The sequence below is a fragment of the Orycteropus afer genome, unplaced genomic scaffold (assembly GCF_000298275.1).
Source record: "Orycteropus afer afer isolate SDZICR_OR568_19922 unplaced genomic scaffold, OryAfe1.0 scaffold00095, whole genome shotgun sequence".
Taxonomy (NCBI): Eukaryota; Metazoa; Chordata; class Mammalia; order Tubulidentata; family Orycteropodidae; genus Orycteropus; species Orycteropus afer.
The window spans coordinates 5322837-5380425 of record NW_006921682.1 but is presented as its reverse complement, the minus strand read 5'-3'; the positions used below and the strand labels follow the sequence as shown (position 1 = coordinate 5380425).

At 37.0% G+C, this 57589-nt stretch overlaps 1 pseudogene; it reads right to left on the bottom strand.

The window, feature by feature from the left end:
* Window positions 1-15800: 15800 nt before the first annotated feature.
* On the bottom strand, window positions 15801-16368 carry LOC122150143 (annotated as a pseudogene).
* Window positions 16369-57589: the final 41221 nt, after the last annotated feature.

The window sequence follows — 57589 nt, the reverse complement described above, 5'->3', positions numbered from 1 at the left end:
TTCACCCAAATCCTAATAATAAAAAAAAAAAAAAATCGAACTCAGTGCTGTCAAGTCCTTTCCGACTCATAGCAATTCCTCCTTAGGTTTCCAAGGCGGTATCACTACAGAAGTAGATTGCCCAGTTTTCCTTCCAAGAAGTGGCTGATGGGTTTGAACCACGAGCCTTCTGGTTAGCAGTCAAATTCCCATTGCTAGTTATAGGTATATGCAGTTGTCCAGATAGATTGACTTTGAGCAGTGGACTTAATATGGTAAGTAATAGGATCCCAACTCTGGGAAGTTTCTTCTGGCAAGCTATTGGCTATAAAGTAAAGTCAAGGCAGAATTCAAAGCCATTCATCCAAAAGTTAAGGTGTTCTGAAACAGGAGGTATATATGTCACCTTATCTCATGTGTGGGTTATATGGGAGATTTTTCTTTGCAAATTGAGTCACTAGAGACCAACACTTCTATAACTGTGTTTGATATCCTGCAGCTTATGAACTTTTGGTAGTTTTAGTTTCTTTCTCAAAGAAAACATCTGCTATAGGAATTTGCAGTCTAGTTGTGTGTAGGTTACTTATCTTAATTAGTAAAAGTAAAGTCACTATGACCATCTTGGGATTTTGCACATTCTCCAATAATAACTAAAAACAAACATTTCTGATCTTTTCTAGTGATTCCATAATCAGTTCTTAGTCAATTTTTATCCTGTATTGTCTATTTACCAACTCTGAACTGTCTTGAAAATATTTTAAAAACATTCTGGTAGGGAATTAGTTTGATGAATGAGAAGACCTCTTTCTTTCTGCTTGGAAGAGGAGCTGGGTCAGAAAAGCCAAGGAATCAGTTTGGGAGGACTCTTGCATGTTGTGTACTTGTGGTCCTTGACAATGTCTCTGATTCTATGGAATTGACACAGGGCTCTCAGGTCATCTTGGATTTTTAGAAAACATATGAAATGAGCTTTTAAACTAATAGTACCTATGCCCCTTGTGTATTTATTTGGACTCTGAAATTCATGATTATATATTTAGCAGAGAAATGTGAGATATGCTGTGCCTGTTTTCTTAAAAGTCAATTTGAATTCCATTTCTGCCAGACTTAAAACAGTGTACTCAATAATTAGGGTTCTAAGACTTTTGAATGATCAATAGTCTTTCCAGTGCAGCCAGAAATAATATTTATGTAGATACTACCAATACAGTGCTTTGGGCTTGTATTCTCATCTCTCAAATGGGTGCCAATCCAAACCATTCTTATCCTGATTTCCAATCTGGACTCTACTGCTATTGGCATAATGTGTTTATAATTTTCCTCCCCCCAGTATTTTCTTGCCTCTCTATAGCACTATTGCTTTCCCAAACACTTAAATGTCTACTGTCTGATTTTCACCCTGGCAGCTGGGTTGTAAGGTAGACAAGCTCAAACTGACACACACAGTTTCTCTCACGACAAGGACAATTATGATTTATGGCCACTTATAGGATGCTAGTGATGTGGGGGTGGATGAATTTTTAGCCACCAAGGTGATACCTTTCATTTGGCAATAAGGAACTGGTTAAAATTTTCTATCAGGGTCAAAACCCGGATCCTTCACTGCAGTTTTCTTTCTTGTGAAAAGCCCTTAGGCTGTCTATAATGTAAAGCTAATATTTTTGTATGTTTAAATCACTTTAACAAATATTTACTCAGTGCCTGTCTGTTACACAGTATTATGGTGGGTTTTGTGAAAGTTCTGAGAATCCTAATATATAGTACTTGAAAATTAAAAAAAAATATATATATATGTATATTAATTATATATATATAATATGTATATTTTATTTTAAATTATGTGTATATATATATACATGTCCCATATGTTTATATACTATATATATATATATATATATATATATATATATACTGTGTGTATATAGTATACCCTGTATACTATATATATGATCTATGATATCTATATCCTATCATATATATATATATATATATGAGATGTGCTAGTATGGGCCTTTGTCCAGCTTTGTCCATACAAGCTAGTATGAAGCAATACACCTTTTCTTCTTTTCCAAAAAAAAATCTGGCTTATTTGGCAAGCAGTTTATCAACTAGAGATAAAATAAAGACATAGAAAGTATGTATTCCATTTTAATATTAATATAAACTCCTTATTTTCACTAGAAATATCTAAGAACCAAAAATTTCTAAAAACTTTGTGTCTTAGTTATCTAGTAACTAATACCATAAGGCGAAGCCCTTCTTTTTCTGTGTGCCTTGGAGGAAGGTCCTTATTTCTTCAGCTTCTACTTCCTGGTTCCTTGGAGATCTCCATGTGTTTGGGGATCTATCTTACCCCATCTCTCTCTGCTTCCTTATTTAATCTCCTTTTATATATCAAAAGAGATTGACTCAAGATACACCCTACACTAATCTTACCTCATTAACATAACAGAAAACTCATTGCCAAGTGAGATTATAACCATAAGGCATAGAGGTTAGGATTTACAACACATAATTTTGGGGGACACAATTCAATCCGTAACACCTGATTATAATATGTTACAGTAAAGTCCTGTGTTTGGCTTTTAGGACCAAGAATAAAAAAGATTTGTGGACACAATAGATTCTGTGAAAGCAGATTCCTACTAAATCCTGAGTGTCTCATCATCCTTTAAAAAGCTGTCTTAAATTTGGAAAAACTGGACTGCTTTTTTGTTAGGGCCAGTGACTCCTATCATTACAACTACTGTGATATAACATGTATAGTATCAGTGATAAATAATTTAGAATTGTTGGCAATATTATTTATTACTGGTTTATATTTTGCATTTGCAAGCATTTCCTTATTACTCATGTACAGGTAGTCCCTGCATTATGAACGAGATCCTTTCCTAACTGTGTCTTTAAGACTTTATAGGTCAGTTGGAACAGGTGCATATAGTTCTTATTAAATCTTACTTTAGTGCAAGAAAAGGCTTAAAGCCTTTTCAATGATTTAAAAGCTGCATGTGCAGCAAGTGAAGGTTATTGATGATGAATTTGTTTTGAGTAGAGGTTGGTTCAAGGACTTCTGGTGGTGTAGTGTCTAAGGCATTTGACTGCTAACCAGAAGGCTAGTGGTTTGAAACTGCAAGCCACTCCTCTGAAGGAAGACTGGGCCATGTACTTCCATAAGGATTTACTGTCTCAGAAACCTAAAGGGGATCACTATGAGTCAGAATCAACTGATGACAGTGAGTTTGTTTGTTTGTTTGTTTGTTTGTTTTTGAGGGATTGGTGCAGTTGTTTCAAAGCGCAGCTTCAAACTGGTTCTTCCTGGTTCAGTTATGGACGAGGAAGCTCAGAGATAGTGGCACTTCACTCAAAGATGGGTGGTTGATTATGCTGTGTTGAATGTGTGTGGCACTCCACAGTCCTGTCAGTAATACAGTCTCCCACATCAGGCCCCTGAAATGGCTCACTCTGCCTCTCCCAAGTCTCACATTCCACAGCTTTACCTGATAGTTTTTCCTGTTCTGGTTACTATGAAGAATCATCCAAATCGTGAAAATTCAGGTCTGCTCCTCTTTTGCTCCTTCAGCCATGACAAAACTGGTTTGAGAGCCTGCATTAATGGCCAAGTAGGAGTTGTCTGTAAGTCTGACATACATAACCTGGAAGAGCCTACATATTCTTTATTTGTCATGTGTGTTCCTTATATTAATAGTTAGCTGAAAAGGGGTACTGAATTAAAAAGACTTTTTCTCTATTACTGGCATTTTCAGAACAAGTCAAGGTCTCATCAAACATCTTCATTTCATTAAGCTACATCTTTTCATACAGCCTGTTTGGAAGCCCATGTGTGACATTTGTTCTTATAACTCATTAGCTAAAATGTAGTCATATGACTGACTACATTTTAGCTAATGAGTTATAAGAACAAATGTCACACATGGGCTTCCAAACAGGCTCTCATATGACTAGGAGCTCTGGTAGCATAGTGCCTAAGGTGCTTGACTGCTAACCAGAAGGCTGGCAGTTCAAACCCACCAGCCACTCCTAGGAAGGAAGATGGGGCAATCTACTTCCATAGTGATACTGCCTCGGAAACCCAAGGAGGGGTCGCTATGAGTCAGGTCCAACTTGACAGCACATAACAACAAGTCATATGACTATGCTTCCACTCAAGCAAGAATAGAAACTGTAATTAACCTGCCATCTGAATAAAAATCAGGGTTCTAATATTGAGGAAAAAGGTTACTGTTCAGCTGCCCACACTGTCCTTTTTTAAATTTCTTTCCCATATTTTTACACCCTATTTCTCATTTTAAAGAGCCCTCATGGCACAGGGGTTAGGCACTTGGCTGTAAATCAAAACACTGGTGGTTCAAACCAACCAGCTGCTTTGTGGGAGAAAGATACAGCACTCTGCTTCGGTAAAGATTCCAGCCTTGGAAACCCTATGGGGCAGTTCTACTCTGTCCTATAAGGTCACTATGAGTCAGGATCAACTGGATGGCAACAAGCACTTCTCATTTCTGTCACTTACCTTCTTAGATAGACGCTCGGGCTATTTTCTTTTTCTTGACCTCTCTACAGCCTCATGTTTGTCCTTCATATCTAAGCCTTTCTTTTTGAGGGAGGATCCTTTAAAATTTTCTACCACTTTCAAGTCCATTAGCTCTGTAGGAATATTCTTGAAGCAAAATGCATAGAAAATGCTTCATATATATTTTTCTTTTTAATTTATATTTTAATGATAATTCCAAAATTATCAATTCCATTTTGATTATCTGTACAAACTGATGTATGCAGAGACATATCATTTTTAGAGAAAAGGGACCCTGAAATTGAAGACTTGAAGACATTGATAGAAAGAAATGGGTCCCAAATAAAAATTGTGGCTGTTTCTAGAAGTAGGGACATGGATACGGGGAAAGCAAATGACAGCTATCCATTTCTGAAAGGTTTCTTGGGCCCTTTTAGACACAAACAGAAATTTTCCTCTTCCTCTGGTTTTCTGCTCTTGATCTTCCTTTAAACACACATACTACAACCATCCGTCCAAAGTTGACATACATAAGATAGTTCTTTTAACGTGGTCTTCTGTTACCAAAGAATAAAGCCTGTGAAGATGCTCTCATAGATGGATATACATGAAAGTGCCCAGATCTCCTCAAAATAGAGAGCCTCTGATTTGCTTCTAAAAAATCTTTAAGGATGTAGTGGGAATGAACAGGATAAGCCTCTCACTTTTCATACGGGCTGTACACTTTTTGGAGGTAGCTTGAACCCTCTGGATCATATTTTAATCCCTTATGCCTATGAATGGAAATTCTGATTTCATTGTCTAGGTGACATTCATGAAAGACTGTTGGTTGAGTAAGTTAGGAAGGATGCTTACATGAACCGTAGTGGTTAGTTTCTCTTGAGTTGCCTCTGACTTGTAGTGACCTTATGTGTAACAGTATGTACCGATGAAGCATTGCCCAGTCCTGCACCATCTTTCCGATCTCTCGTATGTTTGAGCCCTTTTGCAGCCACCATGGAGTGTTCCCCTTATTTTCTCTGATAAGCTTTGTTAAATTTCCCAGTTTCTGGAAAGCCTGAAGTATCAAAGCCAGACCTGGGATTAGGATGCTTTGTGAAAAGTGTGTGGAACTACCAGCCACTCCTCGGAAGGAAGGTTGGGCAATCCTACTTCCATAGTGATACTGCCTCGGAAACCCAAGGAGGGGTCGCTATGAGTCGGGGCCGACTCGACAGCAAAACAACAACAACAACAATAATGTTTTCCAAAGCCAGCTATTTGTTTGGCTTTCCTACAGCATGGATACCACTCATAATCACAGACTCTTAGATATGAAGGTATCCTAATGATAATATATAGTCTCATTTTGAAAGAAATAAAATTAGGGAGACCAAGCAAATTGCTTAAAGACACTCAATAGAAAAACTGTTTTTAGAACCTGGGTTCTGTGCTCTCTGTGCAGTGTTCCCTTCCAGTGCACTCAGTTTCTCAGAGAAAAGCAGAGACTAAGCTTATTCTTTCTCTATGTTCTCTTTCTTCACTTCTGATCTCCACAGACCTGAAATTTACTCATGTATGTATCAAGTTTTAGATTTAGTAAAAACTTCATTAATTATGAAAATTATTGGGGAGGTGAGGTCTATGTAGCAGTTTTAGGTAAGGGGAGGGTAGAAGGGTTACTGTGGTGGAATGAAGGCAAATTGTGCTAGTTCAAGTCACATTTCTACAGTTTATGATGGAATTTAGGATTGTCTTAATAGTTTATTAATGGACAAGCTGTTTTGCTGCTGGAGCTGTGGAGCCTACAGTAAGTAGTATTAATCAGAAAATACTATTATTAGTCATGTGAACTTGGGCATTTCCCATTGCCAAGGACTTGACATGATACATACATCTTCCACTTTATGTCCTATGGAGAGACGTATCACATGTTGTGATAACATGTTTAGTTCTCTGTGTGTGGCTCAGTTAGAGCTACACTTGGTATAATCCAAGTTATTATATATAGTATAAAATTCTATACAGCACAATCATGAGAGGCTGTCTTTCCTTCCCTTAATTCTGAAACTTAGAGTGACCATAGACTGCTGTTATTTTGACATTACTCACGCTTCTTATAACTGTGTTTCTGCATCCCAAATCAATCTGATAAACTATTTTCTGACTTTTAAATTTACTTATATGAAAATTTTTTAAACATATATAAGTCACATTTAATTCTTTGTTTAATGTTACTAACATTTTTATTGAATAAAGTTATATGAAACTAGATTTTTCCAGGACCCAAGGCATTCATACTGAAGTTCAAGGCAACCTCTGCATCCTTGTGAGCCCTAAATGAAGCATGAAAGAAAGATAAGGGCAGGAGAGAGAAACTTCATTCATTAAAGTGTACATTGTGGTCAAATAGGTTTGTTTCATGACAAAGAGTATATTGCCAACACAGGGTTTTCTGTTTTTTTTAATTTTTGTTTTTAATGTCTTCTCTTTTCCCCAATCCCTATTCCTATATTACAGTGTATAAGAGGTAGGGAAAACAACAAAGAAAAACATTTATTTTCTAAAGCAGTGCTTCTCAAGCTTTAGTATGCATGTGAGTTATTTCGGGTTCTTACAGAATGGCGATTCTTCTTTTGGGTGATGTGACTGTGGTTCTTTAAGTGTATTCCTCAGAACAGCAACACTGGAATCACCTGTAAGCTTATTAAATATGATAATTGAACCCAACACTATGTACAGGATTAGAATTTCAATGGATAGAACTTAAAAACTGTTTCAGCAAGCTCACCAGGGGATTTTTTATGCACCCTAAAGTTTGAGAATTTCTGCCACAGAGTATATTTTCTTGCATTTTCCCCAGAACTCTCAGAGTTTGGGATTTGCTATTTATTTTATGTTTGGGACTTACATTATTTAGTTGATAACTAGTAATTGAAACTATTGGGCGGAGATCGTGCTTTAGTCTCCTGACTGGTTGCTAAGTGTCTAGCAAGGTAACTGGGCTCTACTGAAGTATGTATTTCTTGATTCATCATCACCCCCCTACCTATTACAACTCTGACATCTTCTAAAGAAAATATGCTACTATTTGCATAAACATAAATATAACCAATGTAGCTAGATACCATTTGCACTGATAAGCAAGGGGCAAAGGTGGGCAAATCCCACCTTTATTGCTAACTGCTTGGTAAGGATCAGCATAAATCCAGTTGCTGACTGGAAGTAGATCTAGTCTTTACTTTCTCACATTATTCATGTCACCAATCACCTGAGCAGCACACTGTCCAACCTTCAGTTATCCAGAGCTGAATAGATAACTCACATGTTAGAAGGACTTTGTCCTTCAGATCCATTGCCTGTGCAGCTCTCTTCTGAATGATCAGTCAGAGTTAACAAATTAAAAGGACACAGTCTTGTCCTTCAGACTTCCAAATAGGCAGGCTCCAGCCTCTGCTGGTTCTCATTGCCCCCCTGTGGGTTTGTTAATTCACTGGAACAGCTCACGGAATTCATAGAGACTACCTGTACACACAGTTACTCATTTATTTTAAACAGAAAGTATACCAGTGAAGAGACACATCAAGCTAGATCTGGGAATGTTCTGGCACAAGATTTCTATTGTCCTCAGAGATATGCCACACTTCTGAAAGCACACGTTCTCGCTAATGCAGGAAGCCCCAAACATCCATGTCCAAAGCCTTTTATTGGCTTCATTGCATAGTCATAATTGCGGCCTTATTGCACAGTTGTGAAGGATTTAATTGAATGTGCATTACTGATTGCATCATACTTCCTCTCCCTTCCTGAAGTTGGCTGACCTGGTGTGGTCTTTAGGGTTTCTGCTCATTTGTACAGTTTTAAGTTCTGTTGTGCATACATTTGCTGTGAGTTGGAATTGACTCAATGGTACCTAACAAGGAATCTTTGAGTTCTTTGTCATAAATAATTATATGGCAGTTGGAGAATATTTTAAAAGATAGACTGAAGAAGAAACCAACTAACTAAATAAAATGCCCATAACAGAATATTCTTGTAGGTTTTCAATGGGCATGAATATTATCTGGGTTTATAACTTTATAAACTTAGTTCCAGTTCATGGATATTTTTAATCATATTAATGGCCAATAGGAGCTCTGGTGATGTAGTGCCTAAGGCACTTGATTGCTAACCAGAAGGCTGGCGGTTCAAACCCACCAGCCACCCCTCAGAAGGAAGGTTGGGCAATCTACTTCTGTAGTAATACTGCCTCAGAAACCCAAGAAGGGGTCACTATGAATTGGGTCTGACTTGATGGCAAATAACAACATCAACAGCATTGCTATGGAGATTCTATGACTCCATGGTTCTGATGGGTGCAAACATGCTTAGGAGTGCTTTCATGAATATTATTATTACTGTTGAAGGAATAAAAAAAATTATAGTAGGGACCAGATTCTCTCATAATTCACCTCTCTTAAGACATTTGCAAAAGATGACTTTTATTGCTTATAATGGCTCAACAGGTATAACTTTTAATTTCTGAATGTTTTCTTGATTTCCTTCAGAGTATTACTGAAGGAAAGTTCATTATATACTATCATAATTTGTCAAGTTGTTTATAAGCCTGAAATATAGATAGAAAAGACCCTGTTCATGCTTTTCCACTGAGAACTTTTGTTTGTAAAAAGGATCCATTTCTTGTGTGAATCCGTGTAAAGCGATGAGAAGAATATGAAACTTAAAAGATTGCTCAAGTGTTCCAAAAAAGAGTTTTTAGGCACAACATTTAGATGCTAATGTATTATGTTCTTTCCATCAGTACATTGCTTAAATATAAATATCTAAGAACTCTAGTTAAGATTTTATGAGCCCTGGTGCTAACCAAAGATTGGCAATTTGAACCCACCAGCCATTCAGCGGGAGAAAGATGTGGCAGTCTACTTTTATAAAGATTTACAACCAGGATAATACATATCATACTATAAGATCATACAGAATTCACATAAAGTGCTGAAATTTTGTAACTTTTCCAGAAGCAATACATTGGGTCTTTAGTTCTCACTCACAACTTAGAGAACTTTACCCATTTTATGCAGAAAATTAGAAAGAAGCAGATGTTTATTCCTAAGCTAGAAATTGAAGGCCAACAATTAAAATAAACATGTCTCTGCCAAAACTTGAACTAAATTAAAAATTTTAGCATATAAATTAAAGCTTACTTAAAACTAAATTTATCAAAGAAATACATTTGTTTTGCATTACTGGTTTCAATTATTCTGCAAAGGCTTTTATTTTTATGGAACACTGAAGATTTAAAAAAAGTCTCAAACAATTTATTGGACAATTGCACCATTTAAAATGAGTTATGAATGTCTTGCTTAAATGTATGAACCATTAGTACTTTTATGAGAGTCTAAACTCTAAAACACTGGGTGAGTGTAAATAGAGCAGCCTGAAAGCGGAGCCTTTACTCCATCTTAAGTTTGACATTAGTCTAGAATCCATGTTGAATTTTCAAGTTGCCTTTTCTACAGCTGCTTTTCTCTCCTGTGCTTAACCTTTGGGTTGATATAACCACAAACCCTTAAGGAAATATTTTTTCTCTGTGGTCAGGCAAATGCAGGATGTCACAGCCTTTTCCCAGGAGGTCTTTACGGTCAAACACATGCAGGATGTGATAGCCTATGCCCAAAGGGACTTTTTTCTTTTTAAAAAATGGTGATTTGAGTGAAAATTTACAAATTTGTTTTTCATTCAACAGTTCATATACATTTTGTTTTGTGTCACTGTATGCGGTCATACAATGTAACAGCACTCTTCTCATTTCCTCCCTGTGTTGACCTGTTTCCATTCCTTCTCCTTTCCTATCCTTTCCTACATTCTGAGCTTGATCATTGTTCAGATGATCCTCTTGTGTTCTCATATGGTTCTTCACTCTAAGGAGTGCACACTTCTTTGTTGTTGTTGTTGACCTTATGCCCAAAGAGTCTTGATATATAGCACTATCTATATATCCTCTTTATCATAGATCTCCAGGAAAACACATGCTTAAGAAAGTAGTTTGCTAGAAAAACATGTCTTGTGACAATTCTATAATCATCTGAAAAGCACATATGCTTGCAATTATGTACTCTTAATCAATCATGTAAACCCACATATATTGTGTTCTATGATCATTGCAAAGCTCTCACTTTTGTTAACCCATCTTTGGTTTTTACAAATTACTAGTAAGCCAGAATATTGCATTGTCAGTTCCTGATTTAACAATAGAAATGCTGCCTAACAACAACAACAACAACAACAAAAAACCCAACTCACAGCTGTTGAGGCAGTTCTGACTCATAGTGATCCCTCCTTGGGTTTCCGAGGTGGTACCTCTACAGAAGAAGATGCCCAGTCTTCCTATTGAGGAGTGGCTGGGGGGTTTGAACCACAAGCCTTCTGGTTAGCAGTCAAATGCCTTAGGCAGTAAGCCACCAGAGCTCTCCTCAGAGAATACAGTTTTACTTCTTCCTATTCCCAGTTGAAACCGTGTCTTGCCTTCAATAAAACTCTTTGCCTTTTTTTTTTTTTAAATTGAGTACATAGTTTTACTCTTTGAAATTTCTTGGTGTCCATAGTGGGTTGTCAATATGTGCTGCCTTCTGTCACCGAGGATAATCAAGAACGTGGGCCTGGCTAGTAGAGCCCTTTGACTAACTACCTTCCTGGAGTCCTAGAGGTCTCCTGGATAAGTGATCTGTCAAAACTTGACTTCACTCTCTTTGTGTTAAGCTCTTTGAGGTTTTATTGTAAACTTCATTCCTTTTATTTTAGCTTTCTGTTTGTCTCTTTAAACCATTTGGGTATATATTCACTGCCATGTATTGGTCAGTGAATAAGCCACTCCCACTTTCTCCCTGGGAGCTCTGGTGGCATAGTGCCTAAGGTATTTGACTGCTAACCAGAAGGCTGGTGGTTCAAACCCACCAGCCACTCCTCGGAAGGAAGGTTGGGCAATCTGCTTCCGTAGCAATACCACCTGGGAAACCCAAAAGGGGTCGCTATGAGTTGGGTCGGTATCAACTGAACATAACAACAACAACAACATCAGTATGGAAGTAGATTGCCAAACCTTCCTTCTGGGGAGTGGTTGGTAGGTTTGAACTGACAACCTTCTTGTTAGCAGTCAAGTGCCTTAGGCACTGTGCTTCCAGAGCTGCCTCAGAAACCCAAGGAGGTGTTGCTATGAGTCGGATCTGACTCCACGGCAGTGGTTGCATTTTTGTTTTTTGCAATTTCTCCCTATTGCTTTCTTCTCCTTAAAGAAAGGCTCAAAATAATCTCACTTAGGACTCACTGCTCATTTTACTCTCTCAGGGACACGTTAAGGTTTTGTGCACGTGAAGGTTTCAGCACACAGTCAGTTTCGATACACTTAAGGATTATGCCCATTGACATAGCACACCTGTTTTTCTGTACATGTTGTTGTTGTTGTTATTTGCCATCAAGTTGGCCCCGACTCATAGCGACCCCTCCTTGGGTTTCCGAGGCAGTATCACTACAGAAGTAGGATTGCCTAACCTTCCTTCCGAGGAGTGGCTGGTGGGTTTGAACCGCCAGCCTTTTCTGTACATACAGGTAACTTAATAAGATAAAGAGTGCTAATGGACCACTGGCATATGCTTACTAAGGGGAATTTACCTTAAACAAATTAAGTTCTTTTCACAATAAATTAAAATGTGTGAGACTCTAAATTAAACCACCTGAGCTAGATGCCACTTTTTAATTCTTTATATTTAGATTTTTATTTTAACTCCCTAAAAACAGTGAGGTTCAAAAAAATAAAACCAAGTTTTATATGACTTGAGATGTTTTAACTAATGGATGAAATGTTGTAACTACTCACTTGTCCCCGCCAAGAAATTTGGAAGAGAGCTATGTGGCCTACCAACTAGAAGAGATACATATATGTGCTCATTTCCAAGAAAAGTGATCCAATAGAATGTGGAGATTATTGACTAATATCATTAATATCACATGTAAGTAATATTTTGCTGAAGATAATTCAAAAATAGTTGCAGCAGTACAGTGACAGAGGAATACCAGAAATTCAAGCCAGATTCAGAAGAGAACATAGAATGAGGGATATCACTGCTGATGTCAGATGGACCTTGGCTGAAAGCAGAGAATACCAGAAAATGTTTACATATTGCCCATGTGAAGGCATTCGAATGTGTAGATCATAGCAAATTCTTGATAACAACGCAAAGAATAGGAATTGCAAAACACTTAATTGTGCTTATGTAGAACAAGGGAATAGTACTACATGGTTTAAAATCAAGAAAAGTATGTATTAGGGTTGTAGTCTTTCTACATACTTATTCAATCTGCATGCTAAGTAAATAATCTGAGAGCTGGACCGTATGAAGAACATGGCACTGGCATTAGAGTTAACAACCTAAAATATGCAGATGGCACAACCTTACTTGCCTAAAGCAAAGAAAACTTGAAGTACTTACTGATGAAGATAAAAGATGAAGATGGAGAAAAGATTTTAAGTTGTCAATTATTTCATTTTATTTTGATCTACTATCAATGCCTATGGAATCATCAGTCAAGAAACTTACTCCAATGCAACAGCTCCCCTCCCACTTCCTCCCCATAGCTACCTCTTTCTTGTGTCCATCCCTCCATGCACTCCTGCCCCCTGAGCTGTCTCCCTGTACACAAACAGCCCTTCTTTCTCTCATGATTGCTCTCTCCAAGGAGTGTATCCACCTCAGGTAAATGTTCAACTCATATGTTTATCTTTTGTTTAGCTCAAAGTCTTGTGGCCACTTTGATATGAGTTTCTTACACCTGCATAAAAATTCCAGAGTGACTTAGAAACACATTCATCTTCCCTTTTTTGGTCTCCCACCCCTAGTTTCTATGTGGAAGCCCTCCATTTCTTTTTTTCACCCTATGATTGGAGATTAAGTAGCTTTGGTCCATCCAAATACTAATAAGTTTTGCCATGAATTACATTAAGGGGTGGTCTTGACACAGAAGTTTGGAAATGAGGAATGGACTGTTCCTAGCTTCTTCAGGTTTTTGAACAAAATATTTAAGAGCTGTGGAGACATCCCTAAAATTTAATATATATATATATATATATGTGAGTTTCAGGGTGGTGTTGTTGGGGAGGAGGTAGGGTAGAAGTCATATTATTAGGACTGATGATCTAGTTCAAAAGAGGAAATAGGGGAAAAGGAATACAGAAAAAAAAAAAAAAAGGATGATTCATGGCTCCCACTTCAAGAATAAGGGTCCTCAGGCTTATGTTTCAGATCCTTTTGCCTGGTGAAGAACCTTCTGCTGATTATGCTTTGGCTGTTTACCTTTTAATAAAAGATGTTTGTAAAATAAAACCCCCAAAAGAACATGGAGAAAGACCAAAACATTATATTTACACAAACTAGGCCACTTAGAAATCATTAAATCAGTGACTTGTGAAGTTCTACAAAACCCAGACAAATAAAATAACTAGAGGGGGCAATATCTAGGTGAGATAAGAACCCAGGGCCAGAAAAATATCCAATGCATCCCATTGCATTTGTTCCGTTCCAACACAGTTAAGGTAGATTTGCAATGATCCCACAGCATGTAAATGAAACTCACTTTCTCTGTTAGCTACCATGGCACCAAGGTAACAGGTCAGGACAATGGCTCCAGGTACCACAAAGAAGCCCTCACTTGGATCTCTCTGGAAGCTGAGCAGGAAAAGTCCAGAATTAAAAAAAAAAAAAAAAAAAAAAAGGTTAAAGATTTTAACCCTTGCTTCATATATCCATCCTTGGGGTGCACAGCATGAGTATAGAGGTACCACTCTTAAAACTTATGCTACCAATTAGGATTTTCACACACATGTACCCCTCCCCATCCCTGTTGGGAATGGTAGGCCTAGCCTAATCCCATGAATGATGGCTCTGGTATGTGAAGTGAGTTCTATGTCCTAGAATTACAGGTTTGGAACAGGAGTCCTTTATTATATTAATAGACAATCTTCACTTAAATTTGGCTTTCCTCTCTGAGCCTTTCACCTGGTCTATCCTCTCCTAACCTCTATGTACCACTTGTCCATTCACACAGATTCCCAATCTTCCAGTAGAAAGAAATCAAGCCATGGAACAACCCAATAAAACCATGGTATATTTTCAAGGTGGAATGCTTTCTAGAGGACACTATAGAAGAAAAGCCAGTTCAAATTGGCAAAAATGAAGTAGTTCGATAGACTATACACTCCAAATAGTTGTTTTTTGAAGTGATAAAGCAATAACAAAAAAGTATTCCTGCTTTGCAGTCCCAGAGTTGCTGTAAATTTATCCCTGAGATTGCTTATAATCTGAGAACTAGTGCAGGAATGAGAGCCTTAGATTAAACTATAAAAAAATACAAAACCAGAATTTTATATTAAGAAAAAAAAAAAAGTTAAAACACGCAAGATAGGTTATTTGCACATAGCTAGTGCAGTTGGCATTCTGTAGAAAGTGGGACCCAGCATGCAGTTATACACACAAAACCAAGCTCACTGCCATTGAGTCAATTTCAACTCACAGCAACCCCCATTGGGTTTTCGAGGCTGTAAATATTTATAGACGCATACTGCTTCATCTTTCTTCTGCGGAGTGGTTGTTGGGTTTGAACTGCCAAATTTCTGGTTAGCAGGCAAATGTCTTAACCTTTATACCCCCAGAGCTTCTTATAGTTATCGAAGAGAGCAAATAGATGAAACCATATTGGCCCAGAATGGGGTGGGAGTGAGCTTAGGAACAGCAGGTTGGCAACTATTCCCCAACTACCTCTTTTGCCTATATCACAACTCACCGCTTGGAGTAGTTCCCAGCACCCTGTTCCAAGAGTGGGTTATGAGGGGAGAAAACATAGAAAATGTCTTGCCTTCTCCTAAGAGATTCCCTCCCAAGGATTATAGGGGCTTTCAGGTTAGGACCATTACTCTGGCATGGGAATTTATATATCCTTCTTTAAAGGGAACACTTCCCTAACCCAGGCCACTTTCAGAAGCCCCAAGTCTTCTGGGGGTAGGGCCTCAGATAAAGTTGCAGACTCCAGGGAGATTTATCCTGAAAGCCGTTATCTGCGTTTGGTTGCATGGTTGGAGTTACTTCACTTCACTTCTTCCCCTGCACCAAGAGGGAAGAGGGGATGATGCTGTGGATACCTGCCTGAGATACATGGCAGTGCCAGCTGCCTCCTACCCACCCTATGCCACTTTTTCTACTGTCTACTGATTGATACTGGCTTCTTGAAACTTCATGATAGCAAAAAGATGGCTCCCACCCACTGTGGCTCAATTCTGGGCCTTTAGGATCAGGACAGGACTATGAGTCTCTTCCTATTCCTCTGGAAAGTAAGCTGGCTTTCTCTGTAAGATGAGGGCTTGTTGGGCTTTCAGTGGACATGAGGCCAGCAGATGGTTGATGCTCTGGCAGAACTGACACTTCTTGGACTGAGGTGGCAGATTGCATTCCCTGGCATGATGGTCTAGACCTTCAGTTGTAGCACCTGTCTCCTTTTGACCTGTGCTTCTGTATGCTTTTCACCTTTGGCACTCTCTCAGTCCCAATACAGAACACCCCACCGTGTCCTGTGACCCAGATGATTCCAGGCCCTTAGTAGAATTCTTAAAGGTGAACTCCACTGCCTCTTCTTCCTCCAAACTCTGAAAGTCTCCATGTGTGCTTACTCTGGTACACAAAAAACATCAACAGGGGTAGGGTAGGAGAGCGTTACCCCCATGAAGGCAGTCATGGACAGAAGTTGAATGCCATGCACGTGTTGAACCACTTACCGATGGTGGCACAATGCAGCAGGTGTGGTGCAACCACCTGCAAGCTACTAGTTGAACATGAGCCCATGGTCCTTGATTAAACCCACAGGCTGGGTGCCTGGTCTGGTGGTTGCTGGCCCCAGAGAAGTCCAGAGGCAATGGGCTGGCTTGAAATAGAGGCTGCTATATCTTTTCTGGCACCAAGATTTAAAAAATTGTTATATCAAATAACATATAAAAAAAGTTTAATTAAATTTCTTGCTGTTAAAAGAACAAAATTTTCTTTAATTTCTGGATTAAAGAGTTAATTTACACTTACTTATAACCTGCTTCAAAAACAAAGATTTGATGTCTCATTAAAATAAAATTCCTGAGTCAAAACCAAGCCACCTGGTTTTAAAACACTAAGATTTTACCTTTAATATCTTTAAATAATTTAAGTATTATTTCTCAATTATCTATTATAAACTCCTGACAACTTTAAAAGTGCATAAAAAGCCACAAAAAAACTATTTCAATTTTATTTAAAAACACACTCAAAAAGTTTTATTCAGTATGTTTATAAATTATATAATATATGTTTTACAATCAAAAAATTTTCTTTGGGCTAAAATTTATGTGTCAGTTATATTTGCCTAATATTAAACAACAAGTATATAATGTTACACCATAATTTTATTATTTCAACTGCTATCTCAATTACATCTTTATTTTCTTTTAAATCTGACATAATCAAATCAGTAATTTTAACTGAGAAATTCATATTTTTCACCCATACTTTTTTTTTACAACCCACGTGTATAAAAACTTAATATATCTTAACTATATGATATCACATCTCAATATTTTTATGCATAATATTGAATGCTCTTGGGAGCTTTGGTGGCATAGTGGCTAAGGCATTTGACTGCTAACCGGAAGGCTGGTGGTTCAAACCCACCAGCCACTCCTCAGAAGGAAGGTTGGATAATCTACTTCTGTAGCGATACTATCTTGGAAACCCAATGAGTGGTCACTGTAAGTCAGATCCAAATCGACAGCAGTGGTTTTTTTTTTTTTTTTATTTATTTTTCTTTAAGAACAAATTTAATCATTATGTTTAAAAATACTTTTGTCTAATGTTCCTTTTGTTTTTAAATTGACTTTGACTTTAACTTTTATAATTAATTCCTATTAAATCTTTCACTTTAAATATATTATTATAACTTAATCATAACTATTTTAAGTTTGTCATCTACAAAAAGATTTTACTCTGCTAATACACTAAAAATACTTGATCAAAATATTTCTAACAAAAATAAACTATGTTAGATTTGTAAAGAAGACTATAATATTTCAAGTAGAGATCCCATTAGACTACATCAGTATTTCTAAGATTCTAAAAAAAAAAGGTGGATAGATGGGTAGACAGGCTGAATGATTAGGTATGTCTATGCAGTGAGGAGTGTACCTATGACCATGTAAAGAAGTGGCAGACAATGTTTCTACAAGTATATTTGTATGTTCTGTAAGAATTTCTAGGTGTATAGTAGAGATGACAAGGGACAAGGTTGTAGTCACTTCTTGACCATAGCCAGCTACCCAGAGGGAACAAGTAGTTGGACCTGTGGTCTCAAGACCATGGTCACAGGGGACACCAGGCTCAATTGGCATAAGATACTACACAAAAACATTGTTTTACATCCTACTTTGGCAAGTAGTGACTGGGATCTTAAAAGCTTGTAAGTAGACATCAAGATGCAACAATGGGTCTCTCCTCATCCAGAACAAAGACAAATGAAGAAAACGGAAGATGCATGGAAACAATTAGTCCTGGGGACTGGTACACCAAATGATCATCAGCCTATATGACTATGAGACCAGAAGAACTGGATGGTGCCCAGCTACCACTGTCAACCACTCAGAGGGGGATCTATGTAGGAGATCCTGGATAGAGTGAGAGAACAATATGGAATAAAACTCAAAATCATAAAAAAAAAAAAAAAAGAGAGAGAGACCAGGTTTGGTGGTCTAATAGAGCCTGGTGAAACCCCTCAGACTATGGTCCCTAGCTGCCCTTCAGGTCTGGAATTGAACCCACACCTGTGGCTTCCAGCCAAACAAAGGACAGGCACATGAGCTGAACATTTACATTATCTAGATACACTCCTCAGAGATATCAGTCATGGGAGAACAGAAAGGCTATGTATGCACAGGGAGACAGCTCAGGGGACAGGAGTGCATGGAAGGGAAGGGGGAAGGTTACAGGGAAGAGGTGGCTTTGGGGAGCAAGTGGGAGGAGAGTTGTTGCATTGTGGGAGATTACAGTCAATGTCATGGGACAAAGTGTATGTGATCTGCTGTATGGAAGATGAATTCGCTCTCTAAACTTTCACCCAAATCACAATAAAATTTAAAAAAAAAGCTGTTGAAGTTTTCAGACTGCTGTCATCCAAAATTACATAAAACCAAAATTAAGTACATTAGACTGAGTAAACTAAAAGAATTACTATAAAGTTTATATAAAAATATTACTGATATTCAATGTTCTATTATCTAGATATGTAAATACATTTTTTAATTTTTTCTCTCAGTTCAAATTTATATTTCAATAGTTTAATAATTTCACATCTGTTTTTATATTTCAAGTTAACTAGAAAATATTATAAACACATAAAATGACTATAAAGGGAAAAATAGTTCTTCAAAAGCAAATGACCCTCCCTTATGCTTATACTGACTCTAATATTGTTAAATATTGTCAATCTTTAATCCAATAGTCTAAGAAATATTTTCACAGGTTAAAAGGCCCATTGATGACTGAAAACCAAAATCCCCAGATCAGCCTGATATCATTTTAGGAGACTAAATATATCTATCTATGATAGATAGATAGATAAATAGATAGATAGATAGATAGATGATAGATAGATTATATATATATATATATATATCAGCTAAATTATTCCCTGAGAATTCATTTTAAAAAATCACATATCGTCCTTCTTAACCTGTGTGCCACTAAATTACAGAGTTAAAATTTAGATACACTTCTCCCCATTAAAAATGATTGCAGTTCCTGACCAGAGTATTACATCTACTGAGAGACTCAAACTAAAATTCATGTGCCCCATTGCCTAAAAGTAGATGAGTGCTACAGAAGTAGATGACTAGCCCAGGAACACAGATCAAACTCTCCAATACAAATTGCTAAAATATTTAGACTTTGCTTCCTATTAATTGTTCTGTTACTATTGTAATTTGGAGCTCTGGTAGCATAGTGCCTAAGGCACTTGACTGCTAACCAGAAGGCTGGCGGTTCAAACCTACCAGCCACTCCTCGGAAGGAAGGTTGGGCAATCTACTTCTGTAGTGATACTGCCTTGGAAACCCAAGGAGGACTCGTTATGAGGGGCCAACTCGAAGGCACATAACAACAACCATTGTAATTAGACTAGTACAGATTAATAATGTTTTTCCTTAGTTTAGTGTTTTCTTTTTCTCTTTTCTGCTAGTCATTAACTGCCTTAGTAACTCCATTACATTTTATTTATTTGAGTCTTTATGTCACATGCCAATTTAGGAGTGCTCATATACATTGATGATTTTAATATTTTAACAATTTTCCTTCTTTACCTTTAGTCAAGTATTTTATACTCATTCATGCCAACAACTTAAAACTGCATTTTGCCCTTGCTATAATTTGTATGATTTTTGCTTTTATACATTATTTTTGGGCAGCCTTTCTACATTATAAAGGTTATATTAAGGCTTTTCTTTTTCATGTTCACAATTCCCACTAAAACTGACATAAACATGCTTTTGTTAAACTCCCCTACTTAGTAGCCAAGACAGGTAACCTGTCTGACTGCTGAATTTACCATCAAATTCCAAAATCCAACTTCACATATTCAGATCCATTAGCTTCTCCTGTAATAAGTTATAATTTTGCCCTCCCTCACACATTACCATCAATTTCAATATCAAGCCATACACATAAAACAATGAACACCTCCCCCAAATTATTATTTACAGATCCAGAGATAAATGGACTATTCTTCAAGGCCTTCTATCCTTTATTAGTTTTTCTGAACTTAAACAAATCTGTTTGATCTTCTACTATGCTCCAAATAACTGATAAAAACACAAAAAGCCCAACGAAAGTCCTTAAGTTCTTTAGGTAAAATTATACTAGATAATAAAATAGCCCTTAATTTTTGTCTAGTTTAGCAAGAGTCTGGAGTCTGTGCAGTTGCCAATACCTCCTACTATACTTAGATAAATTCTTCAACAAAAGTGAAACAAGATACCAGACAGGTCCACCAAAAGGCTCCTTGGCTTCAAATTATCCCCATGTCAAACTCCCCTTTTCTAGATATTTTCAGCTAGCTACCCTCAGAAATTAGATCATAAATCAGATCAATACTATTATATACTCTAATAATATTTACAGTTTTTGTTATTATAATTAAAATTGAATGCTGTGTAGGTTACTGTCAATGCTTTGATTCATAAAAACAACATGTTACCAATAAAGCAGCTCATGTACAAAAACAGAACCTATTCTAGCAATAGACTTGAGTGCTCACTGTAAAGGCTTCCTACTGAAATAACAACCAAGTACTTACTCTAAGATGGCCCTGCTTCATGCTAGCCTTCCCCCAAAAAAATCACTAAAAGATTAGGTAGGTACTAAATCTGTACTTACTAAAGACATTAAATAGTGCCCAGCCATTGAAAAGGATGATGCCTGTGGTCTTAATGTATCAAAAAACAGTGGCTAGTAAAAAAAAAAAAAATCTATGCAAAAAAAAGCTACACCACTCTGTGAGTGGGAGCTCTGGTAGCGTAGTACCTAAGGTGCTTGACTGCTAACCAGAAGGCTGGCGGTTCAAACCCACCAGCCACTCCTCAGAAGGAAGATTGGGTGATCTACTTCCGTAGAGATACTGCCTTGGAAGCCCAAGGAGTAGTCACTATGAGTTGGAACCGAGTCCACGGCAGTCAGTTTGGTTTTGTTTTAAAACCTTTACTGACACCTGCTTGTTCCCAAATGCTATGCCAGGATTCAGTGGCCTCAATTTACCCAATTTACTGTTCTTACCTTACCTAAATTAATCTCCAACTCTTTCTAATTTTCATTCTTATGTTTCAACCAGCCCAATGACGTTTCTCACTCAACACACATCAGGTTCATGAAAACTTGTTTCTTGGCTTAAGTTGCCCTTTTTTCTTAAGTGGATCCAGTCACTTCATTAGGTAAAACTGTCCATACCAGGGCAGGCAGACCTATTTGAAACTATTTAGGAACTCTGTATTATAAACATTTTAAGTAACATATCTTAAAATGTAACCAATTTATTGAAGTCTTGCTGAGTTTTACCACAGAGTCTTAAACAGAATATGGTAAGCATTAAGTTATTCCAGATAATAAAGGTTGATATTATGCACAATACAAATAAATTGCAATACAGTGATTTCTATTGGACAGGGAAGTTTTTTTTTTTTTTTTTAAAGTTTGTTTTATATTCAACATCATGTGTATGTTTAGTTTCACTCCCCATTTACCAACCCCAACCTTAACCCAGTCTCCTCCCCTGTCTACCCAATAAACCTGCCCTGGATGCCCTTCACACACTCCTGTGTGTCCTGCATTTCCTCTCTGGTACTCTGTGGTCAGTTGCTCCAAGATGCATTTCCATAGAGTGTGGGTGCGTCACCCTGGGTTGAGTGGTCTGCATGTACATCTTGTTTACTTTTGGGTTGAGGGCTAGCCCCTGGGAGTGAGCTTTATTCCGGGCCCAGAATATATCCCAGGGCCATAGTATTGGGGGTCTCGCCAGATTTCATCTGACTAGTAATTCTAGTCATTATTGAGTTTTTGGATTTTGTTCCATGTTTTTCCTCCAATTCTATCCAGGATCTCTAGATCTGATCCTTTCTTGAGTGGTTGACATTGGTAGCTGGGCACCATCTAGTTCTTTTGGTCTCTAGGGCCATTGTGTCCTAGGGCTGATTGCTTCTGATGCCCTTGTTTTTTTGCACTCTTCTTTGCTTCCCATGATAGGAGACCATTAGCTGCATCTTAGATGTCTGCTTGAAAGCTTTTAAGACCTCAGTTGCTACTGATCAATATAGAATGAGGAACAAAACTTTTATGTATTGGACAGGTAAGATCTTAAGGAGTATTTACTCCTGGCTTAACGGACCTGGGCTGTGCTTTTTGAGTTTTTTTAGTATGCATTAATTTTTTAACTTTTTTTTTTCTTTTAATATTTTCTCCATTACTGTCGGTATCTGCCTTTATTGCAATATCTGCCTTTATTGCTCTAATACGAACTACATTTCAATGTGTTATAGATTAGTTAAAAACTTCGACAATTTTTTAAATTTAAGTGAAAATAAATTGGCTTTGAGGAACATGTAAGGGTTTCTCTCATAAATCATGTGCATCAGTTGGTGGTATATTTTTTACCTGCATGGTGACTTTGTTTGCTTACTTCTGAATTCTTTATCTATGATCCTTATAGTTCACAGTGTCATTAAATACTGTCCAAATAAGTGGAATGTTTCTGTTATTTGAATGGTAGGGATGTGATAAGCTGTATAGTAATTAGATATTTTCAAGTGGTACCTCCTCAATATTGATTCATTGGCCTTTAAACCAAAGTACCCATAAATCTGGAAAACTCACTATTAACAGTCATGAACCTTTGAGTTAGTTGGAAAAAATTAATATGATTATGTCTGTCAAATAAGATTCTGGTTACTTTTTCCCCAGCTAACCACATTAGATACCTATTTTCAGTTTATTATTTTATGATAAAGCTTCAAGATATTTTTAAATAAAATTTCACACATATTTCACTGAATGTAGCTATATGAAGTGGGCAAAGCTTTCGAAAGACTATGTCAACTCTGAAATATTGTCTCCTCTTTCGCTCTTTCATCCCCCACTCCCCTAGCCCTAACACACACACATTCCTTACCCCATTTTTCCACTGTAGGATAAGAGATGTGATGAAAGTTAGAAAATAGTAATTTATGGAGAAAGCCTGTGTTCCATGCTTTATGCAAGTGAATTATAGAAAATTAATGTTGTGACAAGGTGATTCTATTTTGATGAATAAAATCATTGAAAAGCTATCAAGCCCCACTGCTTCTCTGCTGAGAGAAGTTTCTCTCCCCTTCTATTCTGCTTTATAGTCTTGGCTTTCTTCCCAATGAGTCTTTACCAAAGAGTGATAATTAGGTAGCATTCTGACCTACCTTGTGAACAATAAAAATACTTGCCATCCATTTTTGCATTTGTTAATGCTGTGCATTAATACTTGATGTATTCAGGAAACAAACAAACAAAAAGAACTCTTACTTTTGTGATTTGTGCTTTAAAGGGGAGGAAGTCAAATTCCAAAATAAAAACAATTAAAGAACAGCTTTGTTGTTGTTGTTATGTGCCATCGAGTCGGCTCCGATTCATAGCAACCCCTCCTTGGGTTTCCAAGGCAGTATCACTACGAAAGTAGATTGCCCAACCTTCCTTCCGAGGAGTGGCAAATGGGTTTGAACTGCTAGCCTTCTGGTTAGCAGTCAAGTGCCTTAGGCACTATGCTACCGGAGCTCCCAAAGAATAGTTTTAAGAGCTAAAAAAAAAAAAAAAAAAAAATGTTTATAAGAAGTGCGATTGCTTGTTTCATTTCTGATGACTGAGTTCAAGTACATCTGATAGGTTAGGTTAGATTTATAACTTCCAGATTTAAAAAAGAAAAAAACATATGAAAGCAAAACAGTAAAATTAAAATGTTACCTTTAAATTTAATAAGCATTTTCTGCAGGTAGTACATTCACATAGTTCAAAAATCTGAAAGAATAAATAAGTTTGTAGTATAAAAATTCCTTCCTTTGTTGCCATCTGTCTTCGTAGTACTCTTTATTCTTCCCTCTTCCACCCCAGAAAACTATTACTAGTTTTCATGTGCTGTTCCCCAGTTTCTTTATGCATGTATAAGCTAAAACAAATAGAGATTCTTATTCCTTCCACTTTCTACACAAAAGATAGCACATTTTACAAACATTCTGCCCCTTGATATTTTTCACTTGATATACTGCTTTGAATGTGCATTCCTATATGAATGCACTGAATGATTTCTTGTTCATTTTAAGAGCTGCGTAATATTCCATTGTGCTGATGTATCATTTCCAAGTACATACTTAGTTATGGTTCTTGGGTTTGCTTCAAATTATTTGGTATTATAAGCAATACTGCAATGACTAATGTTATATGATTTAATACAGTAGAATAAGTTCTCAGAAATGGAATTGCTAGGTCAAAGACTGTAAGTATTTGAATTTTGATGAATATTGTCAAATTGCCTTCTGTAGGGGTTTTGCTAATTTACAGTCTCACGAGGAACATTCGAGATTGTTTCTCCTCAGCTTTACTGATAGTATTATCAACCTTTGGAATTTTGCCAATATGACAAATACAAATAATATGTTGATAAATTTTTAACTTGTATTTTTCTTACTATGAGTGAGGTAGAGCATCTTTTCACATATGAAGTAATAACTTCTTCATCTTTAAACTATTGAGATCTTTTCTCCCTTATTTCATTGTTTTTCTTTTTCTTATTGATTTCTAGAGGCTCTTTATCCATTACACATTTTTCTGTGACATCAGGTAAAAATATGTTTCTTGGTTATATAATTTATCTTTGAACTTTGTTGTTGTGTTGTTGGTAGATGATGTCAAGTTAGTTCTGACTTTTAGCAACCTTAAGTACACAGAATGAAAGACAGCCCAGTCCTACACGATCTTCATAACTGTGTCCGTGTTTGAGCCCTTGTTGCAGCCACTATGTCAATCCATCTCATTGAGGGTCTTCCCCCTTTTTCACTGGTCCTCTTCTTTAGGATCTTTGGTAGCATAGTGCCTAAGGCACTTGACTGCTCACCAGAAGGCTGGTGGTTCAAACCCACCAGCCACTCCTCAGAAGGAAGGTTGGGCAATCCTACTTCGGTAGTGATACTGCCTTGGAAACCCAAGGAGGGGTCGCTATGAGTCAGGGCTGACTAGACGGCAAACAACAACAACTACTACTTTACCAAGCATATCCTTCACCATGCTTTCAGTTTGTTATTGCTGTGGAGAATGGCTGACTTTCTCTAATTTAGCATATCTGTTTACTTTTATGAACTCTGGATTTTGAGTCATAGTTAGAAAGGGCTTTTACACTACAAGATCATAGAAGAATTTTATATTTTCCTAGCAGTCTATGTTATTTTTTTTAATATTTCTTAAATCGTTGGTTCATTTGGAATTGTCTTGTAGCATGAGGTTTACTTTTTCTTCAAAAAACTTTCCAATTATTGACTAGTTCACTTTTTTTCTTACTAAAATGAGATGCCACCTTTATTTCACACTAAATTTCTCTGTGTATTGTGACATAGTTTTGGATTTTCCAGTCTATGTTAATGACAGGGAGCTCTGGTGGTGTAGTGCCTAAGGCATGTGACTGCTAACCAGAAGGCTGGTGGTTCAAACCCACCAGCCACTCCTCAGAAGGAAGGTTGGGCAATCTACTTCTGTAGTGATACTGCCTTGGAAACCCAAGGAGGGGTTACTGTGAGTCAGATCTGACTTGATGGCAGTGAGTTTAGTTGAGTAGTCAAGGGACAGCCTGGTTTTTTATGTACCAGTGCTCACTGATAATGAGGCTTTATAATATTAATATCTAGAATTCTTAAGCTACCTTTAATATTTAATATTGCTAACCTAATTGCTCTTCTATTTCAGAGCTTTTCTGGATATTCTTATGTTTTAAATTATTTTCTTTATGAACTTCTGTTTCACTTGTGTAGCTGTGGGAGGTAACAACAAAATAGTTTCTTATGTCCAGCTGCAGGAGCATGGCTGATTTCACAGGCAAAAGTTTAAGATAATAAGTAACCTAACTTTTAGAAGTAGTAATTAGTTTGCTTTTTTTTTAAAATTCCTGTAGATTTACATGTAATCAACAGTTCCTGCTCCCTAACTCCTGCATTTCACATAAACAGATGCCTGGTTATCTGGGAGCCTGTTTAGCAGGCATTGACCCCCCAGACCTTTGTCGTTTGTCTTCTTAGCCAAACACAGTTCTGAGGAAAAATTTCAAGAGACATCTTGATGAATATCCAAAAGACTGATTGAAACAGTTTTGACTTCCCTGGTTTGTTTGTTCCATGGACTATAAATATTCCATACAGCCTCATTTTAGGTGCAATCTCATGCTTATGTTGTCTAATCGCATGATCAACTAACATATCTCTAGCATTGTTTTAACTTTGTTTCCCAATTCTTAGAAATTATTGAACACTAGTTTTGATCAGTTTTTTTTTTTAGGATTTTTTTACATTTTTAAAGGAATTGAAGGTAAATTACTATTTTTATTATGTTGAGACTTACTCTCAAAATGGTATTTCTTTTCCCTTTGTGCAAGTTTTCCTAGGTATCCTTGAATATTGCTCTAAATTTTTCTTTTAAAGTTTGCATGTTTCTTAACAACTTTAAAAGGTTGGTAGTTTGAACCCACCCAGCTGTACTGCAGAAGAAAAATCCAGGTGCTCTATTTCCATAAAGATTATAGCCAAGAACGCCCTGTGGATTATAGCCAAGAATACTCTGTAACACACAGCAGTCTCCATGAGTTGCAACTAACAGGATGGCAACTAACAGCAACAATAATTATATCTCTAGAGAGTACTGTTGTTACTGATTTTCCATTGTAATTTCTAATCCTATCATACTGAGGTCTTTTATTCTTTATTTTGTTGTGTGTTGTTGTGTTTGCCATCGAGTCAGATCTGACTCATAGTGAACCCCTCGTTGGGTTTCCGAGGCGGTATCACTACGGAAGTAGATTGCCCAACCTTCCTTACTCTTGAGGAGTGGCTGGTGGGTTTGAAATGCCAGCCTTCTGGTTAGCAGTCAAATGCCTTAGGCACTATGCTACCAGAGCTCCCTTATACTTTATAGTAGTTTTCAGTTAATCATCTTGTGTTTTCCAGGTATATAATCATAACTTCTACAACAAATGATTCTTTTATTTCTCTCTTTCCAATATTGCATAGCTCTAATTTTGTTATCACTTATCCAATTGCATCGGATTGTACCTAGACTGCAGTTTATAGCAAATCGGTGATAGTGGGTACTTTAGGTCTGTTTCTGACTTTATGAGAATGTTTCTGCTATTTTAGCATAAAGCAGGATGATGGCTTTTGGTCTGAGTGGATATATTTTACTGTGTTAAGGAAGTATCTATTTGTGTAGTGATAGAGTTGTAGCTGGACACATGGGCAACTACTTAAGGTATGCATTCCTCAGCACTCTCTTGAATTTAAGTGTGGTCATGTGATGAAACAGTGGTCATGTTCTTGCCAATCAAATGTGAAAGAAAGTGACATGTGCTACTTATTGCACACCCTTTCTTTTCCCTTCTTGCCAGCAGAAAACCAAAAGTATTGGAAATCCAGTTTCAACTATGTAGAGGACAACAAGGATCCAAGAGATGCCAGAGCCACAAGATAAAAGGTACCTAGCCCCCTGTGTTAGGCTGGGTTCTCTGGAGAAGAAAAACCAATAAAGCTTATATATACATACAGAGAAAGATAAATTTATCTTAGGAAAATGGCTCACACACCTATAGAATTTGGCAAGTCCTAAGTTCTTGGATCAAACATCAAGCTGGAGGCTTTTTTCAACTCACGTAGTTGCAGAGGTTGACGAGCTCAAGGTTGGCATGTAGTACTGGCTGTTGACTACAACAAATGATGAATCCAAGCTCTCTAGGCCGAATGGTGGATTGTTTGCTCATGGACAGTTGTAGGTAGCACAATAGGATCCCGATCCACAGAAGAGTGTCTATTTTCCCAGAATGTCCATAAATATACTGGAAGCAGGCCACGACCCTAGGGAAACTCCCTTTCAGCAGATTGGCTGCTCAAAACATATACACCCGATCCCATCATGGGAATAACCCCACCACAATTGCTTAAACCACACAGAATTGTGGTCCAGCCAAATTGACACACAGCTCCAACTATCATACCCCCAGAAAGACTATATTAACAAATTACTCTTAGGTCTCTAACACCCACTTCAGACTTTCACCTGAGAAAGAAAAGTAAATATATTTGTTGCATAAGCATTTTATTTTTGAGTCTCATATATTGGGTTTCTGAGGCAGCAAATCTTTACAGAAGTAGATTGCCCCATTTTCCTTCCACAGAGCAGCTGGTAGGCTTGAACCACCAACCTTCTGGTTAGCAGTCAAATGCCTTAGGCACTGTGCCACCATAGCTCCTGAGTATACCACTTAATCTATTATTATTATTATTATTATTAATCTGTACTTAGTCTCATCTTATGAGCGATTTTTTATCAAATGTGGTTTTCTGTCAAAGGCCTTTTTTGTCTATGGATATTATCATGTGATTTGTCTCTCTCGTTATACTGTTATGTTGTGGTTGATAGATGCTGTCAAGTCAGCTACGACTCATTACGACCCTGTGTACAACAGAACAAAACACTGCCCAGTTTTGTGCCATCCTCACATGGTATAATTGAGTCTATTGTTGCAGTCACTGTGTCAAACTATCTTGTTGAGGGTCTTCCCCTTTTTTGCTGACCCTGTACCTTACCAACTATGATATCCTTCTCCAGGGAATGGTCACTTCTGACAACATGATCAAAGTAGGTGAGATGAAGTCTGGTCATTGCTCTTCCAAGGAGCTTCCAGCCTGTACTTTTTCCAGGACAGATCATTTTTCTGGCAGTCCAAGGAATTTTCAGTGTTCTTCAACAGCACCATAATTCAAAGGCATAAACTCTTCTTGGTCTTCCTTATTCATTTCCCAGCTTTCACATGCATATGAAGTGATTGAAAATACTGTTAGACACACTTTAATCTTCAAAGTGACATCTTTCCTTCTTAATACTTTAAATCTACTGCAGAAAATCTCTTTTGCAGTAGATTTGCCCAGTGCAGTGTATCATCTGATTTCTCGACTATTGCTTCCATGGGTGTTGACTGTGGATCCAAGGAATATGAAATTACTAACAATTTCAATCTTTTCTCCATTTATTGTGATGTTGCTTACTGGTCCAGTTGTGAGGATTTTTATTTTATGTTGAAGTGTAATCCTTACTGCATCCTGTAGCCTTTGATCTTCACCAGTAAGTGCTTTAAGTCATCTTCATGTTGAACAAGCAAAGCTGTGTCATCTGCTTATTACAGGTTATTAATGAGTCTTTTGCCAAACCTGATGCAGTGTTCTTCATATAATCCAGCTTCTTGTATTATTTTCTCAGCATACAAATTGAATAAGTATGGTGAAAGGATACAATGCTGACATACACTGTTCCTGATTCTAAACTCTTGGTCTACATATAGGTCCTCTTGAGTACAATTAAGTGTTCTTGAATTTCCATTCTTCTCGGTGTTATCTATGCTTTGTTATGATCTATGCAGTCAAATGCCTTCACATAGTCAATCAAACATAAGTATACAACGTTCTACATTCTGTTGTATCACCTTTCTTTGGAATGGGCACAAATATCATTCTCTTCCAGTCAGCTGGCCAGGTAGCTGTCTTCCAAATATCTTGGCAGAGAAGAACGATGCATCCTTTGTTGAAACATCTCAATCACTTCCTGGAGCCTTGTTTTTCACCAATTCCTTCAGTGCAGCTTGGACTTCTTCCTTTATACCATCAGTTCTCAATCATATGCAGCTCTTGAACTAGTTGAACATTGACTTTTTGGTACAGTGACTCTGTGTATTCCTTCCATCTTCTTTTGATGCTTCTTGCAGCATTCAATATTTTGCCCATAGAGTCCTTAAATATTGTAACTCAAGGCTTAAAATTGTTTTCACAGTATTTGACCACCCATGCTCTCCTCAGAATAAATCACACTTTATCATGATATATTATTCTTTTAGAGTGCTTCCAGAAGTTTTTCATTGATATGCACATGTAAAATTGGTCAGTTGTTTTTACTTTGTGCAATTCTTATAAAGGTTTAATATCAGTGTTTTACTTTGTAGAAAGAATAACACATTTTCTTCTTTTCTATGTTCTAGAACTGTTTAAAAACATTGGCATTTACTGTTCTTTAAAGGTGTGGTAGAATTCTGTAAAACTTCCAGGACTAGTGAATTTGGAGTGTTAGCTAGTTGATGTATTTTCCTATCACATTTATGGAAGGAAAACTGTTAAAATTCCTATTTTACCCTCAATCAATTTTAGTAAATTTATTTCCTAGAAACTATGTATTTTATGCAGATTTATTTTTTTTTGCATAATGTTGAATAAAACAATCTGTTCTGTTTCTTTTAATTTTGTCTATTTCATTGGTTATTTATCCTCAACTCTTATTTTATATATCCGTGTCTTCATTATTATTTTCTTGATTAAGATAGCTATGGTTTATACATTCTTTTTTTTCTCTCATCAAAGAACACATTTTTATATTTGGTGATTAATTCTGTTCTGTTTTCCTAGCTGCCCCCCCTTTTTTTTCATTAGTTATTTTGTTATTTTTCTATTGATTTTGTTGTCTTTTACTAATTGGATTCAGTTGTTCACTTCAATATTTTCATTATTGTTTTAAGTCAATATGAATATTAAATGCTAAGAATTTTCCTTTGATTGGTATTTTAGCTGAATCCTATGGATTCTGATGTGTGGTGTTGTCATTAATATTATTTTTTAGAATTTCAGAGATAAAAGTTTGTACATTTTCTTTGAGAATGCCGATCTTTTCAACAGAGTTTTAAAATTTCTATTTGAGAAGGATTCTATTATTTCCAGTGTTATTAATTTCTAGATTTAGCGTATTATATAAAAAAATATTTTTGGGTACTGTTTCTAGAATTTGGAGTTTTTTGAGTTTTTTGAATCATCTGACCCACCAGCTCCTCCTTGGAAAGAAGGTTGGGCAATCAATTTCCGTAGTGATACCACCTCGGAAACCAAAGGAGGGGTCGCCATGAAAAGGGTCCAAGTTGATGGCACATAAGAGCAACAACAATATGTTATCAATTTTTGTGAATAGTCAAAGGGTAGTAAAGCGTTGACTATTTATCAGACATATATAACTTAACAACTCTCACTGCTGTTGAGTTGGATCTGATTCATAGTGACCTCTTCTTGAGTTTCCAAGGCAGTGTCACTACAGAAGTAGATTGCCCAGTCTTCCTTCTGAGGAGTGGCTGGTAGGTTTGAACCACCAGCCTTCAGGTTAGCAGTCAAATGCTGTAGGCACTATGCCACCCCCAAATTGCCATTGACTTGATTGTCTCATAGAGGCACCATATGGTATATAGTAGAACTGGTCCACTGGGTTTTCTTGGTTACAATTTTTACAAAAGCTGATTTACCAAGTCTTTCTTCCATGGCACTGTTGGGTGTGTTTGAATCACTGACTTTTAAGTTAGAAATTGAGTCCAAGCTATTTACACCACCTAGGAACCTGTATATAACTTTAAAATAATGCTAGTTTAGGTCTTTTTCATAGTTGCTTGTTGGTCCCTCTGTTCCCTGATAGCATCAGAAATGAGAATTGTTTTCCTATAATTGTTGTGTTCCTACGTTTTTCTTTTTATAATTTCAGCTTTATTCAACCTTTGCTATTTATAAATTTCTATTGCGAATTTACCCTGCAGAATTACATGATAGATTTTTATTTTTGTTGTTTTTTGTTTTACATCATTTTAGACTTGATTTCTCAGTTGTCTGATGTGAAGATTTGGCTAATGTATCTTTGTCCATATATTTAATTTTAACTTTATGAATCACATTTCTTTAGGTGTTTTTTCAAATACCTAAAGATTATAGATTGAGATTTTACTTTCTGATTCAAACTTAAAATCTTTTAACAAATAAGTTAAGCCTGTTGATATTGATATAGTAGATACATTTGTTCTGAGCTCTGCCATATATTAATTGTTTTTTGGTTTTTATTTTTGCTTTACTTTATTTAATAATCTTTCATTATACTCGTGTCTTTTGTTTTTATGCATATATATTTTTTTATATGTAGGAAGGTTTTGTATTTGTTGTAGTAGTTGTCTCTATGATTATGCCTTTATATTATACTCTAAGTTCTTTTTATCTCTAAAGTATATCAGTTTTCTACTAAGAGAAATGATATAAATTAATACCTTCCTCTTCTTCCTGCCAGGGATTTTGGAGTGGCCCAGAAGTAGAACTGGGGGTTTTGGAGGAGCTTTGAAGGGTGGCCCGGAAGCAGAACCAGGTGCTGGGGGTTTTGGAGTGGCTTTAGGGGTGACCTGGAAGTGGAGCTGGGTGCCCAGGGTTTTGGAGCAGCCTAAAGGGGAAGCCCAGAAGCAGAGGTAGATGCAGGGTTTGGAGCAGCTTTAAGAAAAGCCAGGAAGTGAGATGAGCAGTTTGGAACAACTAAGGAAGACAAACTTGCTGGCCAGTTTATTGTCCTGTGGTGGCTTGCATGTTGTTATGATGCTGGAGGCTATGCCACTGGTGTTACAAATGCCAGCAGTTACCCATGGTAGACAGATTTCACTGGAAATTTTGTACTAGGACAGACTAGGAACAAGGAAGAGGTTATCCACTTCTCAAAGAATTGGCCAATGAAAATCTTATGAATAGCAGTGAGACACTGTCTGATAATGTTACTGGAAAACTTTATTAATAGCCTAGAAACATTGTCCAATATAGTGCCAGAATGAGCCCCTCAAGTTAGAAGACACTCAAAATACACCTGGGGAAGAATTGCACACTCAGAGTAGAACCGGCCTTAATGACATGGATGGAGTAAAGCTTTCGGGACCTCCATTTGCTGATGTGGCACAATTCAACATGAGAAGAAATAGCTGCAAGCACCCATTAATAATCAGAACATGGAATGTATGAAGTATGAATCTAGGAAAATTAGAAGTTGTTGAAAATGAAATGGAATACATAAAGATTGATATTCTAGGGATTAGTGAGCAGAAATGAACTGGTTTTGGCCATTTTGAATCAGACAACCATATGATCTACTATGCTGGGAATGACAAAATGAAGAGGAATGGCATGTCATTCATCATCACAAAGAATGTTTCAAGATCCATCCTGAAGTACAATACTGTTAATGATGGGATAATATCCACCATCCTGCATGGAAGACCAGTTAATACTACTATTTAAATTTATGCACCAACCACCAAAGCCAAAGATGAGGAAATTAAAAATTTTACCAACTTCTACAGTCTGAAATTGACCAAACATGCAATCAAGATGTGTTGATTATCACTAGTGATTGGAATGCAAAAGTTGGAAACAAAGAAGAATCACCAGTAGTTGGAAAATATGGCCTTGGTGATAGAAATAATGCTGGAGATAACATAATAGAATTTTCAAGACCAATGACTTATTCATTGCAAATACTTTTCAACAACACAAACAATGGCTGTACACATGGACTTCACCAGATGGAACACACAGGAATCAGATGGACTGCATATGTGGCAAAAGATGATGGAGAAACTCAGTATCTTTAGCCAAACAAGGCCAGGAACTGATTGTGGAACAGACCATCAACTGCTCATATTAAAGTTCAGGTTGAAGCTGAAGACAAAACAAGTCCATGAGAGCCAAAATATGATCTTGATAATATCCCTCCTGAATTTAGAGACCGTCTAAAGAATAGATTTGATGCATTGAACTCCAATGACTGGAAACCAGAGGAATTGTGGGATAACATCAAGAACATCATCCATGAAGAAAGCAAGAAGTCATTAAAAAGACAGGAAAGGCAGAACAGACCAAAATGGATGTTAGAAGAGACTCTGAAACTTGCCCTTGAATGGAGAGTAGCTAAAGCAAATGGAAGAAATGACAAGATAAAAGAGCTGAACAGAAGATTTCAAAGAACAGCTTAAGAAGACAAAGCCAATTATTATAATGAAATGTGTAAAGACCTGGAGTTAGCAAAGCAAAAGGGAAGAACATGCTCAACATTTCTTAAGCTGAAAGAACTGAAAAAAAATTAAGCCTTGGGTTGCAATATTGGAAGATTCTATGGGCATTCTGTATTGAATGATGCAGGAAACATCAAAAGAAGATGGAAGGAATACACAGAGTCGCTGTACCAAAAAGAATTGGTCAATGTTCATCCATTTCAGGAGGTGGCATATGATCAAGTACCAATGGTAGTGAATGAAGAATTCGAAGCTGCACTGAAGAAACTGGCAAAAAACAAGGCTCCAGGAAATGACGGAATATACATTGAGATGTTTCAAAAAAAAGATGCCGCACTGGAGGCACTCACTCAGCTATGTGAAGAGTTTTGGAAGACAGCTAATTGGCCAATTTACTGGAAGAGATCCATATTTATACCCATTCCAAAGAAAGGTGTCTCCACAGAATGTAGAAATTATTAAACATTATCATTAATATCATATACAAGTTAAGTCTTACTGAAGATAATTCAAAAATGGCACAGCAGTATATTGACAGAGAAGTTCCAGAAATGCAAGCTGGATTCAGAAGAGGACGTGGAATTAAGGATATCACTGCTGATGTTAGATGGATCTTGGCTGAAAGAAAAGAATACCAGAAAGATGTTTAACCAAAACAAACAAACTCACTGCTGTGGAGTCGTATCTGACTCATAGAGACCCTTCCTTCGGTTTCCAAGGTGGTATCACTATGGAAGTAGATTGCCCAATCTTCCATCTGAGGAGTGGCTGGTGGGTTTCAACCTCCAGCCTTCTGATTAGCAGTCAGATACCTTGTTGAAGAATACAGTCTGCAGTATGGATTACATCTCAACATAAAGAAAACAAAAATCCTCACAACTGGACCAATGAGCAGCATCACAATAAATGGAGAGAAGATTGAGGTTGTCAAAGAATTCACGTTGCTTGGTTCTACAATTGATGCCAACGGAAGCAGCAGTCAGGACATTAGACGATGTGTAGCATTGGGAAAGTCAACTGCGAAGGAACTGTTTCAAGTGCTGAGGAGCAAGGATATCTCCTTGAGGACTAAGGTGCGCCTGACACAAGCCATGATATTTCCAATCACCTCATATGCATGTGAGAGCTGGACAATGAATAAGGAAGACCAAAGAAGAGTTGATGCTTTTGAGTTGTGGTGCTGGTGAAGAATGCTGAAAGTACCATGGACTGCTAAAAGAACTAACAGATCTGTCCTGGAGGAAGTGCAGCCAGAATGCTCCTTGGAAGCAAGAATGGCCAGACTTCGTCTCACCTATTTTGGTCATGTTGTAAGAAGGGACCATTCCCTGGAGAAGGATGTCATGCTTGGTAGGGTGGAGGGTCGACGAAAGAGGGGGAGGCCTTCAAGGAGATGGATTGATATGGTGACTGCAATGATGGGCTCAAGTATAGCAGGGATTGTGGGGCTGGCACGGGATCGGGCAGTGTTTCGTTCTGCTGTGCATGGGGTCGCTATGAGTCAGAAACGACTCGACGGCACTTAACAACAACAACAACCTTAGGCACTACACCACCAGAGGTCCTAGAAAGATGTTTACTTATGTTTCATTGACTATGCAAAAGCATTCAATTGTGTTGATTATAAAAAATTATGGAAAACATTGAGAAGAATGGAAATTCCAGAACATTTAACTGTACTCATGAAGAACCTGTACATAGAAAGGAAGCTGTCATTCAAACAGAACAAGGGGATACTGCATGGTTTAAAATCAAGAAAGGAGTGCATTGGGGTTGTATCCTTTCACCATACTTATTCAGTCTGTACGCTGAGCAAATAATCCAAGAAGCTGGATTATATGAAAAGGAATGTGGCATCAGGATTGGATGAAGACTCATTAACAAACTGAGATATGCAGATCACACAGCTTTGCTTGCTGAAAGTGAGGATGACTTGAAGCACTTACTGATGAAGATTGGAGACTGCATTCTGCAGTATGGATTACACCTCAATATAAGGAAAACAAAATCCTCACAAATGGATCAATAAGTAGCAACATGATAAATGGAGAAAAGATTGAAGTTGTCAAAAATTTCATATTACTTGATTCTACAATCAATACCAATAGAAGCATCACTCAAGACACTGGGTGACATATTGCATTGGGCAAATCTGCTGCAAAAGACCTCTTTCACATGCTGAAGAGCAAAGATGTCTCCTTCAAGACTAAGGTGTACCTATCCCAAACCACGGTATTTTCAGTTGTCTCTTATGCATGTGAGAGTTGGACAATGAATAAGGAAGACTGAAGAAGAGTTGATGCTTTTGAGTTGTGGTGTTGGCGAAGAATGCTGAGAGAACCATGGACTGCTAAAAGAACTAACAAATCTGTCCTGGAAGAAGTGCAGCCAAAATGCTCCTTGGAAGTGGGAATGGCCAAACTTCATCTCACCTACTTTGGTCATGTTGTCAGAAGGAACCATTCCTTGGAGAAGGGTATCATGCTTGGTAAAGTGGAGGGTCAACAAATACAGCAAGGCCCTCAACGAGATGGATTGGCATAGTGGCTGCAATGATGGGCTCAGGTAGAGCAGTATCATGAGGATGCCACAGGACTGGGCAGTGTTTTGTTCTGCTGTAGATATGGTGGAGTTGGAGATGACTCGACGGAACCAAATGGCAACAACAACTTCTTCCTGTTTTCCCTTCCTTTCTCTTCACTACCCAACAATTGTCCATACAATTATTTTGTGTTTACCTGTAATTACCTTGTGTAAAACATAATTGCTTTTTTTTTTTTTTTTTTGCTTGCTTTAGTGATATCATTTAGTTTCCCAGTGCTCTTGTTACCTAGCGCCACTCTGACAGGAAGATATCACCAATGGGATGGCTGTACAAACAGGACTTTATTCTCTTACAGTTAGGGAGGCTAGAAGTCTGAGTTCAAAGCTCTAGAGGCTGTGTGAAAGCCCCTTGACCTTGGGCTTCAGCTGTGCCTCTTGTTCCAGGCCCACTGAAGCTAGAGGCATCTCTTCACTCAGGCAACTACTGGCTACTGAGGCTAACAAGCTCAAGGTCAACAAATAAAATGGCACAGCCATAGAGAAGACTGTTAATTCAAGTCCATTGAGTGTCCCAAGGTCGGCAGAGCATGGCAGGCTGCTAAACAATGACACAGCTACACGCAGGGTTCAAGAGTGCCACAAGCTGGAGACCATTCCAAATACTGCTATATACAGGAAGTGGACCACAACCCTAAAGCAGCTACTCAGCTGCTTGTGGTAGATCCCATCATGGAGCTGATTACCAGTCTCATCATGGGCAATAACTACCTCCAGCTGCCCAGCCACTCAACCAGGCCCAACCAAGTTGACATACAACTTTACCACACCTGGTATTATAATAAGGCAATTAGTAAACTTAATCAAGTTTCTAATTTTTTTGCTATTTCATTTTTATTAGTTTTATTATTTCTACTTGTCAGTGCATCTAATATCCACATTTTTTCCTATCATTCCAATCTCAAGTTCTTTTTTCCTTAATTTACCCTAGTCATCTTTTGATTGACCATATTGTCTTTAGTGTGTCTTCAAGAAAGATTGATATGTTTTTAAATGTTCAAACCTCTTTGTTGTCTATATTCTTCATGTACAATTTGAGCTTCACCCCCCCTTGAGAATCTTATAGATATTGCTACACTGTTTTCTGATGTTAAATGCTACTTTGGAGAAATCTGAATTTCTCCCTTGTAAACAATTTTCTTTTTTTTTTTTTTTTGCTGGATTTAACAGATTATTGATTATGAGACTTAGGAGTTATGAATGTCTGCAACAGCAAAGCATTCATAAGCCTGGAAGTATAGGAAGTAAAAATGTAGAAGCACAGCAAATATAGGATGCTAATTCTCTTTTCTAAAGCCATGAGATACCACCGGGACCAGTAAGCAAGTGTACAGAAGACCTAAATTAGCATCATTTGGAAGTTATATAAAGGTCTCTGGGAAGTGCACACAGTTTGCTAGACTATCTTTAGGATTCCTTTTATATCATTTAAACTTCAGTAATACTATTACAAGGAGCTCTGGTAGCATAGTAGGAGCTCTGGTAGCATAGTGCCTAAGGCACTTGACTACTAACCAGAAGGCTGGAGGTTCAAACCCACCAGCCACTCCTCGGAAAGAAGATGGGGCAATCTACTTCCGTAGTGATACTGCCTCGGAAACCTAAGGAGGGGTCGCTATGAGTCACGTCCGACTTGACGGCACATAACAACAACAATACTATTATGTGGTTTCTCTGAATTGTCTGTCCTGAGTGAGTATTTCCCAACCCACAGATTATATTTAATGTATATATTTAAGTGCTGTATTTCAAGGAATCTCTCTTGAATTATATCTTTAAATAGTCTTTCTGTTCCACTGGTAAGTTTTTCATCGTCAAGTACTCTAAATATGCATTTGCTGAATCTGCTTTGCCTATCTTCTATATTTGTCAGATTTTCTATTTTTAAGTCTTTTTTTTTTCAAGTTTTGATTTCATTTTATTTTCCCTTCTTATTTCTTACCTCTTATGTCCCTTGCAAGCTCTGGTGGTGTAGTGCCTAAGGCATTTGACTGCTAACCAGAAGGCTGGCGGGTCAAACCCACCAGCCACTCCTCGAAGAAAGACTGGGCAATCTACTTCCATAATGACACTGCCTCAGAAACTCAAGGAGGGGTTGCTGTGAGTCATATCTGACTCAATGGCGGTGAGTTTAGTTTTTGGTTTGGTTTTATGTCCTTTATTGTTTTTTTTCCCCATAATATCTATTTTATCTTAGGTGGTCTTCAGTCTTATCATTTCTGAGATTTTCCCTACTTTTTTTTTTTTTTTTGCATTCCAGGAGCTCATATTTGAACTCCTCCTGTTAACTTCTTATTTATTCAGTATATACATGTATTTTTTTTCTCAATTGTCTTCCTTATTAGAGGCAATTGATCCATTTATTTTATGAAATTAATGACAAAGTTTTTAGTCAGATTTTTATCTGTTCTGTAGCAAGTATTCCCTTGTGTATTGTGCATCTCTTGCTAAGTTTTATTGCCCTTTCTTCTGTTGTTTTTCCCCATCATAGCAACTCTGTGTCAGTGCTGTGCCTTCTGTTCTTTCTTGGAAAATTTAGCATTGAATGTACTGTGTCTTAGCAGAAGTGATTGTGAGATAGGAAGATCCAGGTAGTCTCCAAAACTTTAAACTTAAAGGTGCTCTCATTTGTTGTTTCCACAGAAGCAGACTGCTTTCTCTTACTGTGAGTCCTCTATGTAATTTGTGTATATATGTATGTCTCTACCTTCTCTGCTTCTCTGGTCTAAATTGTTTCCAGAAGAGTTTCAGTAACCAGCCCTACTTACTACCGTGCTCCTCAATTTTACAGAGAATGAGCTTTGGAGTGGAAATATCTTCTAATTTAGAATGAATTCCTCTCTGTGAGGGAGCTCTGATAGCATAGTGCCTAAGGCACTTGACTGCTAACCAGAAGGCTGGCAGTTCAAACCCACCAGCCACTCCTCAGAAAGAAGATGGGGTAATCTACTTCCGTAGTGATCCTGCCTCGGAAACCCAAGGAGGGGTCGTTATGAGTCGGGGTGACTCGACGGCACATAACAACCACAACAACAACCTCACTGTGATGGTGCATTTTGCTGGTATTTTCTGAGATTTTTTACTGTTGGGCCATTTAACCTCACTCTTCACTTTATTTTCTCTTCACTTTCTCTCTTTTAGTTTCTCCCAGATCTCCACACTATTGACACAACAGTTTAGCTTATGGAAAATAGGTCTTAACCTTTCAGAGTACTAATATACTGATAAAATATTTTTACTGATAATTGCAGAAATCTGCCATTGCAGGACCATCTCACTGTTCTCTCCATTTCTTTACAGTTCTTTCTCTGTAAGGTGTCTGCCTAATTTCATTTACTTTTGGGAGCCTATACAATTTTTTGAAGTGTGCAGATTATATCCTTTCTAAATTTGCTAAAAATGGAAATTTTTAAAAATATATTTTTCAATGTGTTGCTTTTGTATTGCATTCAGGAAGAGAAGTAGAAGGTGCTTTCTTGTACTTTCATGTTAATACTAGAAGATAAAACTTTTTTGTTTGTGCTCAGTTTTTCAAAATATATTTTATTTAGCCCAACATATCAAAATATAATTCTTCCATGTTCTTAAAGTAAAACACTATTGAAATATTTTACTTTTTTTTTTTTTTTTTTACTAAACTTTGAAATCCAGCGTGCATTCTACTCTTACAGCACATCTCAAATGGTTCTTTTTTTTTTTTTTTTTTTAAATGATGGTCATGGCTGAAGTCAGATTAAATGTGCATTTTAAGGTATAAAATTAGCGAGGGTTTAGAAACTGTGTTCCTTTCCTTTTTTTTCTTTTTTTCTCAAATTCTCCTGATAGTTTTCTCTTTCCCATTTTCAGTTTGTTTTCTACATTTATAGACCTTTTGGTCATTGTGTAACTAGTCAGGCTTGAACTAAGGGTTTTGAGCCAGCAAAGTAATTCTTGCTCTGCCATTAATATAATAATCAGACCAGTTGCCAACCACCTGATCAGTTGCTGTCAGTTGACTCCGACTCATGGTGCATCCATGTGTGTCAGAGGAGAGCTCTGCTCAAGAGGGTTTTTATGGCTGATTGGAAGTAGATTGTCAGAACCTGTCTTTTGAGGTGCCTCTGGTGGACTCCAACCTCCAACATTTTGCTTAAAAGCCTAATATGTTAACTATTTGTACCACTCAGGGACAGTTGTTGTTGTTGTTATTTGCCGTTGAATGGGACCCGACTCATAGCGACCCCTCCTTGGGTTTCCGAGGCAGTATCTCTATGGAAGTAGATTGCCCCATCTTCCTTCTGAGGAGTGGCTGGTGGGTTTGAACCACCAGCCTTCTGGTTAGCAGTCAAGTGCCTTAGGCACTACGCTACCAGGGACAGTTAGGAAGTAAAAAACATTGTGCATCCTGAAATAAATTGTCTGTTTTTCTATCATCACCTTTTTTAATGCTGTTGTTGTTGTTGTTGTTATGTGCCGTCGAGTCGGCCCCGACTCATAGCGACCCCTTCTTGGGTTTCCGAGGCAGTATCACTACGGAAGTAGGATTGCCCAACCTTCCTTCCGAGGAGTGGCTGGTGGGTTTGAACCACCAGCCTTCTGGTTAGCAGTCAAGTGCCTTAGCCACTATGCTACCAGAGCTAAATTGAGGAATGTTTGATCCCTCTATTATAAGTTACTAACTCTCTGATGAAAACAACTCATTCCCTGAAATCTGTGACACTGACATCTGCAGATATGTGACGGGCCTTGCTGATATGATAAACAAATGAGGAAACTGTTCTAACATGAACAGACGATTGACTGTGGTTTTCTCCCTGTGACTGTGTCCTTCTTTGTAAGTATCATTATAAGTGCTTACATTTTGTAAGTAGAAAAATACTTTCAAAAAATATTTTTGGTTCAAAAACAAAATCATAAAAAAAAAACGGGTTTGCTGGCCTGATGAAGCCTGGTGAGACCCCTGAGAGTACAGCTCCCAGCTATCCTTTGGTTCTGGAATTGAACGTACTCCTGTGGCTTCTGGCCACATAATAGTCAGGGATGTGGGCTGAACATTTACATCAGGTGGATACACTACCAATCAATCATGGGAGAACAGAGTGGCACTGTTTGCCCAGGTAGACACCCTATGGGGCTGGAGTGCGTGGGAACAAAGGACACAGGGAAGAGGTAACTACAGGGAGGAAGTAGAAAGACAGCTGTTAAATTGTGGGGGATTGTAGTCAATGTCATAAGACAGAACATGTGTGCACTGCTGTATGGAAAATGAATTTGGTTTATGAACTTTCACCCAAATCATAACAAAATTTTTTTGAAAAATTGTTTTTGGTTTAGTATTTTTCTTTTACACATGATTAATTACTTATGACAAAAACAACAGAAATATTGCAACTGTATTTATGTATATTCAACACATTTATAGTAGAAATAAACTGTCAGAAGAATGAATGAATCTATCTTGCAAGAAGTATAGCCAGAATGCTTCTTAGAAGAGACTTTGTCTCTTGTTCTTTGGAGATGTTATCAGGAAGGACCAATCCCTGGAGAAGAACATCATCTGTGGGGAAGTAGTTATTGTTGTTGTGGTTGCTTTGTGCCATCAAGTCGGACCCAACTCACAACTACCCCTCCTTGGGTTTCCGAGGCAGTATCACTATGGAAGTAGATTGCCCAACCTTCCTTCCGAGGAGTGGCTGCTGGGTTTGAACCACCAGGCTTCTGGTTAGCAGGAAAGTGTCTTAGGCACAACGCTATCAGAGATCTCATGGTGAAGCAGAGGGTAAGTGAAAAGAGGAGAACCCTCAATGAAATTGATTGACACAGTGGCTACAAAGATGGGCTCAAGCACAGCAATGATAGTGAGGATGGTGCAGGACTGGGCAGTGTTTCATTCTGTTGTACGGAGGGTTGCTATGAGTTGGAACCAACTGGTTAGCACCTAACAACAACAACAACAACAACATAGTTATGTAAGGATTAAGATAAAAAATTATGAATTCATATAATTGTATGTTTAGGACTTTATAAAGTCTTGAATTGTAAATATTTGCATTTATTAAGTATGATAAAATTGCAGAGTAAGGTTGTAAAATATGTAATATAACATATAGACGGAGGGTGAAGCTTCTTGGCCATGTTGTCTGCTTGTGAATTGTGAAGGGGAAAGGAAACAGATAAGGTTGCTGAAGTGTACCAAGATGAAAATGTACCAAGAAAAAAGAAAATACATTAATCAAGAATTCCAAAGATGTGGACTACAGATTGACTGGTGCTAAAAAAGTGACTCAGTCTAGTTGAAATGAATGGTCCATGATTAGGTTAGGAGAAAATCTAGCTGTTCAATTCAGCATTCACTTGGACTACTGTCAAGTTCTCTGTAAAAGTACACAATAGCCTCCTAAGAGAGATCTGGGTAATGACCAGTTAATACAAATCTCTGAAATAATTTAAATATAATGAAATCAAGGAAATAATGAAAGTGTCTTAATAGCTTTCCTTGTAATTTATTTCTTAACCAATATATGTTCTTATTTATTAACTTTTGTGTTATGAATTTGATATTTTTATTCAAGATTTTAAAATATCATTGTTGTAACCAACTGGCACTATAATTGCTTTTAGGGAAGGAGCTATGTTTGGGGGAAAAAGAAAACTTATTAATCAATATGGGATGAAAGATGAGAGAGTTGGAGAAAAGCCAGTTTAACAGATTAACTGGTTCTGCATGAAAAGTGGGAAATATTTCTTTCTAACACTGAGAGAGTGATGAAGAAAAAAGAAAATGTGAATGTGTGTGTGGAGCAGATCAGAGAAGAAATGGAAACAAGACTAGGTGGAGAGCTATTATGAAGCTGAGGATAATACAATTTAAAATTCCTATGCATTTGGAGTACTTAAGATATTTTAAGATCAGGGATACCCAATATTCCATTTGAAGTTGTGTTACTGCCACATAAACTCTTCTTTGATCTTCCCTTGAATCTTCAATAAAATGTACTATACTCATGAGTGTTACATGTGAGGGTTTGTTAAATTAATTTTGTGGTTCTCTCTCTCTGAAAAAAAGGAAGTTGCTGATTTTTGTCGCTAAGTTACTATGTTATAAAACAGCAGCAACATTCATGGAAGCAGACCTCCGAGGGAAAGATGACTGTGAGCACACAGCCCTTTAAGCCTTGGAATGGGATTTGAACTACTGTAAGGCAAGGGAATGAAAGTTCAAGGCCTTCATTTCTAAATCTCGAAGGATTGAGATGTTTTAACAGACATCTGAGTTATCTTTTTATAAATGTAGTTTCAAAGTTGATAGATGTTTAGAATTTTAAATCAAAGATAGAGTTTTCAGACAGTGATTTTAATTCCTGTGGGATGTATGTGTGTCATTTACTTTTCCCCAAACTACTTGTAATTTCTCGACTGTTTAGTGACCTGATGCATCAGCATGTATGACATCTGTGTGTGTATTTTAAGTCACATTTTTATAATCTTAAAGATCATTACATAAGCATCAAATGCATAAAGTCAGAGACAGTCTGTGACAAGTCTGTAGTTACGTAGAAATTATTCTCAAGGGTATTCATCAGTACTAGAGAGATACTTTTGAGAACCACATGCCAATCTCCAAGATTTTTTGTTGTTTATTTTTATTTTTCATACTTTGTTTAATTTGTAGTGATTTTTTTGATCACAGAATGCTAACCAAGTCATAGTTATACATCATAATCGTATACTTTATTTATACACTGTTCTCTATTTTCCCTTAATTAGTAGGCACAACATGTGACCATTTTTCCTCAGAATGCAACTTGATTTTATATTGTCTGTTGTTAAAAATCATGTGCTTCATAGCAATTATTTTAAAGGTTCTCATAGTCACTCTCTTTGTTACATTGCCTCAATATCCTTCAAAAATTCCTTTTCAGAGAATGAGGACATAAAGATTTACACTGTAGTTTACTTTCACTTACAAATTCTTATTCTATTGAGCATACCTTAACCTAATAACATGTATTACTTGTTATGAAAATAAATATCCAGTATTCCTCAGTTCTAGCTTTTTGTTATATGTTTTTATGTAAGTTTTAGAGACTGCTGTCTAATCACTATTACAAATTTTTAAATGCATAATCTTTAAGGTGAAGATATGAAAAGTGGAAACCTTAATCAAACAGTAACACTGTCAGGTGAAGATCTTCCTTCAAAGCCATATGGATTCTATAATTTAAAATAAAGTATTCATGACTTATATATTCAAAAAATATTAGTACTGGAACGTTTAGTTCAGTCTCTATTTCATGGATTAAGAAAACTAAGATTTAGAGCAGTGAAATTACTTGTTCAAGGTAACAGTGCTATATTTTGACTAAGCTGGTGGTAAAACTCACAACTTTCTTGCTCTGTTTCTTTTCTTTTTATTCTGTGAGTCTAAGTTTCCTAAAGGAAAGATCTACAGAAAAAAAAGTAAATATTGATGGTAGGGGATTGGATTAGCCTAGGAACCTGAAAGGAAGAGAAAGTTTACAGATGAAAGATGTGTAGGGAGGCCAGTGAAGGCCAATATGTACCACTTTGGATTGTCCCTGCCCGAATCTCACAAAGTAGATTGTGTTCAGTGGGTGCATTCACTTCCAATAGAACAAGCTATATCATTCAATAGTATTTGAAAACAACCCATGTATTTATATTTACTGCTCTATAAGAACTGATCTGTAATCTTTGAGAATTCAAAACTATTAATTTGATTTTTAGTGATGCTTTTTTGGTCCATTTAATGCTCCCTCCAAAGTGCTGTAATGTAGCATAATGGCAATCAAGTGACATTTTTATTGCTGCTGCTGCTGCTATTTGTATAGCAATCCCTAAGATACCTGGGAATGCCCTAAATTGTTGAAAAATCATTCTTGGGAATTACCACTCTGGAAACAGATTGCCATGGTTACTGTGCTTAATGCTTCTTTGAATGTTGTATGTGTGTTTATATGTGTGTGTGTGTGTACCTGCCTGGTTTCAGGCATATATTCTTCTTTTTATGTTCCCATTTGGTTAATTTGTTAGATCTTTTCCTATCAAAGAAATAAAAATGTCTTCAGTGTCTTAACAAGTTTGTTTACATTCTTGAATGGATATTTGCTGTATAGACTCATTTTAAGTGACGAATGAAATACTCAGAAAATTAAACTAGTTATAGAAGGTAGCTGCTAGTTCAACATTTCTTAGTTGAAATTGAGTTTGCACTTGCTTTCTTTTATCATTTCTTATGTAAAGAATAATATGAAAACTATGAATGAAAATTACATCCTCTGTCTTTCCTTAGTACCTGTTTCAAATATGTAGGACTAGACCAGGTGATTTTGTATGGTTATGGTGTGTGGTTTTATTTATGTCAGGTGTGATTTTTATTCTAACCCTTTAATGCACTCATGGTGTCCCAGAGCAGTTAAAGGCCTAAGCTTCTTCATGTATTACAGCAGAAAACACTCACTCCCACAAATACAATGTACTCCCAAGTAAATCCAGAATGTTTGCAGTAGGATTTGTGCCCCATCCCCAACTCTCTTTTTTCTGGGTGCCAAAGGGACAGGGAGGCTCCATCTTCTGAGCTCCTCTAACCCCATAAGAGGAAGACAGAGTCACTATCAGTAGCCCAAGGCCTATTCCTGCGAGGCCAGACATGCTGCCTCCCTCCAGCCCTTCCACCAACCCTGACACCAAGCAGTCCTCCCTCAGCACCCACCACCTTTCTGCTGGGTTCGATAATTCACTTCAGTGGCCACACAGAACTCACAGATTATGGTGTTTATTAGGGAAGCTGTTGTTGTTGTTGTTACGTGCTGTCGAGTTGGACCTGACTCATAGCGACCCCTCCTTGGGTTTCCGAGGCAGTATCATTATGGAAGTAGATTACCCCATCTTCTTTCCAAGGAGTGGCTAGTGGGTTTGAACCACCAGCTTTCTGGTTAGCAGTCAAGTGCCTTAGGCACTATGCTACCAGAGCTCCTATTAGGGAAGCAAGAGGCTACAATTCAAATTCAGGAACACGCTCAGTCTCTCTCAGCCTGCCGTGTTTATTTTCAGCAGGGCGTGTCTCTCACGTCTCTCAGTTGGCAGTGAGAGACTGCTTCTGCCCCTAGGAGGGCTCCTTTTGAGCGTGGCAGAGTGGCCAAACTAACCAATCCCAACATCAGAATTCTATACACCTGAGAGAGAGTGAACCCCCAGAAGATTACTTCCTACTTCGCGCAACAGAAATACCCCAGGTGGATGACTTTAACAATCAGAAGCTACTCGATTGCTCATGACAAATCCCACTACTGAGTTTCCAAAGACTGTGGCTAAAAAGCCATGCTATGTAATTTACTACACTGCACTGTGATAGAGTCTTTGTACACAATTGCTTGATAGTTTTTATTTCTTGATACTCAAATATCATTCCAGTGGAGAACTAACCTAAGAAATATCCTACTGAAACTTTCTCTATATAAAGAGCTATTGTATTTCAAGCACAAAGCATTTCAGTGTACATTGAGATGTACATTCAGAATATTCTTGCATTGTTGACTTAGGTCAAGAAAAAGACTCAGTGAGAAAGTATAAAACTCAAAATCACTAAACAAGGAAACATATTTCAAAAATGAGATTTTCATTGATATATATAGGTGAGGATTGAGAGTATTTGTTTTTATTGTAGTCCTTGTTACATCTGATAATAAGTTTAGTAAAATGCTTCCTCTTTTGGAAAAACTGCTCTCTCTCTCTCTCTCTCTGTACATATACCTATTACATATTCTAATAAATGGTTCCTGATACCCTTGGTTAATGCACACTTCACTTAAGAGAATAAAAGTGTACTAACGTGCTCTAGCTAAAACATCTATCATACCAATTGATCACCTGGTTTGATTCATGTCATCTAATTGTGATCAAGGTATCATTTTCTTTTTCACTAGTCTGTATTCTCTTGTAAAAGGAGGTCTGGTAGTGTAGTGCCTAAAGCATTTGACTGCCAGCCAGGAGGTTGATGGTTCAAGCCATCTAGCCACTCCACAAAAGGAAGACTGGGCAATCTACTTCTGTAAAGACTTATTGCCTTGGAAGTCCAAAGGGGGTCTCTATGAGTCAGAATTGACTCCATGGCAGTGAGTTTGGTGTTTTGGTTTTATTCTCTTGTAAAACTGACAACTTGGTCAAATATATCTGTCTCCTGCAACTTGACCTTCACATAATTTTAGAGATACAGTCATGTGTCACTTACCACCCATAATAGGTTCTGTGAAATAGGATGTTATATGATTCAGGCATTGTAAAAACATGCCTGATTCGCAAACAATAGCATTCACTGATTTTCTACCTTCATGTTATTTAATAACTGTTTAATTTCCATATTGATACTTCTCCTTTGCTACTTGCTGCTACTATTACTAGCATTGTATTTGCTTCATTTGGGAGCCATGATGCACTTCATGGTAATATTTTCAAAAGAAAAACAGAGAGATAGCATTACAACACTCAAGAGACATGTGATACACAAGAGTGGAAACTGCTGCTGCTGCCTATGAGTAGAAACATATACTGTTACATGGTAAACTTTATTTGCAAATAGAGAAAGTTCACATTAAAATAATTACAGTACAGTACATAATAATCCTGTAACATGGGCATTTATTATGACTTCTGAGACATATGTATAGGAAGAAGTGGAGATTTTTCTGTAGAGATTTTATCATATGACATGTGTAAATTTCCATTCTCTAGGTTTATGATTATTATGTAAATGCAGGCATTTGTTTTTGTTTTGTAGTTAGATCCTGATTTTTGGCACGAGTTAGTAGAGGAATGGAACTCTTAATGTAGGGTTAGCCTTTCTTAAATCCTATGCAAAATTGTAAGTTGTGGGGAGAGTAAATATTGCAATACAGAAGGGACATCTGAAATGTTTCTGTTTTTATGTGAGTGTGATGGAAGAAAAGATTTTTATGAAGAAAACATAATAAAAGACCACCATATCTAATAGTATCCTTCTGGGTTTTCTTTAACACTTTATTCATCTCATTATTGTTATTGTTGTTAGATGCCATCAAGTTGGTCTTGACTCATAGCAACTCTTTGGGCAACAGAATGAAACACTGTCTGGTCCTGCTCCATGCTCACAGTTGTTGCTATTTTGGAGCCATTGTGACAGCTACTGTGTCAATCCATCTTATTAAGGGTCTTCAATCAAATTTGATTTTAATGATACAACTGCCTTTCCATATTGAATGCTCCTAATAAGATTTAGAATATGTCCTGTTTATTTATTTATTTATTTCAGGTGATCGGCAGAGTGCCCATCACATAAGTACATAGAATAAATGTGAATTATTAGCTGATGACATTCTGCAATTTTTTTTTAAAGACATGATGTGGAAAATGGCTTTAGCTCTAATTTAAGAACTGAAAGGAAGGCAGACATGAAGAAAGGAAGGAAAGATGCAGAGCTTATGGAAGTTAGGTTCAAGGATGTCAGCTGAATATGCTTCTTTCCTCCTCACCCTTGTTTAGCCTGTGTTTGCTCAATAATTTGTAAATTAAATTATTCCCTTAACAATATTTTGTATAGGGGGTAAAGGAATGTTTCGTGGGTAAGAAGATGAAATGCCTGGGGCTAATCTTTGTAGGAAAATATGTTTATTTTGATTCATGGAACCATAGATGCAGAAGTGATGGAGAGAATCCAGGGGGTTTTCTCTGCTCCACCAAATCACATATGACTGGAAATTGCAGTCTGTGAAACAAGTGATACGAGCTCTGCCATCTGGTGCCTGCTGTGGATGTCTGGCACCCAACAGTACCAGATTTGGTGCAAGTGGGGCTTCTGTTCAGGAAACTTTGCCAATTTTTTTTTCCTTGAAAACTGTAGTCTAGCTTTGTTTCTGCATACTAGAAAGGGAGTAAAATAGCCTCACAATTGTAAATGTGTTCATTATAACAAAAGCATTAGATCTAATGATGTAACGCTGTGTGTATTTGATGCTGCTTCTAATGCAATGAAGTCATGTTAATATTTTTGCCTTTGCTAGCTTTTCGATCTAGGGTATGGGTATAATTTCTAAATTATCTGTCCCCTTCTCTTACCCATGCACTTTGGTAGTCAAATCGTAGACATTTTTGTGAAATAGAAATATTTCTGTCGCTTTTATTCTTAGAAATGTTTTCATGTTTGAGAACTCATTTCTTATCAAATCACTCTGTTCTCTTGACCATTGATAGCTTTCATTTCAGCATTGAATTTTCCTTCATATTTTTTTCTTTTCTACTTTTGCCATAACCCATGGTATTCTTTATTATGCTTGGGCAAATGTAAGATGTTTGTCTTAATTTAATTTCTCCTTTCCTTTTCCCTGTGTTTATTTTTCAGTATCCTTGCTCTTCAGAATTTCCATTGAAAGTCATTGTCAAAATCTTTCCTAAAGTGAAATTCTTTATATGTTATAAATAAATGTCACAAAAATATATTTAATGTATCATTTTCTGTGCTCCTGTCATGTGCATAGTGTCACAGTCCATGCAGTTGTCTAAGTCATAAATCCAGGAGCAATTCTAGATTCTAACTCAATCACCTTCTACTTCTGATAAAGCACTGAATCTTACTGAACATTCCTTGCTGCATCACTATCCTTCTCACTAAGATTCCTAGAACATGTTCTCTTGACTTACTATCTGCATTACTCTAATAGATTCTTAAATTGTCCTCTTCCTCAACTTTCTGCCCCTTCACCCACCCTGTACCTTTCTGAATGTTTATTTACATATTTCTTAATCTCAAATCTGATTAGACATTCTTCTGCTTAAAATCTTCCAGGTCCTTCATGTTGAAAAACTTCCTAACCTGACAGTCATTCAGTCTCTGGCCATATCCCCAAAATATTGCTCACGCAGACCATGACTAATTGATTTTCTTCCCCTCAACTATGGTATGCCAATATACTTTCCCAATTGCCTACTCTACTCCTTTCCCTTTTATGTGATTATTTCCCTGCTGGCTCTTCAATATTGAGCATCATTGTCATCTCCCTTATGTCTAATTTAAATGCTTTTCCTTTGCACCCTCAAAGTTTGGGCACATCTATTTCCAAGAACTTATGATACTCCACTAATATTATTGGAACAGGCAGTGTTGTATTCTCCTGTACATAGGGCCACTATGAGTCAGAGCTGACTCGATGGCACCTAACAACAGAAACAACAACAACTAATATTATTAATTCAGCATCTGTAGACAGTGAGCTCAGAGTCCCCATGTTCTCACATAGTATTGCTTTCAAATGCCTATCATGAATTAATGGATAAAGGAGTTTAAGCATTATCCTAATTGTTAAGTACTCTTTATATTAATTCAATTTTATCGATCCTTGAGCTTATTAGATTATATTTATATTGAAAAACTGATTAGGACACACAATTTAAGTATTTGTAGCATTAAATATTGAATCTTAAAATGTTACCAAGCTTGGTGTTGTTGATTCTACAGTCAGGCAAATAGCTTGACATGCTGAATAAAGACTTAACCCATAAACTACATGACCTAATGGAAAGAGGCTAGGGAAGAATGAAGGAGTGCTTGGATCACAAATCAGGAACTATCTATCCTCACTTCATCATTTTATAGTTGCCTAATAAATGTCAACTTTTTAAAGGTTAATGTGGTGATGCCAAGCCCTCTCTGAGGTATAATTAATCAGTTATATGTAAACTACTTTGGTGACTAGGATATAAGTCATAGTGTTGAAAAAATAAAAAATGTTAAGATCTTTGAAAAAAATCCAGGTTGTCCTTGACATACGACATATTTGAGTTATAGTAAACAGCACTTGCTGTTTTCTATTTTTCTGCTGTTGTCTGTTTGCACTTTTCTTTTCTCTCTCTTTTTTTTTTTGGTACATTTTATTGTTAGTAATATGTACTACATACAGTGTTACAGTGTGAAATTTGATGATATTATCATCTTTACAACAGTCCCTAAAGATATATAAAGATAGGATTTATAAAGATACTGATAGTAAAAGGTAATAATAATGAAAACTAAAAAATAAAGAAAGAAAAGAGGTATTTGACTTACATCAGAACTGACCTATGGCAGTCTTCAGAAGAGAATGCTGTCATAAGTAAGGGACGACCAGTATTTAAATATGAAAATACTCACTGTTGTTGTGGTTAGGTGCCCTCAGGTTGGCTCTGACTCATAGTGACCCTGTGTACAAGAGAATGAAACATTGCCCGGTTGTGAGCCATCCCAATACTTGCTATATTTGAACCCATTGTTGTAGCCACTGTGTCAATCCATCTCGTTGAGGATCTTTCTGTTTTTCACTGACCCTCTATTTTACCAAGCATCATATCTTTCTCCAGGGAATGGTCCCTTCTAACAACATGGCCAAAGTACGTGAGAAGAAGTCTGGCCATTCTCATTTACAAGGAGAATTTTGACTGCACTTCGTCCAGGACAGATTTGTTTGTTCTGGCAGTCCATGGTATTTTCATTATTCTTAGCCAGTACTATAATTCAAAGATATCAACTCTACTTTGGTCTTCCCTATTCATTGTCCACTTTTCACATGCATATGAAGCAATTGAAAATACCATGGCTTGGGTCCATGGGATCCTCATGAGCACAATTAAGTGTTCTTGAATTCCCATTCTTCTCAACGTTATCCATAACTTATTATGATCCACATAATCGAATGCTCTAGCATAGTCAATAAACACAAATAAACATCTTTCTGGTACTTCCTGCTTTCAGCCAAATCCATATGGCTTCATCAATGACATCCCTCATTCCATATCCTCTTCTGACTCCAGCTTGAATTTCTGGAAGTTGCCATCAATATCCTGCTGCAACTGTTTTTGATTTATATTCAGCAAAATTTTACTTGCATGATATTAATGATATTGTTTGATAATTTCCACATTCTGTGGAATCAACTTTCTTTGGAATGGGTACAAATATGGATCTCTTCCAGTCAGTCAGGTAGCTGTCTTCCATATTTCTTGGTATAAATGAGTAAGCACCTCCAACATGGCATCCATTTGTTGAAACATCTCAACAAGTGTTCTTTCAATTCTCAGAGCCTTGTTTTTTTGCAAATTCCCTCAGTGGAGCTTGAACTTCTTCCTTCAGTACCATTGGTTCTTGATCATATGCTACCTAATGAAATAGCTGAACATTGATCCATTCTGTTTGGCACAATGATTCTGTGTATTCCTTTCATCTTCTTTTGATGCTTCCTGCATCATTCAATATTTTGTCCATAATATCCTTCAGTATTGCAACTCCAGGCTTGAATTTTTCATTTAGTTCTTTCAGCTTGAGAAATGCTGAACATCTTCTTCCCTTTTGGTGTTCTAACTCCAGGTTTTTGCACATTTCATTATAATACTTTACTTTGTCTTCTCAAGCTGCTCTTTGAAATTTTCTGTTTAGCTCTTTTATGTTGTCATTTCTTCCATTTGCTTTAGCTACTCTCTGTTCAAGGGCAATTTTCAGAATCTATTCTGACATCCATGTTAGTCTTTTCTTCCTTTCCTGCCATTAAAAAACTTGTCATCCCACAACTTGTCTGGCTTTTGGTCATTGGTATATAATGTCAAAACTAATTCTTCAAAGGGTCTCTAAATTCAGGTGGGATATAATCAGGGTTGTGTTTTTGTTCTCATGTACTTGTTTTGATTTTCTTCAGCTTCAATTTAAATTTGCATATAAGTAATTGATGCTCAGGAGCTCTGGTAGTGTAGCACCTAAGGCACTTGACTGCTAACCAGAAGGCTGGTGGTTCAAACCCACCAGCCACTCCTTGGAAGGAAGATGAGGCAATCTACTTCTGTAGTGATACTGCCTTGGAAACCCAAGGAGGGGTTTCTATGAGTTGGGTCCAACTTGACGACACATAACAACAACAACAATTGATGATTTATTCCACAGTCAGTGCCTGGCCTTGTTTTGACTGATGATACTTCGAGCTTCACTATTGCCTTTTTCCACAGATGTAGTCCATCTGATTCCTGCGTGTACTATCCGGCAAGGTCCACATGTGTAGCTACCATTTACATTGTTCAAAAAGGTATTTGCAATGAATAAGTCGTTGGTCTTGCACAATTTTGTCATGTGATGTCCACTGTCATTTCTATCACCAAGGCTCTACTTTTCAACTACCAATGATTCTTCAAAATATTCATTATAATTGAGAAATCGTATATTGATGAACTTTGAGAGGGTACATTTCAGTCTTATGAGGAAGAAGTTATTTTAGTGTAACTACTTAGAAATATCATAAGTGTATAAAATAAGATATATACATAGGGTATTTGATATTCTAAAGCTATCAAGTGAGATTTCTTGCTGGACTCTTTCACTATGAAAAGTGATTGTGGATTAGAATGCTTTTGTCATTATATTAAGGTGTGAAAGAGTATTCTTTCCCATCTTAGACTCTGTTAGCCAACAATAGGTAAAGAAGACAGAGGAAACTTAACAGGTGTCCCTGTATACCAAGGAAGTTTGTCATAGATTTATGCAACTTAAACAAAGAGTATCATTTCTACTTTTTTATTTTTCTTGCCTTTTAATCTTTTTGACTGTAATGATTCTGCTTATCATCAGTGAAGTTATCTACAAATACATAGTCCCCTAATACTATCATCTTTAGATGACTATGAACCAGGAACTTTAAATACATGTTTTCACTTTAATTGACCACTTATTTGATAGCTGTTACTCTCTGATTTTACAGATGAGGAAACTGAGATTGATATGGACTAAATAAGTAATTAATTCAACAATATTCAGAAGTACAGATTATTTTCAATTTGAATGGCCCTTAGAGGTCATATAGTTTCCCTTGCCCTATGGGTGAGTAAACTGATACCTAGTATGGTCCAATATTTTGTAAAAAATACCATAATTATTGACTGACTAGAGACTAAATCTCATTCTTCCTTGATTTTAGTTCAGTATTTGCTTGGTCGTTATTTTTACCTCAACTTTAACTACTCCATGTATTTTAAAAAAAACACTTAATAAAAATGAATTGCTAATGATGGGTAAGGAAGGCATTTGGTTGCTAACAAGAAAGTTGGTGGTTCAAACCCATCAGCTACTCCACAGGAGAAAGATGAGGCTATCTTCTTCCATAAAAATTTACAGCCTGAGAAACCCAATGGGGATCCCTATGAGTCAAAATCAACTTGATGACGGTTTGTTTTATATAATATATATAAAATTTAAGATATATATGTTATATAATTATTTTATATAACTGAACAAGAGTAGCATAACATTCATTGTCAAGAAAAACCTTTCAAGATATTTCCTGAAGTACAACACTATGAGTGATAATAGCCATATACCTATAAGGAAGACCATTCATATTATTCAAATTAACACACCAATGACTAATGCAAAAGATGAAGAAATTGAAGATTTTTACCAACTTCTGCAATTTGAAATTGGTAAAGCATGCAACCAAGATGCACTGATAATGACCTCAAAAAAATTAGATACAAATAAGAAGGGTGAGTAATTAGAAAATATGGCCTTGATGATAGAAATGGCACCAGAGGGTAAATGATAGAATTTTGCAAGACCAACAATCTATTCATAGGAAATAACTTTCTCAACAACATTAACAACAACTATGCACATGGACCTCACTGGATAGACAGAATACACTGGGATAAATTTAGATTAAATAAGTATGGATTAAATAAGTAATTCAACAATACTCAGAAGTACAGATTATTTTCAGCTTGAATGGCCCATACCTTGAATAGTCATACCTGTGGAGAGAGATGATGGAGAAGCTAAAAACCATCGTTCAGACAGGTCAGGGGAAGAATGTGGAAAAGACCATTAATTGCTCATATGCAAATTGAAGTTGAAGCTGAAGAAAATTAAAATAAATCACAAAAGCCAAAGTATGACCTTGAATATATCCCACCTGAATTTTGAGAGCACCTCAAGAATGGATTTGATGCATTGAACACTGATAACCAAAGACCACACAAGTTGTGGGATGATATCAAGTGTATCATGCATGAAGAAAGTTAAAGGTCATTAGAAAGATAGGAAAGAAAGAAAAGACCAAAATGGTTGTCAGAAGAAACTGTGAAACTTGCTGTTGAATGGTGAGTAGCTAAAGCAAATGGAAAAAAAAAAAATGATTAAGTAAAAGAGCTGAATGGAAGATTTCAATGGATGACTTGAGAAGACAAAGTAAAGTTTTATAATGAAATATTCAAAGACCTGTGGTTATAAAACCAAAAGGGAAAACCACACTCAGCATTTCTGAAGCTGAAAAACTGAAGAAAAAATTAAAGACTTGAGTTGCAGTATTGAAGGATATTATGGGCAAAATATTGAATGACACAAGAAGCATCAAAGATGATGGAAGATACACACAGTCACTGTACCAAAAACAACTGGTCAAATTCAACCATTTCATAATGTACCATATGATCAAGAACCAACTGTATTGAAGGAAGACATCCAAGCTTTACTGAAGGAATTGTGTGTGTGTGGGGGGGCAAGATTCCAAGATTCCAAGAATTGACAAAATACTCATTAAGATGTTTCACCAAATGGATGCAATGCTGGAAATGCTCACTTGTTTATGTAAAGATGTTTGGTAGACAGCCAATAGACTGGAAGAGATCCATATTTTTGCCCATTCCAAAGTATGGTGATCCAAAAGAATATAGAAGTTATAGAAGAGTATCATTAATATCACATGCAAGTAAAATTTTGCTGAAAATAATTTAAAAAATGGTTGCAGTAGTACATCAACAAGGAACTGCCAGAATTTCAGGCTGGATTCAGAAGAGGACATGGAACGAAGGATATCATTACTGATAGCTGATGGATCTTTGCTGAAAGCAGAGAATACCAAAAAAAAAAAAAAATGTTTACCTATGTTTATTGATATGTAAAGGGATTTGACTATGTAGGTCATAACAAATTATGGGTAACCTTGTGAAGAATCAGAATTCCAGATGTGCTCCTGAGGAACTTGTACATAGATCAAGAGGCAGTAGTTCAAACAGAACAAAGGGATACTGCATAATTTAAAATTAGGCAAGATGTGTGTCAGGATTCTATACTTTCACCATACTTATTCAATTTCTATACTGAGCAAATAATCACAGAAGCTGGACTATATGAAGAAGAATGCAGTATCAGGATCAGAGGAAGAATCATTAAACTGTGATATGCAGATGACACAACCGTGCTTGCTGAAAGCAAAGAGGACTTGAAGCATTACTGATGAAGATCAAGGACTGAAGCATTCAGTATGGATTGCATCTCAAGATAAAGAAAACAAAAGTCCTGACAACTGGACCAGTAAACTACATAATGGTAAATAGAGCAAAGATTCAAGTTGTGAAGGATTTCATTTTACTTTGATCCACAGTCAACACCTATGGATGCAGTGGTCAAATAATCAAATGATATATTGCATTGGGCAAATCTGTTGCTAAAACCCACTGCCATAGAGTTGATTCTGACTTATACTGATCTTATAGAACAGAGTAGAACTGCCCCATAGTGTTTCCAAGGTTGTAAATATTTATTGAAGCAGATTGTCTCATCTTTCTCCTACAGAGCATCTGGTAGGTTTGAACCACCTACTTTTAAGTTTCTATGCTTGTGCTTAGTCCCCAGGAGCGAGGTAAGCACGGGCGGGCTTGTGCTTACTCACTGATCTGCACTGAGCACTTTCCCTTGTTACCCTCCCGAGAGGG